Below are 68339 nucleotides of genomic sequence, written 5' to 3' on the forward strand. Positions count from 1 at the left end.
ATTTGTATCATGTTTCTATGAATAAAGTCTTCCCTCTGAAGTATCAAAATTGGACTCGCTGATTATTGGTCTTGACTCTTGTGGAGACCGTTATTTAATTAACTAGCTCTAATTAACATTAATATGTACAACAAAATTTAGATGCCTCAAGTAGGGGTGGGCATAAACCCACAACTCATGGGTTTACCCAAACCCAAACTAAATTAAATGGTTTGGGTTCAGTAAATCATGAAAATGAGTTAAATGTGAATTTTATATAGAAAATCATTTTATTATAGGTTGGGTATGATTTACCCATAGGTCATGAACGAAGCCCCAACACTCAAATTTTTCAAATGAAATAAATGAAAACAAAATAAATGAACACAAATAAGTGAGGCCACCATTAAATATTTTATGGCGTGATCAATTGTCAATAGTTAGAAAATGAAAATAACAGTAAAAATAAATTTAAATTAAATAAATATTGTTGTAAATAACATAATTTTTTTTCTTATTTACAAAAATAATTCCTCCCACATGGAAGGATCATCATAGAAAGAGCAGGGGACTCTACTAGTGATCAATAATAACTCGGCTTGGACTAGGTCCAATATGCTAGATGGCGGCTAATTTTTTGTTAATAATTGAATGTAATGCCCATATTAGGCCCTGTACAAATCTTTGCTTACCATATAATGAAATTAGAACATAAAGCATACACACTATAAAATATCATAATGTAAATAAAATTAAGGGGGATTGCCACTTTCCCCCCTACAGTAATTAACATATACCATTTACCCCCTTTCTGTTTTTAAATGGCCAAAAATCCCCCTGACAACATAAGTTTATAATATTACCCTTATTTTTAACTACTCTTTTATTTACATTTATTATAAATTAAATAAATTACATGAATAGAAACTAAATAAAAAATTAATTATTAAAACAAGAAATATATGTTTTGATATGAGCAAAAAAATTAATAATAAAATTTTTTATTGTAATTATTTATTTTGTGAACATTTTCTTATAATAAACATTTTGTAATATTTTAAAATTAAAAAGTATAGGTAAAATATTTTATTATTTATCTTATAATAAATTTTTATTTGTCATTCAAGTTTTCTTATAATAATTTTTTTATCATTTTACTAATAATTTTCTTATATATTTATTATAAGAAAATTTTCACAAAATAAATAAGTATAAAAAAATTTTATTATTAATTTTTTTGTTCATATCAAAACATATGTTTCTTATTTTTAATGCTTTATTTTTTATTTAGTTTCTATTCATGTGATTTATTTAATTTATAATAAATATAAATAAAAGAGCAGTTGAAAATAAGGGTAATATTGTAAACTTATACTATTAGGGGGGGTTTTTGGTCATTATAAAAACAGAAGGGGAAAAAAAATATATGTTGATTATTATAGGGGGGAAACTGGAAATCTCCCTAAAATTAAACATATAAGTAGACAACATAACGCAAAACTACCAAAACGATAAATAAAAAAAATATTGCATAATTAAATAAATAACAAGTGGCGAAATTTATTATTAGATTGTTAATGTCATGTTTGTGAAAGTTTATTATTAAAGTGTACGTTCTTATTTATTGAGAAATAATAATTTTTGTGATTAAACTTTATTTTGATTTTCTAGTATTCTTTAATTTAAGGATTAAGTTATTGTAAAATTTATAATTTTTATCCACTATATTTTTTTATATTTTAATATCAATTTAATAATTAATAAAAATTAATAATTATTATAATTTTGATATAATTAAATTTTATTAAAATAAAAATTATTTTGATAATAAAATTCAAACCAAACTCAAACCAAACCCAAATTGGTTTGGGTTGAGTTAAAAATATTTGGATTGGTTTGGATTAGATTCAAATTTTTATGGTTTGATTTGAGTTGACTTAAAATCCAACCTAAACCAACCCATGCCCACCCCCAGCCTCAAGCATAGAAACCATGCATTATGCTTAAACATCAAGCTAGAAGGGGATAAAGCTCATATCTAACAGTACAGCCCCAACCAGCAGCTCTCCCACTTCGTTTTGATTGAACGAAAATTTTATAATCAATTTGGGTTATATCGTATAACGTTTTTGATGCTCCAAGTTCCTGCTCTCCTTCAGCATGCAAATTTGGACTAGCATAAGCCTTGTAATATAATTTACTTAACAGCTCCCTACTCGTTTGATTGAACAAAAATTTGGAGGATAATCAATTACAAGGTCAACGTTAGACGTGGGGAACTTATTCTTGTTATCTATTTGACTGAAAAAAGGTCTTCGGTTGAGTAGTTGATGAGAAGGCAGTAATCGTACCAAATAATCGCTCCTTTCTCTGTGGGGCAGAACTCGCGGAGCTCTCTGCCTGCGTTCATGAGATTTGGGTGAATCTGTTCAAGAAAAATTTTTTCTCCATTGTATACTTGATTAGTTTGCTGGCCAAAACCAGGACTAGCTAATTAGTGCGTATGGTCATTTATTTCAATATTTTTTTACATTTTATTTCACCTAATTTAATCCAGTACTATTCAACTATGACATAATGGATGATTGACTAGTGAGCATGCACACTGGTTGGTTGTGAGTAGAATTGTGAATTAAATAACAATTGGATTAATATGCCTAACTCACTAATTAGGTCAACTAATAAGGCTGAAATTATTAACCAGGAGCTTCGCTGGTGGGAAAAAGACGGGGTTTATCTCAATAACTAATATATTGGTCGGAGAAAAGAGCAAAATCTCTTAATATTTGACTAATTTAATTTAAACTCCTGACTCAATTAAACCCAAGGTTGGTAGCTCAAAGATATGCACAAATACCGGGACTTGATTTTGAAGGAACATTTTTTCCAGGAGTTTTTGCAAAAACTAAACGGGTCATTCTTTCTACTGCCATAACTTTAAAATGGGTGATGAGACAGTTTGAAGTGAAAAATGCCTTTCTCCATAGAAATATCATGGAAACAATATTATATAGAACAGCCCCTGGCTTTGCAGATACAAAATTTTCAGATAATGTGTAAGTTAAATAAGTCTCTATATGGCCTAAAACAAGCACCACGTGCTTGGTTTGAAAGTCTATCACGATATCTTTTTAAACTCAACTTCAAGTGTAGTAAGGTTAATCCTTCGCTTTTTATTTTGCATGAACATAATTCTGTAACTCCAATGCTCGTGTACGTTGATGACATTATTATTACAGGAAATAATGGCTCTATTATAAAACGCCTTATTAAAGTTTTAAGCAAGGAATTTGCTCTCAAGGATCTAGGACAGCTTCGGTTCTTCCTTGGATTTGAAATTCAGCCGTTTCATGATGGAGCGTTCATTTCCCAAACTAAGCATACAAAAAATCTACTATAGCGAGCACAATTGCTTGATTGCTCTTATATGCCTACACCAATGTCTATTCAAATACAAGCACAACACAATGACTCAAAGCTTGTAGATTTTACGGCTTATGGAATTTTGGTTGGAGCGTTACAATATCTAACCTTTACAAGGCTACATATTGTCCATGGAGTCAATAAAGTTCCAACACTTTGAAGCACCAACTGAAGCAGGCCTTAAGGCTGTCAAATGCATACTGCGTTATCTTAAAAGGAGTATAAATCGTGGTCTTAAATATTTATCTCAAAGCTCACAAACTTTATCTGGATTTTGTGATGCAGATTGGGCAGGATGCACTGAAACTATAAGAAGCACTATTGGCTATTGTATTTATGTGGGAGCAAATTGCGTATCATGGACATCCAAAAAGTAACCCATAGTTTCTCATTCAAGTGCAGAGGTAGAAGATCGAGCTCTTGCAGCTGGAGCAGCAGAGATCACATGGCTAACCTATTTTTTCAAAGATATTGTCAATTCCATTACTCCAGCCTCCTCGACTATTATGTGACAATCAAAGTGCACTTCATCTATCAAAAAATCTAGTTTTTCATGCGTGGGCAAGACACAGAATTGGACTATCATTCTGTTCATGAAGACGTCGTTGCAGGCCAGTTAACTACTCGATTTATCAGCTCAAAGAATCAGATGGCTGTTGTATTAACAAAGCCATTGTCAAAAAATCAATTCATCTTTCTATGCAACATGCTAAGAGTTCATTCCATACCACTTGCCAGCTTGGGGAGGATGATAACCATCAGCCTCTATTACAGCAAGAAAATCATGTACAACAATTGCAGAATCAAGAGCAATAGTCACAAGGATCAAATAAATTACAAGAAGCAAATCATGTGCAGCAATTGCAAAACTAAGAGCAACGGTCACAAGGAACAAATGGCTACAAATCAGACTAGGAAAGCTTTTGAAAATATAATTGTCAACCTTCTATAAAGCTTTCACAGTCACTTGTTTTACCAAATCTTTGCAAAACAATATGGGAAAATATTGTAAATATAGTATTAAAAGCATAATCATATGGATTTTTTTTTAATTCATATTAACCAAGAGTTGTATATTTGTATCATGTTTGTATTAATACAGTCTTCCCTTTGAATTATCAAAATTGGACTCGCTGATTATCATACATAAAGGAATATTTTATTATTGGTCTTGACTCTTGTGGAGACCGTTATTTAATTAACTAGCTCTAATTAACATTAATATTGTACAACAAAATTTAGATGCCTCAAGCATAGAAACCATGCATTATGCTTAAACATCAAGCTAGAAGGGGATAAAGCTCATATCTAACAGTACAGCCCCAACCAGCAGCTCTCCCACTTCGTTTTGATTGAACGAAAATTTTATAATCAATTTGGATTATATCGTATAACGTTTTTGATGCTCCAAGTTCCTGCTCTCCTTCAGCATGCAAATTTGGACTAGCATAGGCCTTGTAATCTAATTTACTTAACAGCTCCCTACTCGTTTGATTGAACAAAAATTTGGAGGATAATCAATTACAAGGTCAACGTTAGACGTGGGGAACTTATTCTTGTTATCTATTTGACTGAAAAAAGGTCTTCCGTTGAGTAGTTGATGAGAAGGCAGTAATCGTACCAAATGATGGCTCCTTTCTCTGTGGGGCAGAACTCGCGGAGCTCTCTGCCTGCGTTCATGAGATTTGGGTGAATCTGTTCAAGAAAAAAATTTTATCCATTGTATACTTGATTAGTTTGCTGGCCAAAACCAGGACTAGCTAATTAGTGCGTATGGTCATTTATTTCAATATTTTTTTACATTTTATTTCAACTAATTTAATCCAGTAATATTCAACTATGACATAATGGATGATTGACTACTGAGCATGCACACTGGTTGGCTGTGAGTTGAATTGTGAATTAAATAACAATTGGATTAATATGCCTAACTCACTAATTAGGTCAACTAATAAGGCTGAAATTATCAACCAGGAGCTTCGCTGGTGGGAAAAAGACGGGGTTTATCTCAATAACTAATATATTGGTCGGAGAAAAGAGCAAAATCTCTTAATATTTGACTAATTTAATTTAAACTCCTCTAATATTTTAAACATATCTAAATTCTTCTGAACATCAACTTTTTTTTTTATTGATTTTACCATTTTACTCTTAGTAGTTGTTTGAAGTTAGGAGTAAGAATACCTTTAATTATTTAATTAATTGAATAATTTTTAATCATAATTAATAACAAATTAAATGTAAAATTATTAAAAATTAAGGGAATTGTCATAATTTTTCAATTAATTCCATAAATTTTCCAGAATTAATTGAAAAATTAAATGCGAAATAAATATACTCATACTTTTTTTTGGAGAACAATAAATTGAGGATATTTGATATGTATGTATGTGTGTGTGTGTCTATATATATATATATATATATATATATATGTTGGGCCCATCTCATTTGGGTGGTTTAAGCCTAAAGTTTTGTAAGTTTGGGTATTTAAATAATTAAAGAAAACTTAAAGATGCTAGATGAAATTTTCTATTAAAATTAGGTTTTGAAAACATTATATAAAGAAAAATAAGTGGAGGCGACAACAAAATATTAACAGTGGCAAAAAGAACGAGAGTGGGAGAGAGAGACAGTGGCAACTTTTGGTTTTGGGAATTAAAATTTTAATTTTTGCTTGACGATTGAAAGGCGAATTTAACTCTATTTTCTCTCAAATTTGGAAAGTAAATTCCTGGCATCGTTCTTTACACTCCTACTGGTCTTGATTCTCTCATTGGTTGTTATTTGAGGTACTCACTTGTTAAAGAAATATATATTAGGCTGTTATCATAAGTCAATAATATTTAGATTCTTGATGTTTTGCCTCTAGTGCTATCTAAAGAAGAATTTGTGTTGTAATCTTATTAATATAGTGGAAGATTATATCAGATTACGGTTCTGTGATTTTTTCCGTTTTGGATTTTTGGTAGTGTCGTTAAGGTGCACCAAATTTAAAACTTTACCACTAATATAAATAATTAGTATAGAGCGAGTAAGGATCGATCCCACAAAGACTATGTAGTTATATTTATTATCAACTCTAAAGCAAGATTTAAAATAAAATAATAATAGTAATAATAATATAAATTAATCTAACTAAAGAAAATGCCAATTATAAATAAAAAGGGGGTTTATGAATTTTTAACTAAATAGTAAGAAGTAAAGAAATTAAAACTACGAACAAGAATTTAATAAAAACTCTAATTAAAGGAGAAAGAAATAATAATGATGAAAACTTTGGTTAAATAATCATTCGCCACCACCAAACATGCACATAATATACCAATTCTATCATTAATTTATATTAAAACTATCAACCGTAGACAACAATAAGCTCTGTTAGTCTCAATCTTTTCTTAGTGTGTCATTAGAAAAAATAAGCTCTTCACCTAATTTCTAACCATTAAATAATTTAAAACAAGCTCTTTAAATTTAAGATAATGGAAGCATTAAACATAGAAAGATATTAGGTTGATCTAGGCAATAAACACACAAGCTCGGATTATTTAACCTAGGTTATGTTCTTCAATTGAAATCACTAACTCCAACCTGCTACTAATGATTAAAATATCAAGACAATTACGGATCAAGAATTTTAATCTAGCAATAAAATTTATTCAAGTCCTATCTAATTGCCACTCAAATAAAACAAGAATAAACCATGAACATTAATTATAGAAGAACATAAACAATCTCAATTAAATAAATTCAATGATAGAATTTAAATTTAATTGCATAACATGTTTAGGGTTTTGAATTCACCCTCAACCAAATAAAAATTTAGCCTAACATAATTGAATTAGAAATAAGAAAATTGACAAAACCAATCATAAAGATTAATTCAAGCGGCTGCCTTTTTTTTCAATTTAATTCCGGCCGCTGATTTTTTTCTTCTTCTTGCAGCTGTTGATTTTCCTCCCCCCGAATTGCATCTGCCCTCCTCCTTTTATTCAAAAGCAAAACTCCATTTTATATTGCTTGGCCACCTAATCCTATTGTGATTCTAATAACTAAACTAACTTTTACAAGCTAAAGCCCTAAGCTTGCCACATAATTGAAAACAATAAAAGCCAAAAGCTATTGATTTCCTTCCTTTATTCTACTTTGACTTTCCATTCCAAGGCTTAATTAAAAGCTTTGTTTTATGTGCTGCCCATTTTAGCTTTATCCTTCTTCTTTGTTTGCACGAACATGGAGAATTCAATTTATTGGCTGCGGTTTCTTCAAACAGAATTTCTTGCACATCTCCTTAATTACTTCCACAAATTGATTTGATCTTCAATGTTATCCAATTGTTATTCTTTACGTACTTTTCATCCATAATCTCCAATTAATTTCCTATACAATAAAATAATTCAATTAATTAAAAATAACAAATAAAAATAATTAGCAATTATATAATTATGGATAAAATATGTATATATAAATTATGCTTATTAGTTTTCCACGTAAAAATATGTGTCTCTTATGTTTTATATATTGCTTTAGATTATGTTAGTTTTTTTTGCCTATTTATTTGTGGTATACAACCACTTTTAATCGCATAAACAGGGAAAGAAGTTTGTTTTTACTGAGGTCCTTTCCCAACAATTTATTAATAAATTCTAATTTTTCAAAATTAATAGAAAATATGACAATTTACTTGTTTTTTCCCATAAATTTAAATTTAAATTTAAATTAATTATGATTAAAAAATCTATTTAATTAAACAATTAAAGGTATTCATATCCCTAATCTCAAACAACCATTAAGGGTAAAATAATAAAATCAGCTAAAAATTTGACACTCAGAAGAATTTGAATATATTTTGAAATATTATGAGCTTCAATTTAGTTTAATCAAATAACATGAGGGTTTCATTCTTTTCCCCACACTGGTTTGAAACAAACCATGTTTGTACCATCTCTATTAGGTTAAAGCATATTTAAATTGGGTCGGATCGCCATGTCTTTAAGTAATTGAAAGAAAATCTTTCCTAAGGTATTTGAGTATTTGATCGTAAAATTAATCTTCTCTCTAATGCATGCGCATAAAGAGGCTCAAACAGTGGCAGACCTACACGTGGGCTAGACCGGATTATAGCTCGGTTTAGTCCAGACAAAATCGTTTACGCCCCTTAAGTTTTCATCAATTTAGTAAAATAATAGAATTTTAATTTTATTTTCAATATGACCCTAACTCAATTACCCTTATATTTTCATCAATTTAGTATAACAATAGAGTTTTTATTTTATATTCAAATATGTCCCTAACCCAATTACCCTTATGTTTTCATCAATTTTATATAACAATAGAGTTTTTTATTTTATATTCAAATATGTCCCTAACCCAATTACCCTTATGTTTTCATCAATTTTATATAACAATAGAGTTTTTATTTTATTTACAAACATGTCCCTTATTCAATTATATTATTTTCAATTGAAATTAGTGAGTTATTTTATAAAATGATTAAATCATATATTTATTGAATAGATTGAAAACATTAGGAGCTAAAATTTCATTACTACTTTAATTTATTTTAAAAAACATCTAATTGAAAAAAAAATATATGTCAATGTAATATAACATCGTCACTAGTATTAAAAAGTACTTATAGAAACAAAATACAGTAACAATTATCAATATTTTTATAAAATTTTTATGTGAATTTTTAGATTTTATTTATTAGTTATATTAACTAAGAGGACAAGTTAGAAAATAAAATTTGAGTATTTTAAGGAGTTTTTGATAGAAGAATCATCAACATCTAATTCTTTAAAGAGAGCTAGAGCACCTAACAAAGAAACAACTGCAGCCAAATACATTTATACTGAATTGAGTTTAGTTTATTATTAAAACTTTTGACTAATAATACCTTTACATTTTGAAAGGATGAATAAATTTTAATTGTTTAATTTATTAAGTTTGGTAATTTAGTACTTCACTTCAAACATAAAAGTTTTACTTGCAATTTTAATTGATTGTAATTACATCTATTGATCTATTTTAATTTGAAATTCTTAATTGATTTTTTAATTCTTATATAATTATATATTATTATAGGCTGCAATGTCAGATTTTATAATTGAAAAATAGTGTTTTCATATTCGAGTTGCCTTTTATTTTTTACTCTTTTTTTATAATTACTTTTGTTTATAATCCATATTTAGAGAGATAAGGTTTTTGTTGTTCTTCCTTATTTAATGTACTTATAAGTTATTTTTATATATAAATTTTTATGTTCACTTTAAAATATCAATTTTAAAATTTAGTCCGGGATAATATTAAGTTCTGGATCTGCCCATGCCCTCAAACAGTTCTTTCCCATATATATATGAGAAGGAAAATAGGATGTATAAAATAGCACCAGCACAGCCTGCACAAGTGGCTCCACTTATAGTTTATCAAGTAATTATGTTATTTAAGTATGGACGGTGGAGTTGAAAATTCTGACTTTTATTATATTGGTTTCAATTGTCAACTCAGAAAGATACTCTCCGTCAAAGCATTAACGGGTCATCGGAAAAGCTCTTCATTGAGCTTTGTCTTTATTTGTAATTGTCAAGTTTACAACCCTACCTCCTTAATGCATAAAGTGTTAAAAGGAGACGGAGAGAATATACGCCCAGCAAAAATATTCAGCTTCTGGAACCCATTCAAAGAGTCAAATTGAGTGCTAATGTTGATACTTCTCATGGCGTTTTACACTCATAATTTGTTCGTTTACTTAAAATTCAATGGCGTACACCGCCGATTCCAATGTGGACTTCATTAGCCATTAATGTCTCATTCCAGGATTTTTTTTTTTTGATGTAAGCCATTCGGTATCCGACGACTGCATTGAGTCCTGACTAATCCGAATTCGGGGTGTAGTCATAAGTTAAGACTCTTTACCGCTCCCAAAAGGCATGTTTAGTGGGGATCAAACTCGAGAGCTCTTCCCACAAACTCAACCTACGCTGCCAACTGAGCCACAACCATTTGGTTCTCATTCTAAGATTTTATTTCACGTTTGACTGCCTACTTACATTAAAACCTCTTAAATGGATATGTGTGTGCGCGTGCAAATACTATGATATATTGTCGATAATTCAGAGTTGAAATTTCGAAAACAAGAAGATTAAAGAAAGCGATCGTCTTCAATAGTTAATATATCAAATTAACTTAAAGGTCCCCGGAGAATCATTAAAGTTAAAGTTCTCTTGTGCACGCATGTATATATATACACATATGAGTAAATTTATAATTATATACATATATATATATATATATATTCTCATGTATAGATCTCCACATATTATTACATGCAGGCTTGCATTAGGAATAAAATTTTAAACATAGCGTCCGTATCCTCAAAAATATATAAATGACTTTCAAATTATTTAACCCTAATAAAAGCGAAAGTCATTGGTCCAAGTTAATTAATAAAATAAGGTTGGAAAAATAAGGGAAAATCGATGGCCGCACAGCGTGATTGCGACGCAAGTTTATAAGTCAGCCTTCTCTAGATAAACCAAAGTCGACAAAATTTCGGTCGCATTTTTATAATCATCTCCTTATGATTCAAAGGATAAAAGTTTTAGGCTCGTTTTTCTTTGCAAATATTAATGGTAACAAAGCGTCACTGAAAGGACTCGGCGTCATTTTCTAATTTCTCAGTTTTTTTCCCCGATTTTCGCCAAAATAAAATATGAGATGAGAGTGCACGTTAGACATGTACATGCAAGTTGGGGAATGATAATCCTTTTTTCGGAAAAATTCCTTCAAATTCTCCCAAAAAAAAAAGATACATTTATGTTGTGAGTACGTGCTGTGGTGTTGGATATTTCAAAATTTTATTCGAAAATTTCATTCTAAATAATGTTGTATTATGGTAAGATAATGTAAGTTTTTGAAAAAATACTACATAGTAATACAACTGAAATTTATAAAAATTTACTTGATGAATAACAAACTATATCACAACATTTAAGATAAAATTTTGAGATGTCTATTGTTACTTATATGTTTTAGCTATTTATTTATTATCAATTGTAAGTCAGTATATGTCCATAAGTAAAGGCTCTCTATTTGTTCTAATTGTGCAATAGACATGATACCTAAGTAAAGCTACTCGTACTTATTCAATACTTTTAGCAGTTTTGCTTTGGAAACCTAGTTAATTAATTTTACTCATAATTATTTGATGAAGATGTCCATTACCTTAATAACTTAACCTTGTCCACCTTTTATCTTTATTAATTTAACCTTGTCCAACTTTAAAAAGCTATATATAATTACCAAACTCTAGTTCGTAACATGTACAACACTTCAATTTCAAACAAAATATGTCATATTATGTATGTATTATCATAAAAGTTTATGAACTTAACTCATACCTAAATGTCAGCTCAAGAGTTGAAAATTTTCTCAAATTTATATATTTTTAATTCATGAACCATTTATGGATATTTTCCTCAATAGTTTATGGATATTTTCCTCAACATATATGTAATCTCCGAGGGAAATCTAAGAGAGCTCTTTCATTAACAATAAAAAAGAAAAAAAAAAAGGGTAACAGAAATGCGTTAGGCTTAAAGACTAGAAGTAAGGAAACAACTATAAACTCATATTAACCAATGGAATATAAGACTTACATATTGTTCCTCTTATTTTATTTATTTAATATTATGGGAAAGATCCCTAAGTAAAAGCCAGAGATTGTTTTAAACTTCAAGCATTAACAAAGGGATAAATCTCATATCTAAAGTTACAACTTCCACTAACAACTCTTCCTCCTTCTTTCCCATCACAACAGCTTGGGAGCTCACGAATTATGCCATCAAGACACTTCTTGCAATCAACGCTAGAAAGATCCCTTGTGCATTGAGTCAATCCATAGAGTTTATTCGATTTTCCGAGCTCCATTTCTCCTACCGCATATAATTTGGGAGTAACATAAGCTTTTTCAGCTAGTTGGGTTAACAATTCCTTGGTCCTTTGATTGAAAGACACCGGCTCGGTGACCACTCTCACGTTCCACATATAGAACTTGTTTTTGTTGTCAATTTGGCCAAAGAACTCCGTGTTTGTGTACTTCAAAAGACAATTGTCGTACCAAATGATTGCAGCTTTGTTGTAAGGGCATCGCTTGCGGATCTCACCGCTTGCGTCAACAATACAGGTTTTGCAATCAGAGCTTGAGACATCACCTCTACAAAGAGCAAGCCCATATGCTTTGTTGGGACGCTGACCCAAGGCGCCCTTGCCAAAACCTGTGGGAGGAGCTTGGTAGTCGAGGTAACCTATGAGTTTGTTCAAGTTTGTTTCATATGGACCATTGGCAGTGAAATTTTCAGAGCTTGAACAAAAGTGAAAGAGAGGGTCAACTCCAAAAGCAGTTTGGAGAAAGAAAGCAAAAGCTATAAGCAGATAGAGGGAAGAAGCAAATTTAATTGAAGGTGAAGCCATTGTTGCAAGGATGTATATTAAGGTTGATTTATTGGTTAAACTGAGGGTGCATATGCAGCATCTATATATAGTGAAAAAAAATCCGCTTGCACTTCAAAGAAAAGTACTAGGAGCTGACTTTTTCTTGTGAAAATTTCTAGGATTACAATAAGTTAATTACTAATAAGACAATTTCTATTGTGGGCTGCGGAGGTTTGAAAAGTCAATAGCGGCTAGGCTGACAGATGCGCACTTCATAATATCATACGCATAACTCTTGGCGGAAGGAAAATTAATAATGTAGAAAAATTAAGAAAGTGTTTGAAAATTAGGCAGAATGGTATATGCCATTAACTTATAAATTAGAGGGCCATGGTGCTTATGCTACTTCCTAATGCTATTTATGAATTAAAAAAACAAGCAAGTAAATGAAAATTACTCAAATATAGAATCAGGCTTAGAGCCATTTGAGCAGTAGAGTTGGTCAAATCGTTTATATTCAATTAAAATGACATTTAACAATTAACATTATAAGAAATGACACTCATCATTATCATATTGTGCTAAAAAGAAAAGATAATCACTAGGATATAGGGTCAACGTTGTTTCTAGAAGTTGAAAGGTAGGTGAAAATCCACGGCGGTGTCGCAGGCTGGGTTAAGAGGGATGTTTTGCAAGTCTCGTCTTTCTAGATTAATTATTTTTTATTTTTTGGAGAAATCTAGATTAATTAAGTTGACAAAGTTATATGTCAAACTTTTTGAAAATTATGGAGAAAAGATAAATCTCACTCTTATTCAATAATGAATATAAAAAAATGATGTAATTAACATAATTTGAGAATATAATTAATTATTAATTTTTCTTAATTAATAATTAAGATGGAGACAATCAATTATTTAATTGATTGTTTTATTTCCATCAACATTATTTGATTCTTATGAGTATGGTGTCTGAATTCACTTCCGATGAAGTTGGTTTATGGCTGGCGGATCCATATAAACGCTAACTCCAGAAAATTGAAAAAAAAAAAAATCATTATTTCGGCATCATTACTCTCTCGGTGTATACACCTGCTTCAATAAAAATAGTGTTATGATTCACAAAAAAGATAAGAACCAATTGAGAAGTTTATAAATCATATGTGAAACTAATGACATGATTTTTTTTTTCATTTAGCTAGCTTCATCCATAAATTAAGCCTTTAATAATGCTTCAAATTAGAACATTTATATTTTTGCTGGGAATTGATTCTATGGTGGCTATTTCTTGCATTATTAATGCTTCTTTTTTTACCTGCATGCCTTGACAAATTTACAACCAATACATTTGGATAAATTGACAGCCAATATATTTTGATAAATTGACAGCCAATACATTTTAACTTCCATGCTAAGATAGCCGATATTTCTTCTTCTTTGTCCGCTTGTATTTCGTGAAGACAATCAAATGGCTGATGCTTTCATTATTTTCTTGATTTTTTCTTTCCCTTTTACAATTATCTTATTTGAATGTACTCACATATGAATTGTCATAGTTTTTCAATGAAATCAATTTATTTTATTAGGTTGATGTAACCTAACTTTGAAAATTTAGTTCCATAAATCATCAAGTTATTATTTTGTGATTGAATGTTCATTATTGTGCTTAACGCTTTTTAAATATTTGATCAATATTTAAATGATTTGAGGATACATAATGAGATGAGAGAAAATTTATGCATTTTTGCTAAGTATAATGCATGCCATGAATTAAATAGGAGACATAGATTTACTAACCTGATTCGTGCAGTTAATCTAAGAATACCACTGAACTTAATGAGCTTTTATATATTTTAATACACATAGATATATCTTGTATTAGTATATGGGAATATATTTGATATTGCTTGAGAAAGAGTGTCAAAGGATTTAGACTTATTCAACTATCAATATGGGTACTAACCTTTGACAACATAGATGGATTGATTACGGTGAAGACGAATGTCTAAGTTTTTTAATCTCTTGTTGATTTCATAATTGCTTGCATCTTTATTTAATTTTTAATTGTTTTGTTTTCTTTTAGTACTTTTAAGTTTCAATCAATATCATCTTTAATCAATTGTTCAAATAAACTTAGATTAAAGAAATTTTGGCAGTTAATAGGACATACAAGTTCTATGAAAAAAAAAAATCTATTCTTCATTATACTACTCATGTCGGCTAAACTTGTTAATTACGCAACAGATAATCCAAAAGGTGCTCAACATTCATTGCATTTCTATAGTATAGGCTAGAAATTGCTTCAAGTAATTTATTTCATCTTTACCAACTTGTTGATATATGCTTTCATTTTTACCAACTTGTTGTTCAATGCCATGCCTTCAGCTGATTGGATCTTGTATTGTTAAAGATAATTCATTGACATGAAGAAATACAAATGATGCTCCTTTTTAGATAAGTATGTACATGTACAACCAAAACTTTGTTAAAACAAAAAATCTATTTCTAAATTAATAAATATTCATTTATTAATAAATTAATAAAGTATTCATTTATTGATAAATATTTGCATTATTCATTTATTGATAAATATATAACTTCACTAAAGTAGTATTTTGCTCTTAGTGCCTGCAATAGTAATTTACAGAGACTTTAATTGTAATTTGCACTACCACTCAAAACATATGTACAAACAACGAAATGAATAATTAGAAAGTACTTATAATTAATACTCTCAAATTCAAGCTTTGGCAAATGGGTAAATCTCATATCTGATAGTTCAACTCCCAGTAACGACCTTCCCTCCTTGTTTCCCATCGCAGCATCTCGGAAGATCACTAATTATGCGATCACGACACATCTTGCAATCATTATAAGAAAGATCTCTTGTGCATTGAGCCAAACCATAAATCTTCTTCTTTGACCCTTCATTAAGCTCCAATTCTCCTGCTGCATACAATTTAGGCTTGCCAGAAGCTTCGTCGGCCAGCTGCCTCAACAAGTCCTTGCTCTTTTGATTGAATATCACCGGGTAGCCCACATTGTTCACGTTCCACATGAAGTACTTGGTTCCATTATCGATTTGGCCGAAGAATTTGTCATTAGAGTACTTCAACATGCAGTTGTCATAGAATATCTTTGCGCTTTTGCTATATGGGCAGTTCTCGCGAATGGTACTGATTGCATCTGCGACACATGTTTTACAATCCGAAGCTGAAACATCACCCCTACAAAGAGCAAGCCCATTTGCTTGAATAGGGTTTTTACCTAAGGAACCAATACCGAAACCTGTGGGAGGAGCTTGGTGGTAGATATATCCCATTAGTGCGTTCAAGTTCGTTTGGTATCGGCCGTTGGCAGTGAAGTTTTCATTCGAACAAGAATAGGATATGGGGTCAACGTTGGCCCCAAAAGTCACAGTTTGGAGAAGAAGAGCAAAGCTAATTAGCAAAGAGAAGGTAGAGGAAACTCTTGGGGAAGACATTGCTGAAAATTCCAGATTTGGAAGTGTATACGATGTGCTTGAGAAAATAAGCAGGTAGAGCCTATATTTATGGTGAAAAATATTTTGATGGATATTTAGAAAAGTTCATGAGCGATACCTTTTCTTGTCTTGTGACTTGTGTATATTGCTTTGTTGAATGTTAAGAAGTTTTCAAATGTGATGGGATGTTGAGAATGTCAACAAGAGGTAACTGGTGAGATAAATGGCACTTGCATGCGACGCGAGTAGCGAAAATAATTAAGAATTACAAGGCAACAACTTCCATTGACCTTTTCTATCAAAGTACCTTTTCCGTGATTAAACTTGCTGAGTTACAAGCCAATTAAACTCCAGCCGTAATTCATGTGATTGCTTCATTGCTTGGGTAGAAATAATTGGCTTACGATTTACGAATTATGAATAGTCCATATAAATAACTAGCCTCCTTAACTAGTTCTACTTGTAGAAAAGAATAAAGAAAAAAAAATAGAAACAACAACTTAATATTTTAACCTCGCTTTTAATTTAGTGATAAGCTTCCAATAAATTAAATTAGGCCCTATTTTGATATGAAGGTTGAGCGGCTGTAATTTAAAAATTATAACATTAAAGTGTTTAATGAACATTAGTAGCTATAGCAGCATGGAAACTAAGTTGATTTAATTTATCATTTGTATGATAAAAAATCTACAACATCTTTATTAATATTATCAAAATTATTATTTAAAATTGCATTATTATACACTATTAACTTTTATTTCATAGTTATTATTTTTTTCCATAGTTATAAATTAAATGGTATAGCAGCTTAATACAAAACAACGCCTTAAACTAAGAAATCATTCTATTTCTGGAGTAGATCTATAATTACTATTCGAGTCTCTGAAAACTATTTTAGTGATTGAATAATTTACTAAAACTAAAGGAGCTGATTGATATTTTACATAAGAAATATTACAACACTCTCAACACACTCTTTTTACTCTCTTCTTATTCTTAACTCACCACTTGATGCCTAAACTAAATGATCCCAGGGGTTTTTATAGTAAGTGAAATAAGCAAAAACTACACAAGTAAAAATTACAAAAAAATAATAATAATAACCACATCCTAAACTTACCATCCCACTCTTAATAATAACCACACTTTAAATGTTGAAATAATCTCTTAAAAATAACTGCATTTTTACAACTACACATCACCAATTATTCATGATACTTTTACTTCTCTATCAAAGATAATTCTAGCCAAATGGAGACATTATTTTGTCGCATGAAACCTTCCATTTTATTTGGACCATGAAACTAGTGTTAGGTATTAACACTCCCCCTCAATACCAATTTTCATCTTTTGAACCGTAAGCTGAACTCTTTAAACTTCCCAATACTGATACATTTGTAAATAATTCTAAAGCTATATTATCTGTCTTGACATATCGTATTTCAATTTCAACTTGCAAGATCTTTTTCATGATGAAGTGATAGTTTAACTCCACTAGCTTAATCCTTGCATGAAAAATTGAATTTTCTGCGAAGCTGATCTCTAATTGATTATCGCAATACAGTGGTATTGCATAGTCTACTAGTTGGTGGAGATCTTTCATCAGCTAGATCAACCAAGTACTTATTGGAGCTACCATTGTTGCTGCTTTGTACTTCACTTCTGTGGTCCATAACGATGCAGTTGGTTGTCTCTTGCTACACTAAAATTTTACTCTAATACTAGTTTTGAAAATGTACCTAGTGGTTGAGTTTTAAGTGTAGTGATCTCCAGTGTAATCATTGTCACAATAGCCAGCTAGCTTGCAGTTTTCATCTCTCTTGTACAACATACCATAGTTAATTTTACTTTTCATATACCTCAATATTCGTTGAACTACTTTCAAATGAGGGTTTTTTGGATTTTGCATGTATCGACTCATCACATTTACTACACATGAAATATTAAGATGAGTTAGCGTTAGTTAGATTAAAATACTTATCACTTTTTGCTACATTATCTCATCTTTTAAATCTTTACCTTTGTATACACAAAATTTCGAATTGACTTCGATCAATGTTGAGATTGGATTGCACCTTAGCATTCCAAACTTCTTTAGCAAATCTTTGGCATATTTTTATTAGTAAAGAAATACCCCTTCCTATGTGTGATCAACTTCTAGAACAAGAGAGTACTTGAACTGATTAATCTCTTATTCAATGAATCTATACGTCATCATCACCAGTAAGAGTCAAGTCATTTATGTAGCACTAATATGATTGCTAACTTTTCTTCATTAGCTTTGATTGAAAAAGTTAGAATCTACATATACCATTGAATAACCATTATGATTTAGAAATTCGGCAATCTTTATGCACCACACCCTTGATGCTTACTTTAAAGTGTCTTTTTCGACAAATGAACTTAATTTGAGCTTTATTATCAAATTCTCTTAGTTGATTCATATAGATATACACATTAAAGGATATCATAATCACACGTATTAAATTATTTTCTCGTCACATGTTTTCTAAATTTCATTAGCTATTATCTAAATTAGTATATGTCTACTATTTAAATTCTCAATAGTTTCAAGCTGAACACTCAAAGGTTTAAGTTTAATGGTACAATTTTAAGTTAATGGTCTAAGATTTTAGGCAAGTATTTATATTTCATATTGGATGGTGGTGGCGTCAAGTTTAACGGTATAGAAATTACACGTTTAACGGTAATTTTTTCTAGTTTATTGCTCAAAAAATTCAAGTTACCGTTTATTCAAGTTTTCAGTCTTCTCAAAATTTTAATTGATTTAAAAATGAATTCAAACTTATATGTTGGATTTCATATTATTAAATCCAACAGTGAGCATATTTCCCCGTATGAGATATATGCATGTACAGTAGCTATGCCCAAACTTATTACCAATCTGTTAAATAATCACATTTTACAATTACCACACCACCAATTATTATTCAAGATATTTTTACTTCTCCTCCAAAGATACTTTTTGTATAAATAGAGATATCATTTCTTCTTTTAGAACCTTTCATAAGTTAGACTTGGGCTTAAAAAAATGTACTTTGACCATGAAATTAGTGTTGGGCTTTTAACAGTCGCTGACTCCCTTTTTTTGAGGAAAAAAAAAACAAAAAACAAAACAAAACTGAAAATGAAGTACTTAGCGAGTTTGATCTGCTAGAATACATATGAGTTCCATTTTGATTTTTCTATTTTAGTATTAGAATATGAACTAATTAATTTATGTCTTACCATGTGGGCCGCATAAGAAAATACTAATGAAATGTGTTTAGAAGGCTCGATATTAATAACGAATTTCTTTAGCTAATGGCTAACAATTATCCAATACTTGTGCATGTGCATCGGGAATTATCTTTAACCCTCGTATGTAATTACAACATGCGTCTCATCTTTTATATTAATTAACAGGGTAATAAATTGAAAAATTTACATCAATAACCATAAAAATTTTGACTTTTTCCATCTTAACCCCCCAAACAAATTTCTATCAACATTAGCCATAAAAAAAGCTTTTGAGACCAAAATACCCCTCTCTCTCATCTCTCCCCCAACAATCTCTCTTTCTCCCATCTCTCCCAAACCGAAGAACCAAGCTTTGCAAACAATCTCAGTTGGTTTATTCTAGTTATACTCCATCTTTTTTGACTCAATCTCAATGCTTCAATATTAAACTTTTCCCTGATTTGAATGTGTCAAAGCTCTGGTCTCATGAAATTGTTGGAACCGATGGTGATTTGGGTATAAAAAAGAATTTGGCTGGTCAGAAGAGAATCTGCCCTCTGGATGTGCAAGTAGACAATCACGGTAAAGTGATTACGATTCTCCACAACTGCTCTCTGTCTTTCAATCTTCAACATATAAAACAAGAACTCATTCCATGTGTCAATGGGGCCTGGCAAGCACCAGTGAACATAATCATTCACTGTCTTATTCTTATGCATGGAGTGTCCGTACTGATTAGGATGCCCATCTGGCCTTAACAACATAATTTCAGTAGTGTCAAGCAACGAAAATTTCAACCCCATATCCATCCCTTGCTTCTCTGCTGCTCTTAGTTCCTCTACTTGCGTCAAGTAAAACTCCATTGTATACCCATCTAACTCCACTTCTTGGCTTGTAAATGGCCTTGTTCTCCCACAGTTTCCTCCCTTGTCCCAATCACCATTCTCAAAATGAGATGGAGAAAATGTCCTTAAAAATGTGATACCCTTGTAGTTCTTAAGCCTCTGAAGAGTTCTAAATGCAGTTCGAAACGCCATCCTGTACGCATGGTACTTGGTTAAGGCTGTCATGTTGTTAATATTGCAGTTGTGGCAGCCACACAGGTTGACATTTTTAGTGGAGAATGGGTTCCGAATCCAAAAGGGCCTTACTACTCGAACGAAAGTTGCCGTCTGATCATTGATCAGCAGAACTGCATGAAGTTTGGCAGACCGGATACAGAGTTCATGAAATGGAGGTGGAAGCCAAAATTGCCTGTCGCATCAAGCCTTGGTGGGACAGACAACCTGTCGCACCAAGCTTCGTGCGACAGGCAGTCTGTTGTCAGATTCACTCACGACTCGCAATTTCGAAACTCTCGATCAAGTTCAGAAAATAATTCATACCACTATGTGATGCCGATTAGTGTTGGATCCGGATAAATTATAATCAGATTTCACTTTTATCGTTGTCTTTTACCGTCGCCGTTGGTTGATGATTCAAGAGTGGAAAGCTGTCTTTGGTTTGACGAAAGGGCAGAAAGAAAGTTGCTTTTAGCTTGTAAAGAAGGGTAATTTAGGGAGAAAAGCGTGTGTTTGGGTAATGTTGATAGAAAAAAGTTGAGAAGATTAATTGTGAAAATAATAAAAATTTTATGGTTATTTTTGTAAATTTCCTTAATAAATTATCTTGTTTCATATAATAAACACTACCGCGTGCCGTTTTATGTTACCTGCAGTTACCCACTAATTGAAATTCTCAACATCCCGTCGCATTTGAAATTTTCCTGTGATCAAACAATATCGACAATATTTTATTCCAAGAAAAGGTCAATTTCTTGAATCTTTCTACCACTTTGCATGACACTTTTTACTATATAAATACATACTAGCTCGCTTCTTGTCCCAAGCTCAAATCCACCAATCATCGTCGTCCTCGTACACTTGCAAATTTTTAAGTTAATTTAACAATTGCAATGTCTTCCCCAGGAGTTTCCTCTGGCTTCTATTTCCTAAGCTTTGTTCTACTTCTCCAAACTGTGGCTCTTGGGGCCAACGTTGACCCCCTCTTCCATTCTTGCTCAAATGAAAACTTCACTGCCAATGGCCCGTACCAAACAAACTTGAACACACTCGTGGGATATCTCTACCACCAAGCTCCTACCACAGGTTTTGGTATTGGTTCCTTGGGTCAAAACCCTAGTCAAGCAAATGGGCTTGCACTTTGCCGAGGTGATGTTTCGGCCTCGGATTGTAAAAGATGTGTCGCAGATGCAGTCAGTACCATTCGCAAGAGCTGCCCATATAGCAAAAGTGCAAAGATATTCTACGACAACTGTATGTTTAAGTACTCAAATGACAATTTCTTCGGCCAAATCGATAATGGAACCAAGTACTTCATGTGGAACGTGAACAATGTGAGCAACCGGGTGACATTCAATCAAAAGAGCAAGGAGTTGTTGAGCCGACTGGCCAATGAAGCTTCTGGCAACCCTAAATTGTATGCTGCAGGAGAATTGGAGCTTAATGAAGAATCAAAGAAGAAGATCTACGGTTTGGCTCAATGCACAAGAGATCTTTCTTACAATGATTGCAAGATGTGCCTTGATCGCATAATCGGTGATCTTCCGAGTTGCTGTGATGGAAAACAAGGAGGGAGGGTCATTACCGCAAGTTGCATTATAAATTATGAGATTTATCCATTTGTCAAAGCTTGAATATTAATGGAGTATTCATTAATTATTAATTCATGGGATTAGGGATATCATTATCCCTAATTACAAATAAAGACAAATAGAGTTCCTCAGGAACCTACATATACTTGTGTTTATAGTTCTTCCTATGGGGATGCATGTACTAGCCAGGCCCTTGTGTGTATTTACATGTTCACAGAGGCATTGTAATATTGTTGTTCAATAAAATTCTTTATGTGTTAATTTATTCATTTAAACTAACAAGTCTCAAATAAATGCTAAATAAGAAGAGATGCATAATCAAAACAAGGCTCAAAACAACTGTTTATCGAATACAACATTACAAGACTTTATGAACATTTCACAAATACAACTTCCCAGCCATTGTAGAAGTCACCCAATATGACACTTTATTGTATCCAGTCTTTTAATCAGAAATTGTACATGATTCTTCTTCATAAGCAACATAGTATCATTTAAATGAAGAAGATAGATATTAGCTACCGAGAAGAGATATCTACTCAGTTACCGAGGATCTAATTCACTGATTGTAACCTCATTTATAGATTGCTGTAATGGCACCGAATTGGATTTGTCAGATTGAGAAGTATTTCCTCTTTCTTCAAGATCTGACCCCAAACTTTCCCTTGAGGAAAAAAATGCTGGTTTTGAAGGTTCTGGAGAGGTTATAGAGTAGCTACTAAGCATCGTTACAATATCTGACATAGAAGGTCTATCTGCAGCAGCTTCTTGAACACACAGTAGTCCAATGTGAATGCACTTCAAAACTTCATATTTTGGCCATTGGTTGCCCAACGCTGGATCCAACAGCTCCAGAGCTGTTCTATTCATCCAATGTTGCCATGCCTGTGACAGTTTGAACCAAATCAACCACAGTTTATTAATAATAATTTGTAAACTGAAGAGAATATAATCTGACACAGAACACTTACATAACTTGCAAGATTTATTGTGTGGAAACTGGAATTCTTCCGACCAGTTACAATTTCCAAAATCAGAACACCATAGCTATAGACATCAGATTTAGTTGAAAATTTCCCATTCTTGGCATACTCCGGTGCCATGTACCCACTTCATTTCATCAACAAACAGATAATGGTCTATGAGATTAGATATAAAGACAAATGTGCACATAGTCATAGTCAATAGTGAGTAATCAGACATTCACTATCTCCTGCTTAGGTTAACTGCTTCAAATTAATGTTAGTGTGCAAAATGTGGACTTACTACGTCCCAGCAATCCGATTTGTGTTTCCTTGAGTCTGGCTTTCACCAAACAGTCTCGCCAAACCAAAATCAGAAATTTTGGGATTCATGGATTCATCTAACAGGATATTGCTGGCTTTCAAGTCTCGATGAATGATTCTAAGCTGAGAATCTTCATGCAAGTAAAGTAGTCCTCGTGCAATCCCAACAATGATTTTATACCGTCCTTCCCATTCCAGGCTGAAACGTCCGCTTTTATCTACCCAATCCAACATTTCAAATTGTTGTTTGTCAATATTCACTAAAGCAATGAAGGCAACTATTTCTGACATAAATTATGAAGAGAAATTGGTTAGCTGAAAAAACAAACAAAAGATGAAATATTAGTACCAAATAAAATTTTGTCCAAGCTCCCATTGGGAAGGTATTCATAGACAAGTAGCTTCTCTTTCTTCTCTAGGCAGAAGCCCAACAGTCTTACCAGGTTTCGATGCAACAGTTTGGCAAGAAAAATTACTTCTGTTTTCAGCTCTTTTAGACCTTGCCCTGAGCTACTTGACAGCCTTTTCACAGCTATTTCATGCCCGTCCAACAGTTTTCCCTGCAGGTGTATGCAGAAGGGGTTACTCAAGAACTACAGAGCAGTATAACATAGCATGCATGGTACCCTCAAGAACAAAATACCTTGTAAACAGGACCAAAGCCACCTTCTCCAAGTTTATTTTCATCAGAAAAATTTCTTGTTGCAACTTTAAGTGTGTCTAGTCCAATCAAAAGTGATTCCATGCCCTTATCTTCTTCCTCAAGAGCAATATCTGCACGCCAAAAGAAAATCAACTGAGATTGCTTAATATCAAAAGCTTTTGAGCAGATCCAAAATGGATAATAGTTTATTAGATCTCATGTAATGAAGCAAAATATCTAGAGATCAATCCTCCTCCAAAACCTTGTAAGAGGTTTGCAATAAGTAAAATGCCTTTTGAGCAGTGAATACCAACTCAATATAGTTTGCCAATGCAATATCATCTATTTTGACACTATATTGACAGATATAGCATTTCTCATAAACATCACTATTTTTTACCGCTAGAACTTTTATAGAAATTTTTAAAATCTTCAAACTCAAAGATTGATGGTATTGCAACAAAATAAGGTGATTACCAACTCTTTTTTCCTTGCCCTTTCTCCAAACGAAGCAACCACAGACCATTAATGTTGCTGCTACCAGCGCAACAGCTACAGGTATGACCACGATAAGAGCAACGTGTGAAGTGCTTCTCTTCCCTGCATAACAGGGTATAATCATAATACCATTAGTTCAAGTTTCCTTACAAATGACATCATCCATTTCCGGTTTCTTTGACAAACTGTCTGTCATATTACAATCTTGATTTTGGAATCTGGATAAAGAAAACAAACTAAATTAATTGAAAAAAATGACATTCAAATTTACAGAACCATGTATAACCTTCAGGGCTGGGCTGAAGCAGTGTAGTAGTAGATGGAGGAGACATGGCTTGAGAAGGGGGTGGTGGCAGTGACAGCGAAAAGAATGGATATATTTCAAAACGGAGGTTGCAGCTCATAGATATGACCCTACCACCTTGTTTCCCATTACAGCATTGTGGAATAAGCCTGATGATATCTTGAAGGCAACTGAAGCAGCTATTTTCTGCTAAATCTCTGGTGCACTGCAGCATAGAATGTATATCAACGAAGTCTGTATAATTGATGCTCCCAATAGCAAACTTTAGAGGACTAGATGCAGCACTGGAAGATAATGTTCTAACCAAATTTCCCAACTGCCGGTTTAGGAGAACGGGTTCTGTAGCATTATTTACATTGTAATACATGAATATTGGATTAGTAGCAACAGTTGAGAAGAAGCGCTGGTCTGAATACCGCAATGAACAAAATTCATAGCCGACAAATGCTTCCTTCTGATTGCTACATAGTTGGGTGATCTCTTTAGATGCAGTATTTGCACAAGTTTGGCAATCTTCCTTAGAGAGATCACATCTGCAAAGTACGAGCCCATAAACTGCATCAAGGTTCTGGCCTACAGTAGTATTGTAGAAGCCTGTTACCGAAGCATTAGAAGCCAATGAACTGAGGGTGAGGTTCAAATTTTGCGAATAAGTACTCCCAGAAGTGAAATTATTTGCAAAATTGCAATTGTAGAATCTTGATATGTCTTGGCCCTCCTGGGCTTCAGCGATATAGTTCAAATAATAAAGACATGAAAAGAGGAATGCTTGAAGAGCTGTTTGCGGAAAAAATTGCATTATGTAATTCAAAAGATAAGACCCTGGAAGTAGAGGAAAAAGGGTCTATTGCCAAATGCTCAGAGAAGAAGACTTTAGTATTCGAATAAATAACAAGATCCATCACTCAATAAACTTTTGACATGTGTTAAAATTTCACAGAAATAAATGTTTCAGGTAATGTGAACAAGATGAATTTCAATGAACAAAGACAAAGCTGAGGCAAGAATATAAAAGTATAATTTCATGCATTTCATCTACATTTCAATAAGGCAAGTCCTGCGAACAAGTATAAGAATTATGGACATATAATCATGCTGACTCTGTCAAACTTTAATTTGATTAATAAATTTTAGTTACTTCCAACATGCATATAAATCCATCCGCAAAATCCAAATAACGTAGACCTGATCTAAATCTGAAGGCAACCCTAGACAATAGACCACCATTATGAAAGAGATGGGTGGACACCCGACACAAAAATAAGATTAGGTATACACCGATAATAGTCTTCATTTTAGTGAGACAAGCAACCATTTTTATAGTCTAGAGCAAAGACTTTGAACAAAATAGCCCATTAAATTTTCTCAGTAATATACCATCCATTGATACAGACAGGTTAATACAATGAGCCGGCCATTTAATAGACAAAATCAAATTAAAAACTGGTCGCATCAAAGCTTATGTACCATCAATTTTCCCCAAGGTTTTATTGTTTCAGACATCTAAATGTTTATAAGTTTGAAACAGTACTACGAACCCACAGAACTACAACTGTTTACAAAGATGGAGCAAAAATTCATGAGATATAAACTTACACTAAGCATACTTGTTATACAAAGTTTTGTATCACAACACACGTGGCATACATACGTCCGTCTCATCAATCACTTCAGCACATGTCAGTTTATAAAAATATACGAAAATACATAACTTTGTATCTGAAATTTGCAAGCATAGCATTATTGTTTGAATTGAGCACAAACATGTCCAAACATGCAAGAATTTCACAAATATTTTCATAATTAGATGAAATTTTATACCACAAAAATAGAGTCTCTGGTATCTGCTGTGAACCGAGAACGACGTCGTCGCCCGCGAATCATTGCCGTGAAATGACCGGTAGTTGATTGAGACACTCCGATCGAGCTCTGGTAATCCATTTTGGAACCCAAATAATTTGTGCTCTGAAGTTCTCCTCAATGACGTGAATTTCTCTGCATTGAACTGAACTCTCTCTTCAATGCAGAGAAGTTCACTGCATCAAAGACAATTTTGAAACCTAACAAGACGATTAAATTTATTAAAAAAATAAATTCCTTAAAAATTTTTATAAATTGATGATGATATTTTTTTTTTCGTTTTAAATAATTTTTTTTTTTAAAGAATCTTATTATTGTTATCATTATTTTTCTATTATTTACATTGTATCTGATCCCATTCATACAAAAAGCCGTGAACACGTGAAGTAATAAAATCTTATAAAGACACGTATAAAAGAAAACATTCATCAAATTAATTTAATTTCTTAACATTATATAGTAAAACCTTTTCAGAGTATTCTATAAGAGAATAATCTTTGTATAGTTATTCAAATTTACCGTTTCAATTTCCACCAATTATAAATAAAAATAAATTATAATTTTTTAGATCTTATTTAAAAAACTTACATTTACATAATAATAATTATCTATATATTTCCAAAGATATATGTTATGTTATATTAAAAGTTTAAAAATAAAATAATTTTTTTTCTAAAATTGATTGACAAAATGATTTATTCTTTAAAATTTTTATCAAATTATTGTATAACATTTATGAAAAGTATATTGAGAAAAAATACTAAAGAAAAGTATAATACAAATATTATGACTTTAAAGATAACTTTACATATTTTTAATCGTATAATATTAATGCAGTGCACATTTATATATATCAACATTATCACTTAGATTAAAGATAATTAAATCAAACTAATAATTTTATAAATACAACTTTATTAAGTTATAATCTCCTTATTATAATAAAAATGTAGTTAGTCTTAATATACGATTTGAAGAGAGGTTTTACACTAAATTTTATTGTGCGTAATTTTCATTAATCAATTTTTTTTTTTAACAGATACATTACTCGTATAGTCGTATATTGTTAATTGGTTTGTTTTTACTTTTTAATTCTTGAAACGATGGTCGGATGCCTTCATGTCCAGTTACAATGTCAATGACATTGGCATACTTCCAACGTTAAAACCACAAAAGGATTAAAGCGGGTGGGCGACCAGAAGTCGTTAATGATGGGCCTTCTTTGGGACCCTATTATGAATGGGTTGAGCTTTCGACACCACTCAAAAGTCCTTGCAACACCCCACTTGCTATATTTACGGTTTTGCCCTCCGTGGAATAAAAGACAGAGACTTAGGTGGCGTTTGTTTTTTAACTTAATGACTTAAAGTGACTTAACTTAATTAATTAAGTTAATTAGAGGTGTTTGTTTTTATAACTTAATGAGACTTTTTAGATAATTTTGACTTAATAAAATAAGTCAATTTTTTTAGCTTTTTACTTAATGGAGAAATTTGAATTAAGTCAATTACTTACTAATGTCAAAAATATCCATGTTTTATAATTTATTTTTCATATCTATCTCAAAACTCACCCATAGACATTTATCCCACAAAAATATCCTTGTTTTTTCTTTCTTATATTATATACGATAAAATTTAAAATTTATGGTATTTTATATATAAAAATTCTAAAATAATTATGTATTCACTTGAATATAGTTTTACTTATAAATGTTAAAATATTGTGGTATTTAATATATTATTTATTTGACTTTTAAATTTAATAAGGATACAAAAGTAAAAGTACATATTTTCAACTTTTTCAGTTGAAAAAAACAAACAACTTAATACTTATTTTCCGAGATTCAGACGAAAAAACAAACATGTTATTCAGATTCAGACATTCAGATCTATTCAGAATTCAGACTAATTCAGGTCTATTCAGATTTCAGACAAAAAAACAAACGCCACCTTACTAATTAACGGTATACATATTTTTGGTTTTTTTTTTATTTTTTTTGAAGGATAGTTAAAATGTTTTTACGCCCCATAAGAATTCGTATTCTTCAAAAACAAAATGGTTTCGTTTTGCCATGAACTTTTCACACTCATCCATTTTTTTTTATTTCTCAAAAATTTTAATTACATTTTAAATTTTTTCTATGATAAACGTAGAAGAGAAATTTTGAGTGATGGAGAAAGAAACAATGCAGTAAAATACGACTAGATATGTTGAATTCATTCGATATTTACTGAACTTATTAAATTTGATCCACGGACATACACTAAACAATGTCATTATCTTTATTTACTACTTATTAAACAAACTTAAGAAGTTATATTTCATTCATGAGTTCTACAATTAACTGATATTAATTTTATGGTAATTGTGCAAGAAGGATGAAAGTTCTACTCAACTTATAGTTGCTAGTAATAAATTAGGATCCCTGGATTACACAGATGTATTTGTTGCTGGTATGGTATAGAACTTAGCTTTTCATTGGTCAAATGTTTGTCATTAATATTCAAAACTTAAAAACAGCAGAAACCATCAACACCACAAGCAGTAAAGGAACACGAATTAGAACACCATGCTTTTATGGAATATTAACCAGAAGGCCATGCTTTCATGTTGAAAAAAAAAAAAAAAAGAATACACAGTATCATGCAATTTGAGAAGTTCAATGCATAAAGCAAAAGTATCCAGGAGCTTAAAAATTGTGAATCAACATGCAGCTTTTGAAAGAAGTTGAGACGAGGAAAAGAAATCGATAGTATGGTCAGAAGAAAACACCGCACTTTTAAATTAGTCCCAAAATCTATTCTTTCGAATTGCTGGCGATCGGCTGGAGGGGTGAGATGATTTTATTAGATTAAGTGATTTAGAATAGTTTCGGGGTTTATTGAGAAAAATGAAGAAATATATTTGTAACGGCAGTTCTAGAATAACAGCAGTGTTGTTTGATTTCTAATGACTTTTAAATTTTTTAAATTTAAGCACAGGGTGTTATAAAGATTTTTTAAGTGTGTCAAAAGCTCAACCGAATATGAATTTGCCTGGCGGCCAGCAAATCCTGTAAAACAATGGACTCAAAAACAGTTGTACTAAAGCCACCTTCTAGAATTCTTAATACACCCATCTTCCCGGGGTAGGGGAGTGCAGTGGGTGGTGGGGGCTGTTCAGAAAGTACAATCCTTCCATTGCTAACACGATAATTATGATCGCGTGTGACCTGTGCACCCATATAAGTTGATTGACGGAGAAAATAATGGAAGCAGTAGAGGTAGCACTCCAATGTGTGCAATAACTTCAAGCAAAAGCAAACTTCACACATTAATTGTTCAGTTAAAAAAGGATGGATATTAATTAGCATTTAGATTCATCATTTAGTGGTATCTTGAATAGAACTATGGGTCCTCCTACTATGCACCTGATGTATGCGTGGTTCATTTTGACATGACATGCAGCCAATTAAAACGCCACATGTGTGCAATAATAACAACTAGGTAACCGGTTATTCCGGTTGAAGTCACAAGATACCTTTTAATTGCGTTAGTATTCCAAGTTGGCTGCTCTTCGTCACAAGTTTCTCAATTGGTCTCCAATTATCACAATTTTTTTCATTAACATTCCTAATAAGATAACCCATGTCGGAAGTACTGTAGTTAGGCTTTTGTTGAGTTCACTTGCACCTAAAGCAATTAATGTCTCTCACCAAAGGACGAAAATATTCCGATTTTCGAAGGGGCTATTACCATTATCAGGAGCTATACACACCGAGCAAGTATTCATCTTTTTGAACAAGAATGGATTTGGCTCTTTTCTAAAATTTCAGTCTCTCACCAAAGGACCAAAATATTTCAAAATTTTCGAAAGGGCTCTCATCAAGAATGCCTTTCATACTCCATCTACCAGGACATTAGAGTATTCAAAAATCCTAGAGAACCAAAATATCTTCGTCGTATTGCAGGTAAACAATGGCATCCTTTCAATTGTTGTATGTTTTGAAATTAATTTAAAAAATAATAGTATCTCATGTTCGAAAATTTTACCATTATTGATGAATATTGAATTTTCATTTGTTATAGAAGAGTGAAGGATAATCTAATAAGGAGAAGCCACCCAGGAAAAAGGGGGAAAAAATATGGCAGTGATAATGGCTGAATTTCCTACAGATGAGTTGAGAAGTAGGGCCTAGCCTGGAGTGATGATGGCTCGGGCTGAAGATGAGGGAGAAGTCCTTTATTAATGGCGCACCACTAGGTAGAATTATAAGCTATGCATTATGTTATCAGTTTTCAAGAGTAGTGTGTTTTTTTGTTGTCTTTGCTGGATTTATTGGATTTCGGTGATGCAATAATGCCTTTGATATAAGATCTTCGTTTAAGAAGAAATTTGATTTGAGTCTAAGATGATTTATTTGATGTACTTTGAATTTATTGGAAATGGAATTCCCCCAAATTTATCTATCTGTATAATTTTTTTGGGTTTAACGTCAGCAAACTCTCAGCAGCAGAAGGTGTCTGGGCATCGTTAGGAGAGGAAAATATATGATTGACGAGAGAGCAAGAGAAATAAAGTTTGTTTCTCAAATAATTTGCTTAGATGTTTGTATGAATATATTTAATAAGTTTCTTGCTAGTTAGAAATTTGATTTTGCATTTTTTTTATGGTGGACATGCCTTTGGAGTTCATTAGTGTACCTCATTTTACTAATTTCAGTGAGTAACATTTTTCTATTCTGACTGTATAACAGTAGGTTGAATGAACTGGATTTTGTTATCAATAGTTTAAGTTTTGAAGTATAACTGACAGGGGTTTATATCAATGTTTTCCGTTTTTAAAATTGAGACGTAGGAGGTGAAGGCTGATTTTCATTTACTCTCTCGACTTGCAATTCCACCTGTGGATGCAGTAGTAAGAACCTGTTTTCCTTATTGCCTTATCTTTTATAGAATTATAGTATTAGGTTTTAAATATTTTAGTACCTTTTTCTTATGTAATTTTCTTATAATTCCCTAATTGTTGGTCAAACGAGATGACAAGCTTGAAGAAATGAGATACTGGATGGTCAGTGTAGAAATATAGATTCGTGATTTGGCTTGTATTGAAAATGTTTGTTTGTTTGCAAAATACTACAGTCAATTTTTTTAGTTTTTTCAATTCTTACTTTGCTTTTGCCCCTGGTTGTGTATAATTTTGTCTGTAGAACGAGAAATGCTTTCATGAAAAACTAGGCAGGACTTCTAGCTGGAAGTCTTTATTGAGTTCCATCTTATATATATCTATATGATGTATGTGTTAAAGTAAGCATGCATGTGCTCATCATCTCCGACAGAACTACTGTAGGCTTGCAATTTACCAAAGAAATGTTTATTTGCAGAACAAGGGAATAAAAAAAAAGTCTGTAAATTTTTTTCTTATTGTTAATGAAATTGAAATGAGCGTAAAGCTAACTTAAAGTCCAGTGTCATTCATAATTTGTTGGACTGGCTAAATTGTCGAGTTGAGTTAGGTTCTTGAATTTTGAGTTGGTGTTGTGATGAAATTTTTTTTTGTAGCAGGTGGTAGTCCACTAAAGGTGATATTTAGGCTTCCAGTGTAGCAAAGAATGTTACTTTGTAGCACAAGGGAATAAAAAAAAGTCTGTAATTTCTTTTTCTTATTGTTTATGAAAATGAAACAAGGCTAATTGTAGATTGAAGTTTGAAAGCATTTTTCGGTTTTGTGCATTGCTGTATGGTTCTTTTTCCTTGTTTTTTCACCCCCTAGAATGGATGTTAGAGTTGTTTCTCATGCATTTATAGATATCCTGTAATCGTAATAGAATATTCAGACTAATTCTCATGAATATCAATCTCCTTCGGTTAGCAGTTGATGGTTTAAAAGCTAGAACTTCTTTGATTCCACAATCCATGGACAATACATAAAGATAACATATAAGGTTTGGATTAATTGCATATATGAGATAAGTTTTGTAGTTTCTGAAAGAAACTTAAACGTCTAATTTAATTGTTCTTGAAAATAAAATTCCGGCAATATAACCACTCCATGTCTAGATAATGGTCAATTTCTGGTGAAACAGCACAGCACATTAACTTTCATAAAATTTTCAGGTCATGAAGTTTGGATTCTACCAACCACACAAAGTACGGGTCATAGAATATTTTACTCCAGAGTGTTCAACATAGTAATTTTTCTGTAGATATCATTTAGCCCACAACAATTTCCAGAGACAAAAAAATTTTCTTTTAATGACTTTGGCATTAACAATGAATCCATTCTTTCCGCTTGGGTTGCAGAGTCAACAATTCCTTATGCCAGATTAAATTTTTCTTCATTTAACAAATATAAAACAGAACAATTCATGGAACTGGTGCATAGTAGTATTTTTTTCCCTTTTTTCCGATTTCACTTGGTACTTTTTTTTCACGTTTTTCCCGATTTCACTTGAGACATCACAAGTGAAATCTGACATGCATTTTCTTCTTTGTTCAATAAACATCAAGTGGGCCACCACCTCCTCCTTCTCCCAGTTTCCCTTAATCTTCATACTCACCCTCAGCCGTTGGATGTACCACCCTTTAATATCCTATGGTTCTTAAATTTTTCGTATATTTAATTCCAAATGATCTATTAATGGAACTGGTGCATAGTAGTGGCAGCCTAGAACTATTTGTGCAACTCAATATACATATAGAAGGTTACAAGAAAAAGTAAAATTTGAAAATTCGAACGTGGGAGGTTGTTTCACAATCTCACTTATTATACGCATGAGCTGCCCATCATTGAATCTTCTTTAGTGGACTATAATTGTGATATTCCCTTCTCCTACATTCGCCTTTTCTAAGATCTTTCCTAAGATTTTCTCTTGTCCTCTCCCCTTATTGGAAATGGTCAATGAGACAGTTGGCTTCAGCTACAGCTTTTGAAACAACTTTCCCACTTTCTAATTCCCACTTCCCATGGTCTAAAAGAAATCAAGTATCACACCAGCTACGCGGTTAAAAAAATATAAATAAATATTATATATGTCACCCTTCACATGAGACGACAAGAGTTTGTGATGGCCACAATGTACAACAATGTATATTGATATTCTAATAAAAGGGCATGTCTTCCCATTTCCCGTCTTGATTTGCACAGCCGAATGCTTCATTGACCAATTGTCAATTTGATATTCTATCGGTGTCAGCAGCTGTCCTAAATGAAAAATTAAACACGACTATGCCTAGGGATGCATGTGGATTAGCTCTTCATCTTTGCATTCTCTAATGGCAATCTCCATCACTTGGCCGGCTGAAGATGGCAAAACATCACAACAGTGCCTCCTAGGAGCCATTAACTGAGTACAAACAATGAAACAGCAATAACTTTAATTTGAATTCTAACTACTTTGGCACTGAAAAATCAAGCAGATTATTAGAAGAAATACCTGTTTGATGTTAAGGTCTAGCTTCTGAGACAGCACTCTGATCTCTTCAAGTTTCCGCGGAGAACCCATGTTGTTTGTGCAATTTTGGTACGATTTCTTGTAATGGGTCCTAATTCCATCCCTGCCAGAAGACGCACTATCCAAATAGAAAATTGTGGGTCTTTGGCATGGATCAGGATGAATCACTCTTGTGTTAAAATTATAAGCCGCTGCCAACACTTTTCCCTTTTTCCATTGCTTGAATGTTTCTTGCACAGGCAGTATATCGGGCAAATGCATATGCTTGCCATAAACCTGAACAGCATAACCCCATGATACTGAAATAGTCCATGAAAACCAGCGGTCGTAGCAAACTGTTTGTTGCAAAAGTCTCCCCGTATCAATTTTTGCAGCTTCGAACAATCGCTCCAGCGCCTTGATTGTTGTCATATTAGGAAAAATTGGGTCCATGTGATCCAAGTGATGGATTGATACCAATGGTGTTGTTGGATGAGATGTCAACAGGCCAAATACATTGCCCCGAACATCATACTAGTTGATTTTGACATATCAAAAAGTGAAGAATTTAGAATTGGAAAAACAATTGCTATAAGTTTTTGAGATGCACATTAATTGTAAACTAACAAGTTAACAGCAAATTGGTACCTGATGGAAGCCGGGCTCGCGTGTTAGCCCAACACCAAGCTCTGCCAAGCAAGAGTAGACCCTGGAATCGCTTCCATAAAGATGGGGGTAGCGTTCTATACAAGAATCAAATACCTTTGCCAATACCTTAGCCAGAGGAGAACTAATAGCGAAACCTGCTCCACCAAAAGCCATACCAAAACTGAAGTATCTGTTCTGCTCAAAAATCTCTGAATTAGACCCGATGTAATACCAAAGGCCATGATCATACTTCGAAAGAGTCTTCACCAGATTCTCCGGAAAGAAAACAGTGTCATCATCACCAAAAACATACCATCTAACATCAGAGTGATTAAGAGCAACAGTCTCTAAAACTACCCTCGCCACTCGAATTGCTGATCTCAGGCCTCCTCTGTAAGTATAACGAAATCTTGAAGTGTCCTCCGAGATGCACACCGGCGGAAGGGAGCTGCTGCTGTTATCACTGTTAGCCTCTGCATCAGCAGTCGGCAGGCTTTCAAGAAACACACACCCCTGCATTTGCTGTGGTTTCCACCAAAGCTTAACATAATCTTTGCGTTTTGGCCAAGAATTCTTGTTTGAAGCGATCCCAAATACGATATGCTCAAGAGTGGTTGGCGGTATATATCCGTCATGTTGTGAGGAGAACACATGAGTCGGATTGGAAGTGCCAAGTAGAAACACCGAAACGAGAAGATATATGATGCATACAGAAGAAGAGATTAAGATGAGATTGATGAAACGAGATACAGATTGTGTTTTGTACATGGATTGAAGAAGCTTCATTTTGTTTCAGGAAAGAAAAAAACAAAAAAAAAGAAAAAAGAAGAAAAAAAAAAGTGGGTTTAGACAGGATCTTTAATTTGCAAATTTTTTAGGTTCTGATGCAAAGTGTAATAGGTTTAAGTTGTTCAGCTACTAAAGCGAGTCGATAGGTTTGAATTATATATACCTACCGTTTACCACCGCAATTAAAGGCGAAGGCAAGCAACATACAATTTTTTGACACATTTACGTTTGTTATTTCTCCAACTGTGGGATAAAATTGCGGGAGTGTTTTCGCATAGGTTGGAGTCTTGCCTTTGGCCAATCAGAGCCGTCCAGATGGTCTCTCTTGACATTATCGTGTTGACTCTTGTGGGAGAGAGTTGCGGCAATTTGTCTTTGTTAATATGGCTTTGGTGTTAGGTAGATCCATTAAATGCGTTAAATATGACCAATAAAAATAATGGGCTGGTGGTGGCTTTAAGCGGGCAGCAGCTAGAGTTTGAAACTGGTATTCAAAGTTAGAACGGTTACAGCATGCCAATTACTACGGCCTGTATCCATGTGCAATGTTGTCCTTTGGATTGGGAAAATGAAGTCAAATTTCAGCTATTTCACATGGGTTATACTTTCCTTGATAAAAGGAAGAAATTTGCACAGTTTTTATACTTGATATTAAGGGCTTAACTTGAAAAAGTATTAAAGGATTAAATAGTTTATGAAGATTATGGAAGATGCAAGTAATTTAATTATAATTAACTTCGTCGCTTACCCTGCATATAATCTAAAGGTAAAGGTTTACTTCACATGACAGAATTTAACAAAATTTCTTGGAAAACAAAATACCCCAAAACCGCAAATGGGAAAAGAAAAAGTGTTGCAATGTCTAAAAGCAAATGCTGTACAAAAGTAGTCAAAAGTCTACATGTGTGTACAGGTTCCTATGGTCTTTCTTAAGTTCACAAAAGCAGTCCATCTTGGCCAAAAATTTCTCACACCGTAGAGAAGTTTTACGAATGAAATTATAGTTTATTTCCTTTAGAGTCGGCCACAAGACTCACGGGCATAATGCGTTTGCAAAAGTGCTTTCCTACCAAACAGAGTTCTTACGCACCAAGACTTCCACCAAAAATCCCTCAAGCATGGAAGAGATAACAGAAACTCAGTAACCATACCACTTACAAATTCAAAGCCAAGTGCAAATGTTAACAGAAAATATCAGCATGCACATGCCACTGCCAGGAAGGCGGGAACCCCAGGTTGTTTTCTAAATTGTCTTGACAGGATCAGCTTTCATTTTCCAAGAATAGAACTGACCTACAGCATGAATATAAAACTAACTCCCAGAATCATCAGCATACTTTAATAAACTACTACAGCTTTAATCGAGAAGATATATTGTTTACTAATAAATCAGTCAACAAGAAGTCTTATGCTCAAACGATTACTCTTTTCTTTTTCAAGAGTTAGTTCATCTACAAAACCAACAGGTACCAACGATTTTCACCAATATCAAATCTTTCACATTTCAAATTACTTGGCAGTATCTGTCCCTGTTGAACATGTGTCACCTTCCTTTGACCCCTATTCCATCAATTCCAAGCTTGAAAGGCAACCAATCAGATAATAATATCAAAATCTGTAGCCTTCTTCTTGGACACGATTGCAGTTACCTGGCAGAAAACAGTTGGAATGTTTTACCATTGACCTGTGACTGCAGTCACTAGAAGCGACTGAAAGACTGCAACCATTTCAAATTCGCAGGTGTCTGCTTGACCCCATCCTTTGGAACATCCTCAAGCCCATTTTTCCTCCTAAAATGAACTCCAACCATTGGAAATCTTTTCAGGGCCATTAGAATTTCCTCACCTTTCCACTAGATTATATTATCAAATTCAGCTATTCACTTAACATAAGAATAGAAGCTCAAGATATCTTTTTTCTTTTTGACAGTAAATGGGGCAAGAGCAACAGTTTAGACACAAAATATCCAATCAGTCAAAATAAATCACATATTTCACTCAAACCTTGCAAAAACAAACAGAAATATCAGGTTCATTTATTCTAGTGAACAGTTATATATTACAGGAATTATTGCAGTGATATTTGCAGATACAAAACATAAGAATGTTATATCTCAATCTTCAAATGGAGATATTCACTTAACAAAAGAAGAGTAGTTAAAGATATCTTTTTCTTTTTTCCAGAGGTGGAGGCAAGAGCAAGAGTTTAGACGCAAAATATTGCATCAGTCAAAATAAATCATATATTTCACTTAAGCCTTACAATAACGAACAGAAGTATCAGGTTCATTTATTCTAGTGAACTATAATACAGCAATTATAGCAGTCATATTTGCGAAAACAAAACAGCGGGTGGGGGACAAAGAGCTAGAGTTCAGAGATAATTTTTCATCATTCAAATCAAATCATACATTTCATTTTAAACCTTGCCAGGAATACAGCAATCACAGTAGTGAAACTTAGGATAACAAAAATGATACATAAGTAAGATCATTCAAATTTTGACAGTTAAATTTTCTAAATTACTCCTAAAACATCATCATAATAGAACAAATAGAAAGGTAATAGACCTACATCAAATATACAGCACGCACAAAGAGATTTATTTAGACAAGAAAAAGCAACTTACAAAAATTTTAACAACCCATGATACTTTAACTTGAATGCAAATATCTTCCACTACCAATTAGTTGATAACATAACGCTTCTTAAGAGTTCCTAAGAAGTTTCTCCTTAGTAAGTGCAAACAGCCACATAATAAAATAATGCTACAAGCAGCCAATGATCTGCAGGCCATGAAACATTGAGAATGACTAACAGCTATCATTAGTTGATGTACCTGAAAACATTTTACACGAAGTGTAAGCAACAAGATATTACCTTGTAATTTACACAGCTGGGCAATTCCACGGAGGACATCGAGAATGACTGAAGTTCCACAAGTTTTGCCTAATACCAACAGAAGCAATTTGTCAGAGCTAGAAATGCATGGAAATTAGCTCATTGCCTCCGCATTGTCTAATTTTTATATTCATTGATTCATTATAAGTGGGGAAAATGTCACAGCACTGGCGACGGGGAGATTTCATCTGCAGCAGAGATTCAAAATTTGTAAGGCAGCAAGTTGTCAAAATAAAATAGAATATGAAAATGGCATGACCAGACAGTTGACTTTAGAGTATTTTGAAACGTTAACTTCTGAAATATAATCAAGTTCAAGCCTATTGAACCGATTCATTACTACCTCTTCAACATCAAGTTCTAGCTTCTCTGAAAACACTCTTATCTTTTCAATTTTCCTTACAACATCAGCTCCAGCACAATTTCCAACAACATGCTTCACATAGTTGCTTTGCACACTGTTGTTATGAGATAAAACACTTTCCAAAAAGAAGACAATGGGTCTTTTACATGGATCTCTAGGATAGTCTCTCAAATTAAACATAAAGTGACTCTCAACATTTGAACCTCTCCTCCATGATGTAAAGGTTCTCTGCAATGAAAGGAGATCTGGAAGAAGTTGATTGCCTTCATACACCTGAACTGCAAAGCCCCAGGCAACAGAAACTGTCAGTTGACTTGACTGGTCATAACAAACCGTTTGCTGTAAAATTCTGGCTGGATCAACATTCACAGCTTTGAAAAGATGTTGCAGAGCTTGTGTTCTGTTCATATTAGGGAAGATTGGGTCGATAGCATCCAAATGATGAAGAGACAGCAAAGGTGATAATGGATGTGCAGAAAGCATTCCAAACATATCCCCTCGCATGTCAAGCTGGCAAAATAAAATAAACTCAGAAGTTTGACTCCTAAACCACATGACTGACAAAAGCCAAAATCTTATCTGAGGAAAAACAACAGTACTAACACAAATATGTCAACCAATCAACATCAGACATTAAAAAGTCAACTCTTTCACTATGGTAACCACCCTAAGGTAAATGTTCACATGAGCAAAACTTCCTCGGTCAATAATCAGATTTACCCAACAAACTAATTGTGCCATTCAGATAGAAAAAACAAAAAGAAACAGACAAGAGAAACCATCTCAAATCTCTTCATAGCACATAGCACAGAAGTCTTCATTTCCTCCTAAGTTCAGTATCTACAACCAGGTGACAATACAATCAAGAACATGGCAAACTATAGATTCATTTTACACTACATCTAAAAGATTCAGTATTGCGTATTATTTCAACAAATGTCCATTGATGCAACCATTTACCTATTCTCAGAGACAAGGGCCAACAAGATCACAAGCAATTTCACAAGTCTGTTAAGCTCAGATAATAACTTGGGAGAATTGTGTGGGATGTACCCCATTCCCTTCAAAATACCCAATATATACCTAAAATTATAACACTCTTAAATTTTACACATATATACTCTAAAAAACTAGAGAAAGTACAAAAATAACCACAACTAAATCCTCATAAAACTAAACCCAACTCCTCGAAGTCGGGTAAATGGTTGAGAATACTCGACTTCAACCAAACCATACACAATTAGTAATTCAGCATAAATTCTCGACTTTTTCATGTTAGTCAGGTAAATAGTCGAGAATACTCGGCTTCAATTGAAATAAAAAATTATCTGAAAAATTCTCAATTTTTTCAAGTAAGTCGAGTAAAGAGTCGAGAATACCCGACTTTAATTTAACCTTACCCAATATTCATTCAGCAAAAATTTTTGACTTTTCATTGAAGTTCGGTAATTGGTTGAGAATACTCGACTTAAATTGAAATAAAAATTTTCGTTTTAATTAAGTCAGGTAAAAAGTCGAGTATACTCGACTTTGGTTATGTAGAAGTCATGAGAGAGGAAGTAAAGGTAAATAGATAATTTTTTTAGGTTATTTTTGACTTTTTACACTTTTAGGAGGTATATATATGTAATGGGGTATAGATTTGACATTTAAGGACAAATGAGGTATATTTAAATAAAAAACCCTAATAACTTCAGATCTTTATATAGTACTTCCTATTTTTCCAACATCACAATTGAATTATAAATACATTTGACCAAAATCAATAAATCATCAAGCAACAAGGTATTTTTACCTGATGAAAGCCGGGTTCAGGGGTTAACCCGACACCCAACTCAACCAAGCAAGAGAAGACCCTCGCATCACTGCCGTACAAATGGGCATACCTCATCAAACAAGAATCCAAAGCCCCAGCTAAAACCCTGGCGAGAGAATGGCTAATTGCAAACCCACCTCCACCAAATGCCATACCAAACGAATGCTTTGCATTCTGCTCATAACCCTCGCTATTGCTCCCCACATAGAACCACCTATCATCATCATACTTGGACAGCGTTTTTACCAAATTGTCCACAAAGAAAACGGTGTCGTCGTCCCCGAAAACGAACCACCGCACGCCCGCCTTCTCGTCTGTAAGGTCAACTGCCTCTTTGACAACACGAGCTACTCGTACGGCGGAGCGGAGACCCTTAGGGAAAGTGAAAGGGAACTTGGAGGTGTCGGCGGAGATTACGATACGTGGCAAACTGGGGTCGCCGGCTGAAGAGGAATCTGCAGCACGGTCTAAGAAGGTGAGAGCTCGAGTGGAGTTGGGGGAGTACCAGAGGCGGACGTAGGAGCGGCGGCGGGGCCAGGAGCTGGACGAGGATGCAATCGAGAAGAGGAGGTGGCGGCGGGTGAGGGGGTTGGCGGTGACCACGTGTGAGGAGAGCAGACGTGGCGGCGCGTGGAGAGAGGGGTAGTAGAAAAAGAGGTAAATGATTAAGAGGAAGGAGAAGAGTAAGATTGAGTTTTTGAGTGCTGATGGAGTTAGGGTTCTAGAGGGCATCATTTTAATTTTAGGGGAAAAAGACGAGTGATTTTGAAGAAATGAAATGATTCGTTTTCTCCTTCTGCTTTCATTTTGAGGGTTATGCATTTAGGATTTTACAGACACAACGAGTTCACGGCAAATTGAAAAACCGAAAAATAGAGCACGGTGGAATGACTTGTTCTCAGGGCGACTACGGATAATTTTGGATAATTTTGGATAATTTTCGTGAGAGTGGGATTATTGGCGCCTTCTAAATATCTCTCAACACCCCCTTTTCTTTATTAATGTCATTAAAATATTTACAAATATTATAAAATTCTTTTAACACCTCATAAATGATAAAATTACCTTAATTAAAATTTATTAACGCAAACACCATTCTTTAATTATTTTTATATTTATTATTAAACCTCATTTCAACAATTAATTTTTTTCTCTCCATTGCTACTACCAGTAATAAATTTTTCACCTGAAAATAAGAGGAAAAAGCAATCCTTTTAATTTCTAAAATATTAAATTTTAATCTTAGGTACCACCTTCATTAAAGGTTGCTATAAATCATTGTCCTGGTCTTATCTACCTCATTCTGTGTCTTGTTCAAACTATTATTCACTTTATTGTAAGCTTCATAATCATCAGCGTCACCCTTAACTTGATTCATCCCTTTTGACATTCATATTCTCGAGCTTTTCCAAACTTATCTTGCTTCCCTTTTAAAATAAAAATATACTATATAAAGAATTTTTAAGGAAAAAAATTATTAACTTTTGAGTAGAAGTTTAATTAGAAATTGTCTATTATATAATTTTAATAAAAATAAAAATTGTAAAATAATTATAGGGGTTTTAAAAGATATTTGGAGGGGCGCCAATAGTCCCACTCTTTTCGTAGTTGTGGTATAGTTTATTTAATATTATAAATTATTTATTTTATTATTATTTATTTTTTACAGAATTTTTTAAATATTAAATATATTATTTTACTTATATTAATGAAAATTTAAATTTTGAGTTTTTGAAATTTGAGATTGAAAATTTCATTTAAAATATTAAAATGTTTAAAATAATTTTATTATACTTTTTTTATAATATAACTTTAAAATTTTTTTCATTAAAATAAATTTATAATTTTTAATAAAGTACTCATTGATAACCAAGCAACAATTTTTTTTTTAAAGTTATACTTTATAAAAATCTACTAATAAAAATTCTATTTAAATAAGCTTAATTTGAAAAATTATATCAATTGGAGCTCACACTATTTTAATAAATAATAACACATCATACATGATAGATGTATTCTAATTATACATATGAATGTTTCAGCATTACTGTTTTCGTAAGGCTAACATTATTGAAACTTGAAACAATTAATCCACCGATACCATAAAGAAATTGAGATATATTTTTTTCATAATAAAATCATGTTTTCATTGATTCAAAAGGATAAATAAACACATAATTTCTAACGGTATACTGCCCATCCCATGCAACTGGTTCTTTGTATCCTAAAGCCCTTTTGGCTAAGCAATGAACATCAACATTGCAGATTTTAGGAGTGAACTATATCTGAATACTTTGAAAATTTTTCTCTCTCTTGAATGCTAAAAACTTCACAGAAAATTTATGTCCTACTAACTTTTCTGCTGTTAGCTAGGGGTGCGTTTGGAATTGAGGTGCTGTAACTTTTAAGTTATAGCTCATGTGGAAAAAAAGCAATGACTATGAAATAAAAATGAATAATATGTAGTAAATATAAATTTTAAATAATAATTTTGACAAAATTATTAAAGATATAATAGATTTTTCATTATATAAGTGAAAAATTATATTAACATAACTTACAAGTTACAGCAGCTAGTGTTTACCAAACACTTTAGTGTTGTATCTTAAAAACTACAGCTGCCCAACCTCAATCCCAAATGCACCTTAGATCTACAATCTCTTAGCAATCTGTTTAAAAAATGACACATGATAAATGTAGTTACTTTGCCGCCTGCATTATGCGCTCAATGACTTCAACTTCTGCAAATGCCACATTATCATATGATACTTGGAGCCTTTTGCACTTGCTATCATTATCACCATAATCTCTTATAACAACCCCTTTAATTTTCCACGTCAATAGCAGCATCCACATTAGCCTTAGTCAGTCATTTTATTATTTTTCTTTTATAAAATAAACTGACTGAGAATTATTTTCCAAAAACTTAAAAGTATTCTTACTTAAGTAATAACATGTCATATATAAAAAAGGTAAAAATATGGCAACAAAATCTAGCAATGCACAAACAATTAAGTGTAAAAAGAAGAAACAACATATCCTAAAAGCTTTATTTTCCTTGTACTAACAAAAAAATTAGAATGATAGTTGTTGTTATTATTATTATTATTATTTGCTAGGATTATTTCTTAAGTATGATATCATTTATCATGTTTGTAAGTATCTGCAATGGTATTCGTCAATTGAACAACTATTCCACGAACGGGTTTTTTTTTTTTTTAAAGAAAAGATAAATCTTTTCATTAATTAGCAGAATTGAGAATACAAGCAATGTCAGTTAGGAATGACTCTACCCAGACATTAGAGACTCCACTTCTAATGGCATATTTAGCAAACATATGAGCTGTTTCATTGCTAGATCTATGGACATGTTGGAAAATAAAATTATGGAAGTCAAAACTCATGTCTTTAATTGTTGTTATCACAAAAAATATTTCAATTTTACTTCCTTTTTTTATTGTTAACAAGGTCAGCTGCCTTCTGAGAATTTGTCTCAATACTAACCGATGCCAAATTTGCCTCTTTGGCCACTTGAAGTCCCCATTCTGCAGCCTCTGCTTATGCAATTGACACACCACAAATTAGCCTTGAGGGCTTAGTTGCAGCTACCACAATTTTTCCTTCATCATCTCCGATAATAACTCCTAAACCTACTACCTTAGCTTTAACATCTATAGCAGCATTCACATTGACTTTGAAGCTTCCATTAAAAGGGGGGGCGGGGGGGGGGGGGGTCCACTGCTTTTTCCTCTTGTCTTTTTGCTTTTCAGATTGAGTTTTCTCCACATGCTTTACCCTTTGAAAGGCTTCCATTACTGCTTGGGCTTTTGCAACTGAAATACTTGGGTTAACTTTCTTCTCTTTAAAGATGAGACGCTTCCTAGCATTCCACGTGACCAACTACTAGATGAATCTCAGCAGCTTCAAGTTTGTTTTGCAAAGATTTTTGGACATCTCATACCACACCCCGAGTATATCATTGCCTTTATGCATCTCAATGCCTTTGTCAACAAATATTGACTGTTTTCAGATCTTGCAAGCTGGTTTGCACTTCATCAGAGAATGAGAGACGTTTTCCATACTCCTCCTACAGATTTGACATATAGGGGATGCAACTACCTTCTTTTTCCACAAGTTCTCACCTTTTGGCAACATATTTTGAGCGGCCCTTCATAAGAAATTTTTATCTTTTCAGGTAAATCCAATCCTCATATAGCCTTCCAATAATAAAAACTATCTCCAAGGTGATAGGAATATTAGGGTATTTGAGTTTTAGAGCAACTTGATATCCACTCTTAACAGTGTATATACTTTTTCATCCACTTGCGGGCTTCTAAAGGGAAAGATGCTCAATATAGGTTCTGCATCTTTTTTGTTAAAATGCTGATGGATTAAATCTACTTTCCACTGATTTCCAGTATCAATTAGCTTTGTAACGTTTGCATTATCAGACATAGATGGTGTTGAGAAAGGTTTAAAAGTATATGGCCTTGGGATCCAATTACTCTTGTAGATTTGCACTATGTCTCCTCTTTCAATTCTCTAACTCCATTTTTTAAGACTTGTCTGCCCTACAACGAGCTTCTTCAAAGGAAAGATGTATTGGATCCCATGCTAGCATTTAAAAAATCTAACCGTTTGAAATATTTGGCCTTCAACACTTGGTCAGTTAGGGATTTTGGAAATTGGAGTAATCTCCACCCTTGCTTTGCCACCAAAGCTTGGTTGAAACTAGAAAAGTCTTTAAATCCCATGTCACGTCTACATTTTGCATGACTTAATCTTTCTCATCTTGCCTAATGAATCTTATGATTGTCCTCCTTGGAGTCCCACCAAAATCTCACCATTGCTTTTTGAATATCTTCATATAGCCTCATTGGCAACTTAAAAACACTCATGGCATAAGTTGGAACTGCCTGAGCTACTACCTTAATTAAAACTTCCTTCCCTCTACTTGAAAAAAAAACTTATATTGCCAATTAGATATCTTGCTCAGTACTCTAAGCTTGACCTCATTAAAAAAACTCATCCTTTTTCGCCCAATCATAGAAGACAACTGTTGTTAATTTTACTTCAATTGCTATGGTGTCAATGTGTAAGTGTACACAATAAGTAATAAAATGATGAGCATTCAAGATTGTCTCCACAAGGTTTGATGCTAGATGGCTTGCTACAGTAATTTCAACAGTGCAATTTATGTTCTAAATTAAATCAATACAACTAAGACTACCAAATAACTTAGTAAAATAAAATCTAAATCATTAAAAATGCAGTGAATAGAGTTCGCACATTAAACACAAAAGTTAAATCAATATGAATTGGGTAGTTGAGTGATTAAACTCTCTTGATGGTATTGACTATTTTATTCATGTCAAGTTCAGTTGCTGCAGCATCTACTACAGCACTAGACAGAAACCAGTTTTATCCTTAGCGGTAGCATGTTGGATATCTTATATCTTAATGAAACTTAATAATGATCAGTTGCTATGTCAATATAAGATATAACATTACACGTTTAGGTTCTCTTTACCCTACAAGATGAATCCATATATCTAGTTCATCACTAATCTTAGATTAAACATGACCCTTTTAGGACTCAAGTTAAACTTAATCTAGGAAATTCAATCCAAGACCAAGTATTGCTCTGATAAGTTCCACTAGGATAGGCCCTTTTGTGGCTCTTTCCTAGTTTGTACTATTAAATGGGTGGTCAGCCGAAATAATGACTTTAAATTAATACTATCAAAGCAAAATGTTATAGCAAACATGCAGTAACATCTATATTCAGTCAATTAACCATCAAACTAGTTTAACACTCAACCACAAATAAATTTAGTTCATAATTTGTGAAAAGTAAATAAACAACCAAGTTCTAGTCGTCGAATACATCTTCAATGATCAATGAATGATAAATAAACAATAAAAGAAATAGAAAAAATAGATTCCAATCGATTTTGCAAGTTCTTCTACTGGTGCAGCCTTGAATTCTGATAAGGAATTTTGTATCTTTGTTGTCTCTTTTCTATTTTTGACTTTGCTTGACGGCCTCTCCCTTTTTCTTTTCATGTATGCCTTTTTTTATATTCGCAAATTAGGGTAACTGAAAACTTTTAGGGCACGCATCTTCAAATTAGAAAATTGTCGATCGCAATATTCTGAATATCTTGCCCGAATTTTTCTGTCAATACTCAAGAGTTGCTACAGCAATGGTTGCTACAGCAATGGCTGCTACATCTTCACTGTTCCAGACTTGCTCCAATTCTTCTATAACCATGCTCGTTTGTCCTTTATAAGTCCATTGCAAAGCATCCTTTCCATAAAATTCAAGTTTCCAATTACCTACAATTAAGCATATGTTTTAGGCATACAATTATTCAAGAATCGCATAAACTTTATCACACTCAAACTAAAATGAATGTAATGCAAACTATCATTAAATTGCACTAAAAGACATCAATTACTCTCTAAGTAGTCTTGATTTAAGCCTAAAAATCTCATGATAACTCTCATTTCATAGAGTTATCACACCCCCAAATACTTCTCGTATCTTGATACTACATTAAGCTGGAAGATATTTTTGATGGCTTCGACTTGTTTTTCACTCACTTTGGCGCTGCTAAAAAACATCAATGACTTCTCATGGTTGAAGATTCGCCTATATGCTGATGCATAACTGTCAAATAAAACTTTTAGCTAATTGCACTCATCTATTGATGCTCTTGAAAATATTAAACTCTAGGAAAATTTCACATGTCCTCATAGTGAACTCTAGGAAAATTTCTTTTGGCATAGCTTACTCCACTTTTTCTCTCTTGAACATTCATTACAAGTAAGTTATGATCTGTTTCCTACATAAGCATGTTTGTCACAACCTCATCTAGAAACAAATACCCCCAATCTATCCAGCCTTTTCTCAATATTGTGAGGTCCAAATTGTCTGTTGGACCATGTAAATGGACGCCCTTTACACCCTACATCAACAAGATTACACTTATAAGCTGCTTCTCTAAAGTATGAGATTATGCCAACATTCTTATCATTCCCACCAGATTTTTCATTTAAATGCATAATTTCATTAAAATCATCAACGCAAAGCCAAGGCAAAGATCAACAATTGGAGAATTTAAGATTTATACTAATACAAACATATTTAAAAAAATTGTAAATAAAATAATAATCTATAAATTTTGTAAATTATTTTAAATGTCAAATTCAAATTTAAGAAATGTTAAATTGATTTTATTATTATTACAAATATAAACAAAAGAATAATAATATTAAAATAAATTTCTTAATTTCAATAACTGGATAATTTAAGATGGAGATGATGAAGTTCAATAATTGGAGAATTAATAAAAGGTTGGGTATCAGCCCCACCGGCAGCCATGAAACATGTAAGCTGGAACGTTCGGGTTTTAGGGTATCCTCAGACTAATGATGGCCAATGGGTCGTGCTGTGCCTACTTTTTTTTATAAGGGCCCGACATGGCCCACGCTCGTGCTGTGTCGTGGGTCGTGCCCAAAAAAAGCCCACCAACTTTTTTTTCCCCTTTAAACCCACATATCCAGTGTGCCTAAAAAAGCCGGCGTGCTTTATTCAAGCCCACGTGCCTGGCGTGCTTTTTTAAGCCTATCAGCCTAATAATAATAATAATTTCATATATCATAGTAATGATTAATGAAAAATAAAATTACAATCCTATAATAAGAATTACACCTAATTTTATTTGAACTACTAATATTATAATTGCACTTAAACTCCATTGAATGAAAAGGTAATTTTTAATTTATCATAAAAATATTTCATCCGTAATTTTATTTTTTGTGCATAAATATGAAAAATATTTCATTCACAAATGAAACATATCTCCATTAACTATTAACTAAATTATGATTTTATAAATGAAATATTAATGTCGTAAAATTTTTATTTATCATTTATAAAATCATGATTTTTATTTATTCATTTAATAAATTATAAACATAAAAAAATTAGAATATTTATTTAAACTAGGACTTAAATTAATTTTAAAAAGCATATGCTAGAAAAATATATTAAAAAATTTAATTTCAAGATATCTATAAAATCATAATATTTTCTATTTACTTTTCATTAAAAAATTTTACTTTGATATACTTTGGCCCACGTGCTATTAATGGCCATCGAGCCGCGTGTTAGCCCACCAATGAAGCGTGCTTATTACGTGCCTTTTCGTGTGTCGTGCCTTTAAGGCCTGCGTGTCTAAAATTTTAGGCCTGACATGGCCCACATACGTGTCGTGCCGTGTTGTACTGTACGGACACGTGCCGTGCTTGTGCTATGCCATATACTGCCCCGCCCACTGGCCATCTTTACCCCGGACGTGCTTGGCACTTAAGAAAGTTCTCCACTTGCATACACCTCAGCTATTGTTTCTCTATGAGACAAAGTTATCGTTTAAGCAAGCATATGAAGAATGTAGAAACCCCTTAATTTCATAAATAGTCATACAAACCCATTTATGATATTATAGCCTATAGTTGAAATAAAATACAAATTATAGTAATAAGATAAAAAATAAAAAATAAAATATCATACAATACAAATTAAAATTTACAATACGTATAATTATAAATATCGCATATAAATAGTGAAAACTATTTTTATGTTAATCTATTATCAACCTATGTCAATTGATTTTATTAATACTAAAATATATTAACTAAAAAAATGGACTCTAAAATTTATACTAATACAAACATACTTAAAAAAAATTTGTAAATAAAATAATTATCTATAAATTTTGTAAATTATTTTGAATGTCAAACGTAATTAATTTAAAATTAAGAAATGACAAATTAATTTTATTATTATTACGAATATAAACAAAAGATTAATAATATTAAAATAAATTTTTTAATTTCAAAATAATTAGTTATATATTTATTATATTACATATTATGTTATTTCAATTTTTTATTTGTATTTTATATAGAAGTCTATTTTAAGTCAATTTTTTATTTATATAATCAAAGTGTATAATAGTCGAAAATGAGTTTATATAACCATTTAAATAAATCTTCAGAATGTGGGCAACTCTTTCCTGTATTATTTTAAAAAATAAGTATTACACACACACACACACACACACTCTTGTACTAAATTATTTTTTGTGTCATATTTATATTGTGTTATAAACTTATTTGTGTCATATTTTAGATAATGTTAATAGTTAACTTATTTTAAAAAATAATATTGATTTATTTGTTATATTTTAAACAGATCCGTATTTTAGTGTTTTGACAAAATCCATCCCTACTGATAGCATTCATATTCTAATTCAGGCAACATTTTATTGGAGGGATATACATGGATTGGAATTGGGATGTAGAGAAAATTTATGCTTCTAATAAGAAAGGGAAAGGAAGCATCAATGTATAATTTATTAAGGCGCAACTCTTGATGACCAATATTTTGGGCTTCTTGTTTTTATATAGTTTATAGAAAAAACTTAGTGTGCTTTTCAAACAAATAATAAATAAATATAATGTACCAACAAGCTCGTAGATCAGCTAGCATGAAACTGTTTTATCTTAATCAAGATCCTTGATTTGAGGCTTGGGAATGTAGTTGCGTTAAATATTTGTTGGGAGAGCTTTGCAGCCCTAATAGTCTTACTTGGCTCGAATCTGGATTAGTTGGAGCCTAATGTGATCTTCGGATAGTAGATGGTTTAATACACCAGAAAAATAAATAAATATAATGTGTCGTAAGAATTTGGATTATTAAATCACCTTAAGATTCTTGATTTCAAAGCCTTGCTAACATCTCACTACATAAGAGGAAAGAAATAATATGTGCTTGGTTAACAAATTAGCATACGCTTAAAGGTTTTAAATAGCTAGTTACTAAAATATTAACTAGGCAACCCAAGGGGGGTGAATTGTGTTTCTAAAAAATTTATGCAACCAAGAATCTAAATGAAAATTAAAAAAATTCAAAACAATAATAAATAAACCAATCAAAATGTAAAGAGATAAGGGAAGAGAAATTTAAACACAGATTTTTACGTGGTTCGGCCAACCCCATAATGTCCATGCCTCCAAGCTCATCAGGCTTGAGGATTCGACTAAGCAAGCCTCCAAGGCTTCAAAATTCTTACAATTGACTTCCAAGGTGCCAATAAACCTTTACAACAAGAGATTATCCCCAATCTCTTAACCTAAGTGTATCTCACGCTTACAATTACTAAAAAATAGAGATTACAAATAAATTTTCTCTCACACAATGTGTTTAATTACAAATGATAGCTCAATGTGTAAATGAATGAAATAAAAACAAGTTTGAAGCTAATAATAATTGTATACTCAGTAGCAAGCTCAATAATAACTCTTGGATCACTTTTTGATTGAATTTGATTGAGCCATTTTATAATTGGAGGTGAAAACTAGCTGTTGTTGACTTGCTATACCAAATTGGATCGCTGTTAGTCATTGTCAGATCACCGTTTTAACTAAAGTAAGTAACTGTTGTGCTATAATTTCAAATAGTCGGATCATCGTTTGTCAGAAGTCGGATTACCGTTATCGCTCTAGAATCCTGTCCAAAAGTATTGGTTATTCGTTTGACATAAACAATATACCGTTTGCAAGAAGATTGCTCTCTAGACTGTTATCAGTTTACTGTTATCTATAAACGGTTTACCGTTATCTGAAACTTACTCTATGGAATGCAATTGGATTACCGTTATTCATAAATGGTTTGTCGTTATCCGAAACTTGCTCTTTGGAATGCAATTGGATTACTGTTATTCATAAACGGTTCACCGTTATTGAATTGTTGCTCTCTAGAATGTTATCGGTTTGCCGTTTTCTAAATGAATTAATGATGGATTTGTGATAGAATTATTTGCTATCAAGGATTAATGATGGTTTTGTTATAAAATTATTTTTTATCATATTATTATTAGTATTATTATTAGTATTATTATTGTTATTATTTTTTATTTTTATATTATATTTAATAATAATAAATGAAGACAAAATTAATAATTATTTTATTTAGCCACATGTCAACCTGTAATTCGTCGTTTAATGATAATATTTTTACTTAGCCATGTGTCGACTTATAATTCCTTATTTAGTAAGTTATAACGTGAACAATTACACTATATAATTTTTTCAAGTATAAAACGAAAAATATGAAACCCTAGATCTAACCTAATCAAACACACTACTTATTAAGTTCCTGCTGCTAACGCTCCTTTGCTACACTCACTGCTGTTGGCTGCTGTACCTCGACTTTTACTACCGCCAATACTCTGTCGTCATCAAGCTTTAGTCATCGATGATCGGCTAGCCGCCGTTTCTATACATCTGCTGCCGCTTATCTCAATTACTATTGTCGTTCCTCCGTCGTCACGTCAAGTTTCAGCCCAGCCAGCCGCTGTTCCTTTATTGCTGAGATCAAACACCATTTCTTTCTCTTTTTTTTTTCTTGGTACAGGCATGAAAATGCCAATCGGGACTTTGGTTTTTGTAGTTACTCTAGAATATTTAGGTGGCATCATGTGATGTTTTTATCATTCAATCACTAGCAGCTGATGTCGGGGTTGTCGTGGATATCAGTGCTTCAATTAATTGGCTTAAGGGAAATGGTTCCAAGAAGGTTGGCATGGCTGGATATTGCATGGGAAGTGCTCTTGCTATTGCAAGTTCTGCCAAATTTTGCTTCCACCTTTTTTTAACATTAAAATTTATGTGGGCATTTTAATTTTTTGACTTGGAGACTCCTTAATTAAGAATAAATTTTAATTAGATGCATGCCTACGATATCTGGATCCATATGATGTGAGACGTGTTCTAAGGGATCATATTGGAAGGAATTATTTTTTTCAATTAACGAATGAATGCCAATGGAATGAGGTTTACTAAAGAAATGTGTTTGGTGCCTGAAAACACTTTGATCTTTGTAAGTAATTTCCAACACACTGTTGAATAGTAAACTTGTTTTTATAGCCCAAGTCTACAGAATTCTCAAGATGATCATTAAAGGTGCATGATGAGTTGAATAATTGCTAGGTATCTGGCAATGCATGTATGACAAAATTTGACCCCTTAACAATACTTTAAGACTTGATGACTTCTATAATTTTTAAAGAATTGATTTAAAGTCTCGAATCTCCAATGAGTTTTGAATTATTTGGAAATGAAAGGTCAAATGAAAAAAGAGGGCAAAATTTGACCCCTCTAACACTACTTTAGGACTTGATGACTTTTATAATATTTAAAATAGCCTCTAAAGATTTTTAGTGGCTATTTTCATTGGAAAACGGCCCGAAAGATTTCCAGAGGTTGTTTTTCTTCTGTTTTAAAGTCAAAGTAACTCCTAAAAAAAAATTAGCTATTTTGCATTGAAAATATTTTTGAAGATCATTGAGGAAGGAGGGGAATGAGAGCAATAGTTTTTAGCAGGCTTAATGATGAGATAAATGTGACATGTGTTATTGGACTAAAGTGAAAGAAGTTTATGTTGAGCCTAAAAGCTTGAGTGAGCAAATGGATTTTTTTGATTGCTTTTGGATAAAAATTAAGAAATTGGAAGGAGTTCTATACAATTCTATGTAATTCAAACTTAAAGAACAAAAGCATAAAAGCAAGTTGATTTCCAAACTTGTCATTGAGTATATACGTCTTTAATAGAATAAGTTAATTTGTTAATGAACATTGCAAGTTGATGATGAGATATCTTAACTTTCTTTTATTCAATATATATGACATTATTTTTGAAGTTTGGCAATATTAATCTTGTGATTAATAGTCAAATGGAGAGAAAGCATACATTCAGGATGAACTAGATGAGGTTCGTTTGGAGTGGGCTAACCATTCTTCTAAAATCCTTGTTGTAGTAGCAAAATTTTTAGTATGAGTATAAAACTATGGGTGCACTTTGTTGTTAATTGTTACAATTTGTTGAAATTAAAGTTGTAGTGTCAAACTATATTGGTTGCTATTAAGGATTGTGTGTAGATGTTATGCATTTGATAACATTGGGTATTTTGATTTATTCTACATAGATTCGGTTGCTAGATATGGGTTGGAGTGTTGCTGGGTATATGGCTGGAATTAGATTGTTGTTGGAAGATGGTATTGCTGCTGGAAGTTTAAGAGAAAGTCATGCTAGAAGTATTCTTGTTGGAATAATTGCATTAATCGTTGGAAGTTTTGTTTGGTAACTTGGCTTGGTGGCTACAATTTTAATTGTATTTCTTAGAGTTTGATTGGAATTTAATTGTTATTTTATATTTTGGAATGGTTTTTCTCAACTTGGAATTTTTTTATTATGTATTAGTGGTGATCACATTAGATATTAGATATATTTCTTTTTAAATTAATTTGTTGCATTGAATGGATGTTAATTAATATTAATTGTTTTTGGTTTTTTTTATCATATTCATTTTATTAATTAATTAAATTTGTAAACATGAATTGATCAACAAATTCTAATTATAATATATTTTTTAAAAAAATCAAAATTTTATGACGGTAAATATCTATCATAAATTATATCGTAAATAGTTTCCTGCCAAAATTGAATAATAAAATTACAAATGATAAATTGAATCTCTCGCTAAAAATTTAAAAAAAAAGCTCAAAAATTTAAATAAATGTAAATTTAATTATAATTAATTTTTCACATTAAAATATTATGTGACAAATATATGACTGTAAAAAATCATCATGAATTTATGACGGAAAATATTTTATCATAAATTAATAACAGTGACATAGATGACGGTTAAACTGTCTGTCGTGCACCTCATTTTATGATAGTTATTTTTAGTCATCTATTGCATGTTTTTTTGTAATGACCACTTTGTAATCTCTTAATGAAAGACACATCATTTGAATGGACTAAAGATTGTCAACAAGCTTTTGAAAAGCATAATTATTCTTTTGACATCAGCTCCAATAATGCAACTCCTTTATTGGTGTTTGCCTTTTGAGCTAATGTGTGATGCTAATGATTATGTCATTAGTGCTGTTCTGGGACAAAGAAGGGAAGATAAGCTTTTTGTTATCTATTTCCCAATTAGAACTTTAAATAGTTCACAAATGAATTACACCACAACTGAAAAAGAAACAATTGCTAACACTCAAGGACCCAAGAAGTTTTGGGTACCTAAAACTTAGAAACTTCTTCTGTATGGATCAAAGAAAAGCAAAAATAAGTGGTACTTAGATAAAGGATGATCAAGACATATGACAGGGAATTACTCTTAGTTTTCAAGTTTTACCAAGATCGAGAACGGTGGAAATGTTTCCTTTCTGTTAACATGAATATATCTTTAATATTGATTTTGATGATAACAAACTTGATAAAGATTGATTAAGTCTTTAAAAGCTCAAAAGATTTTCATACTTTTTAAAGGAATCGTCATTTTTGAAATTTCAAAGATACTCTTAAATGAAAAATGATTTTATCAAAGTTGTTTTTCAAATTCATGCCCTTATTAAAATAGTTTTTGGACACTGTCGGCGATTCGACAATATGATAATAGCTAATCGATATCAAAACAAACTTGGTGATTAGTCTCTGGACATTGTTGGCGATCTGATAGTATGATAACGGCTAACCGATATCAAACAGACTTGGTGATTAGTTTCTATACACTGTGGGTGATCTGAAATTTTGATAACGGCTAACCGATATCGAACAGAATTAAAAATTAGCCTCTGGATGCTGTCGGTAATCCGACTTCATGATAACGACTAAACGACATCGAAGAGAATTGAAGTTTAGCCTCTAGACACAAACGACAAACTGACTTCTTGAAAACGGTAAGCCGACAGTCTCTTTGCAGGTCACTGGAAGGTAATAGCGATCCGACATTTGCATAACGGCGATCCAATAATTTAAAAATCTGTCCAACGGTCACTTGCTCAAGTCAAGACGACGATCCGACTTCTAGTTAATGACAATCCGACTTTGAACAGATAGTCAATAACGGTCATTTTTCAGCTCTAATTATAAATAAGTTCAATCAAATTCAAACAAGGGTTGATCGCAACTAAGATATACTTTTTGTTCAAATTTATGTTGATAATATTATTTTTGGTTCTACTAATGAGTCTTTGTGCAAGGAGTTTTCATCTTGTATAAGTAAAGAATTTGAAATGACTATGATGGGAGAGTTGAAGTACTTTCTTGGGATCCAAATAAAATAAAATGAGGAAGGATTATTTATAAATCAAGCTAAGTATGTTCGAAGTACTCCAATGAGCACAACAACCAAAAGTACTCCAATGAGCACAACAACCAAACTTGACAAACATAAAAAAGACAAAAACGTTGATATCAAAATGTATCGAGGTATGATCGGCTCTTTACTTTACTTAATCATAAGTAGAACCGATATCATGTTTAATGTATGTTTATGCACAAGATTTGAATCATGTCCTACGAAATCTCATTTACTTGCTATGAAAAGAATATTCCGTTATTTGAGTGGAACCATGGAGCTTAGCCTTTGGTATCTTAGAAGGCCTCATATAGATTTGACTTGTTATTTGGATGCGGATTTTACCGGTTATAAAGTCCATAGGAAAAGTGTTAGCCTATATGGCTATAAATATTGATTTTGATGATAACAAACCACATGTATTATTAAGCAAAGATTTATAAATTGTGCTTTTATAATAAGAAAATGATGTTATGGAATTAAAGCATTTTGGACTAAAATGAAAGCATTGTTAAAATCTTTGATAGTATTTTTAAATTTCGGATTTGGACCTATTTGAAACTATTTAAATATTTTTAGGCCATTCTATAATTTCACAAAGTTTGGACAAAATTATAATTTCAAAAAGTTATGGGATTGACAAAGCATTATTCTAAAATTCTGAAATTGGACATTTTTGCAAACTTTTATAACTTTTTGGGCCACACTATAGTTTTATAAAGTTTTGGGGTCAAACTATAAATTTAGAAAAATTTTCATTATAGTAGTTACTTTAGCAAGCGGCTTACCGGATACGGCTAAACGGAAATCCGGATATGGGCAATAAGCATCTGAAGCATAAACGGCTTACCGGATTTCTCAACCGGTAAGCCGGATAGTCAAAAATTCAAATTTTTGCCATAACGGTAACATAAAAGCAGTTTACCGGATTCCATATACGGCAAACTGGATACACCCAGAATGTGCATAACGACTAGTTTTTGAGCTCAAACTATATAAACTCAAATCAAACTCATTTTCAAGTTCTCCAACAAGCAAAAACAAAAAGCACGCGAGATATATTGAGCCTTCAAGCTTGCGAACTACAAACATTGAATCATTTCTTGTTCTTCATTTTTGAATATCTACTCATTGAGTGAGTTTCATTGTAACCTTCATTTATTCATCTCAATTGTAAGAGTTTAAGTGTGTGTGACACTTGAGTGAAGAGATTGGGAGATAATCTCTTTGTTGTAAAGGTTTATTGACACCTCGAAGTCAATTATAATCGGTTGAAGCCTTGGAAAGGCTTGGATAGTGAAATCCTCAAGCTTGGATCGCTTGAAGGCGTGGACGTAGGCGGGGATTGCCGAACCACATAAAAATTCGTGTGTTTGTTTCTCTTCTCCCTTACTCTTTAATTATTGTGCTTTTATTAAACTTATTGCTTTCAATTTTTATTAAGACATTAGATTGCTAGTTGTGTGGATTTGCTAGGATAATTTTTAAATTTTCAATTCACCCCCCCTCTTGAGTTGTACACTTATTTTTCATTTGGTATCAGAGCAAGGTGCTCTTATTTATATTTAACCATCTAGAGCTAAAAGATCAATGGCAACTCAAAATGATTCCACATTTAGGGAAGGACAGTCCACCACTAGACCACTTTACTTTGATGGAAACGATTACCCATATTGGAAAACTAGGATGAGAATTTACTTGCAAGCCTTAGATTATGAAATTTGGGAAATTGTTAATGATGGTCCTTTCATGCCTTTGACTAAAAATGAAGTTGGAGAAGATATTCCAAAACCTTCACGGGATTGGAATGAATTCGAAAAGAGAAAAGCTTCTCTAAATTCCAAGGCCAGGAATGCCTTGTTTTGTGCACTAGATAAGAAAGAATTTCATAGAGTGTTTAGTTGCGAAAGTGCTAATGAGATTTGGCACAAACTTGAAGTTGTCTATAAAGGCACAAACCAAGTGAAAGAATCTAAAATAAGTAGGTACACTCGACAATATGAATTGTTCCAAATGGAACAAAATGAAAATGTGTACTCTATGTATACTAGATTTACGGACGAAGTAAACACTCTAGGAGCCCTAGGGAAAACCTTTTCTAATAGCGAGAAAGTCAAAAAAATCATTAGGTCGCTACCTAAGGAATGGAGACCAAAAAGGACTGCCGTTGAGGAATCCAAAGATTTAAATGTTTTACCTATTGATGATTTAATTGGTTCTCTCATTTTATATGAAGAAGATTTAGCAGCTGAAAAAGGGCATGAGGAAAAGAAGAAGAATATTGCTCTCAAGGATTTAAAACGTGAGAGTGATGAGGAAAGCGAAATGGATGATGAGGAGCTGGCCATGTTGGCTAGAAGATTCAGAAAATTTTACAAAAAGAATAATGAGCAGAGAAAGTTCAGAGGCTACAAGAATAAGAAGGAGAAGAAGGAGCAAATCACTTGTTATGAATGCAAGAAGCCCGGACACATACGACCGGAATGTCCTATTCTCAACAAACTCAAAAAGAAAGCTATGGTGGCCACATGGGATGATAGCGATGAGGAAACAAGTGATGATGATGAGCAACAAGAAATGACAAATTTAGCTCTCATGGCGGTTGGGGAAGAATCATGTGATGAACTTGATGAGGTAAGTGTTCTTCCTACGTATAATGAATTGCATGATGCTTTTAAGGATTTGCATGATGAGCTAATGAAGATTGGTAAAAAGAATAAATGTCTTAAAAAGAAGATGATAGAGCTTAAGAATGAAAATGATTCATTTAGTACAAAGATTACATGCCTAGAATTAGAAAATAAAACATTGCATGATAGTATTGCATCATTTGAGAATTCTAGCACTTCACATGAGCACTTAGAGTCACACATGAATGACTTGAAAAATGAGAATGAAATGCTTAGAAAGAAGAGCAATGAACTAAATGAAATTGTGCTAAAATTCACAAATGGGCAAAAGATATTGGACAATTTGCTAAACTCACAAAAATGTGTATTTGACAAAAGTGGCATTGGTTATAAACCGAACTTGAAACAGAAATTTTACAAGAGTTATTTTGTAAAGAATACATCTATTAACAATCAAATTGTATGTCATTATTGCAATCAAGATGGCCATATGAAAAATAGATGTGCAGTAAAGAGAAATGCATATTATGGTGTGAAATGTGTTTGGGTTCCGAAAGGAACCATTGCTAACTCTCAAGGACCCAAAAAGGTTTGGGTACCTAAAACTTGAGATTTTTTCTACAGGGCTCAAAGAAGAAGAAGAATAAGTGGTACTTGGACAGCGGTTGTTCAAGACACATGACAAAGAATTATTCTTGGTTCTCAAGCTTTACTAAGATCGAAAATGGTGGAGATGTATCGTTTGGAGATAATTCAAAAGGAAAAATCATTGGGATTGGAAATTTCGGTAATGAATCCTCTACTCTCATTGAAAATGTGTGTTTGGTTGAAAACTTGAAACACAATTTGTTTAGTATTAGTCAATTATGTGATAAAGGATATAGAGTTATCTTTGATGAATCAAAATGTGTTATTGAGAATGCATGTGATGGGAAATTCTTATTTGTAGGAAATAGATGCGTTAATGTCTATACCATTAATATAGATTGTGCATCAATACATGATAAATGTCTCTCCGCATTGCATGATGATGGTTGGTTGTGGCATAGAAGATTAGGTCATGCAAGCATGGATTTGATTTCAAAAATCGTGAAAAATGATTTAGTTAAAGGTCTTCCAAAAATCAATTTTCAAAAAGATGGTATTTGTGAAGCATGCCAATTTGGAAAACAAATCAAAACTTCCTTCAAAAGCAAGAATCATGTCTCTACTTCAAAACCACTTCAATTGCTTCATATAGATTTGTTTGGACCTTCTAGATATGCTAGTTTAAGTGGCAAATATTATGCATTTATAATTGTGGATGATTATTCTAGATACACATGGGTATTGTTCTTAGCTAATAAGGATGATGCCATTGATGCATTTCGAATTTTCTATAAAAAGGTTCAAAATGAAAAAGGTTATTCTATTACTTGTATTAGAAGTGATCATGGTGGAGAATTTGAAAATCATGCATTTGAAAATTTTGTAATGACTTTGGCATTGAACATCAATTTCATCACCTAGGACTCCACAACAAAATGGAGTAGTAGAGAGAAAGAATAGGTCTATTCAAGAAATGGCTAGGACCATGTTGAATGAAAATTCTTTGCCTAAGTATTTTTGGGCCGAAGCCGTCAACACCGCTTGTTATGTTTTAAATCGGGTGTTGATTAGACCTAATCTTAATAAAACTCCATATGAGCTTTGGAAAGATAGAAAACTCAACATTGGTTATTTTAAAGTTTTTGGATGCAGATGTTTTGTTTTGAACGCAAAAGATAATCTTGGTAAATTTGATCCAAAATCTGATGTTGGTATCTTTCTTGGTTATTCAAATTCAAGCAAAGCTTATAGAGTTTATAACAAAAGAACTTTAGTTGTGGAAGAATCTATGCATATTACATTTGATGAGACTAACCCCTCCTCTACGGAGAAAGTCATTGTTGATGATAATGCAGAAGAAGAACAACAAGAAGAAGCATCAAATGACAACCAAGAAGACGCACCACATAGAATGCAAGAGGAACATCATGAAGAACCAAATGTAGAGCAAAATGAAGGTACTTCTCAAACACTCCCCAAGGAGTGAATGTATGTTTCTTCTCACCCTAAGGATGTAATTTTAGGAGATCCCTCACGAGGTGTTACCACTAGATCATCTCTTAAGAACACATGTGAGCATGCTGCATTTATTTCTCAAATTGAACCAAAATCCTTTGCGGATGTGGAAAATGATGAATTTTGGATTATGGCAATGCAAGAAGAGTTGAATCAATTTGAGAGAAACAATGTGTGGGAGTTAGTCCCTAATCCAGAACATCAATCCATTATAGGCACTAAATGGGTATTTAGAAACAAAATGGATGAATCTAGTGTGGTTGTAAGAAATAAAGCTAGATTAGTGGCTCAAGGTTGCAACCAAGAAGAAGGAATTGATTTTGATGAAACTTTTGCACCTGTATCAAGATTAGAATCCATTAGGATGTTGTTAGTATATGCAAGTCATAAGGATTTTATTTTTTATCAAATGGATGTCAAGAGTGCTTTTTTAAATGGATATATTATGGAGGAAGTTTATGTGAAACAACCTCCTGGTTTTGAAAATGAAAAATTTCCAGATCATGTATATAAGTTATCCAAGGCTTTGTATGATTTAAAATAAGCACCTAGAGCTTGGTATGATAGGCTTAAAAACTTCTTGTTGGATAACAATTTTTCGATGGGAAAAGCGGACACAACTTTTTTGTTAAGCATAAGAACCAAGACATACTTATTGTTCAAATTTATGTTGATGATATTATTTTTTGTTCTACTAATGAGCTGTTATATAAAGATTTTTCATCATGTATGAGCCAAGAGTTTGAGATGAGTATGATGGGAGAGTTGAAGTACTTTCTTGGACTTCAAATCAAACAAAACAAGGAAGGAATTTTCATAAATCAAGCCAACTACGTAAAAGATCTACTCAAAAGATTTGGCTATGATAATGGAACGGCAAAAAGCACTCCCATGAGTACTACTATAAAGCTGGACAAAGATGAGAAAGGTAAGGAAGTTAATATCAAGACATATCGAGGTATGATCGGATCCTTACTCTACTTGACTGCTAGTAGGCCTGATATCATGTTTAGTGTATGCTTGTGTGCTAGATTTCAATCTTGTCCTAAAGAGTCTCACATACTTGCTGTCAAACGCATTTTTCGATATTTAATTGGCACCATTAATCTTGGCCTTTGGTATCCTAGAGGAACTCATATTGATTTAACTTATTATTCGGATGCCGATTTTGCTGGGTATAAGGTTGATAGAAAAAGTACTAGTGGAACATGTCACTTCCTAGGTCATTCTCTTGTCTCTTGGTTTAGTAAGAAACAAAATTCGGTTGCGCTTTCAACCACCGATGCAGAATATATTGCCGCAGGTAGTTGTTGTGCACAAATTCTTTGGATGAAACAAACCCTTAACGACTATGGTATTAAACTTGATCAAATAACTATCTTATGTGACAATACTAGTGCTATTAATCTTTCCAAGAATCCCATTCAACATTCTAGAACTAAGCATATAGAAATTAGACATCATTTCCTTAGAGATCATGTTCAAAAATGAGATGTTGTAATTAAATTTGTCTCCACTGAAAATCAACTTGCGGATATCTTTACAAAACCTCTTAGCAAAGAGTATTTTATAAAGATAAGACATGAGCTTGGTATGATGAATGTTGAGTTTTAATTCATATTTTTACTACATGGCTTGATATGTTTTTTTTCATATAGATTTATACTTCATGAATTAGATAGCTTGATATGCTTGTAATTTTATGATTTTATGATTTTGTGTTTCATGCATTAAATGGCTTATTGAGAAGTTTTAAATCTCAAAATGATTTAAAATTAATCAATTTTTAAGGCCGAAAATGAAATGGTGTGTGTAGTACAAGTATAAGAGCTAGCAAATATTCCCTTTCCATTCATCCGGAAAAACATTCTTTCTTATTGATTTCTCTCGGGACAAATTCCGGATAACCGGATTTTCAATCTGGAAAACCGGATTAGCTTTGGTTGCTCTCAGGTCATCATTCGGATAACCGGATTTTCAATCCGGCAAACCGGATTTGCTAAGTATCCTCTTTGCCTCATAACCGGTCTATTGGTTAGCAAAACCGGAAAGCCGGATTCGCGTGCATACTTGCTGGAACAAACCGGATTTCCGGTTCAAGACAATCCGGGAGGCCAAATTTGAGGGGGTTCTCGAAATCGGCCAGCCAGTTAAGAAAACCGGCAAGCCGGTTAAGAAAACCGGCAAGCCGAATTTGTGTTTCTCACTCTCGGGTCCATATCCGGCCAACCGGTTAAGGAAACCGGCAAGCCGAAATCGCGTTTGTTGCTCTCAGGTCCATATCCGACCAACCGGATTACAAATCCGGAAAGCCGTTTTCGGCTTTCACCTTTCTGTCCTCTAACCGGCTTGCCGGTTAGTGAAATCCGGCAAGCTGAATTCGTGAACTTTTAACACTATTTCTCTTCCTCTCTCTTTTCGGCATTCCGGTTCTCTCACTCTTTCTAAAAACCGTTTGCTTCTCTTTCTTTCTCACTCCAAAATCTTTCATTTTCTATCTTTTTCACATCAAATTGAGTCTTAAAAATCATTTCCTATCTCATTAAGAACTCAAAACCATCCTTGAAATTCATTTTCAACATCTATATCTCTAGATCCCAAATTCAACCTAGGTTTTGGGCCGTTTTTTCTCTCTCTAGATTTCTCACTCTCAAGCCGTTTTTTGATCCAAAATGTTTCTCCAAATCACTTTTAATCTTCATCATCTTCATTCTCCTTATCCTTTTCAACCCCAAATCAACCAAATCACAATGTCTAGCTCTCGGCCGGTTCAAAGAAAAGGTAAAGAACCGGTTCAACAAACCGACCGGCCACGGGAAGCAAGGGGCACCTCTAATCAATCCACTTTTGAGTCCATTCATTTTCAGAACAAGCAACATTTGATCAAACGGTTTCAACAAAACTTTCGGACTCGTGTGGTACTCAATACTTTCTTTGTTTTATCAGATTGGTTAAACCATCTTAGTATTAGCAATAGAACTTTGTTGCAATTGTTGGAAGATGTTGGTTGGCTTAATGCACTTGTTGTTGAGGAAAATGTATATCCTGACTTGGTGAAAGTGTTTTACTCGAGTAATCACCGTTGTTGGAGGAGTTTTGATTGAGTTTGATGATTCGGAGTTGAACTCCATCCTAGGATCTTCCGATGATGGCCTAGAAATCTTTTCGCTTAGGAAATCTCCTAAACTTGATAGTTATGTTCATGTTGATGCCGTTCGTAATATTTGTCGGAGTAATGATCTTTCTGTTGAAGACTGTACCATTCATTTCCGTACTCAGTGTCTTTGTCTTCAAACTCGGATATTATTTCATTTTATTCAGAGTATTGTCCTTCCTAGATCAGGCCATTTGGATGAGGTCTCTCATATGGATGTCGCCATGCTTGATTGTATTCTTAGACTTCGTCCAGTCGACTTAGGATTTACCATTGTCTGAAACATGCTCAGTATACCTAAGTTGATTACCCGCTCTCTTCCATATGGTCATTTCATTACCCGAATCCTGAAATATTTTGATGTACCGATTAAAGAACCGTCGTGTAGACCGTCTAAGGGTATCGGGGATGATGCTATTTTCGGCTTAGGTTTTGAGTGGAAAAATGGCACTTGGGTCAAATACACTAAGAACAAGTTTACTTTTCTTGCTCCAAGTGATGATCGGCCATTTAATGTTGTGGTTCTAGCCGATCAGCTACCCATTTTCTCACTCTTATTTCGGGGGCAGCGTAGACGCCGAGATCCTCCCGTGATTGCTTCAGCTCCTGGTGCCTCTGCATCCGCCTCATCACTTCCACATCCTCCTACCTCTGAAGAGGTCACTCTTCAACAGCTTATGGCTGAAGTGCGAACACTCTCTGTGCGGCAGACTGAGTTTCAACAGCGGCAGACTGAGTTTCAGCAGTAGCAGCAGCAACTTATTCATGGTTAGCGACTCCTCTTTGAGCACTTCGGCATTCCATATCCGTTTCCACCTCCATCCTCACCACCTGAGTAGTTTCTTATGCTTGTATTTGGACACACCTACATTTTATTTACTATATTGTGTGTTCTTTTATTTTCGACTATGGATGGTTATTATGCTTTTCCGTTTATGTATTTGTTTTGAATGATATGGATTTGTTGTGACTATTTATGTTGGATGTTATGGATTTGTTTTGGTTAATCATTATGGATTATATGAATTTCCTTATGCTTATGGATATTTTTTTTTACTAATGTGCTTGTGTTGCTATTTTGATGATTGATAGGGGGAGCCTTTATTCTTTTTGATGATGAAGGGGGAGAATAATTTAATATGTGTTATGAAAATATGCATGTATCTAGGGGGAGTATGCATGTATGCAGGGGGAGTTTTGTTAAATAATTTGCAATTCATTTTTTTAACTTGCATTGATTAAGGGGGAGCTTTTCATAACTAGATTAAACTTTTAATGTGTTTTGTCATCATAAAAAAGGGGGAGATTGTTAGCCTATATGGCTATAAATATTGATTTTGATGATAACAAACCACATGTATTTATTAAGCAAAGATTTATGAATTGTGCTTTTATAATAAGAAAATGATGTTATGGAATTAAAGCATTTTGGACTTAAATGAAAGCATTGTTAAAATCTTTGATAATGTTTTTAAATTTCGGATTTGGACCTATTTGAAACTATTTAAATGTTTTGGGCCATTCTATAATTTCATAAAGTTTGGGTGAAATTATAATTTCAAAAAGTTGTGGGATTGACAAAGCATTATTCTAAAATTCTAAAATTGGACATTTTTTAAAGTTTCATAACTTTTTGGGCCACACTATAGTTTTATAAAGTTTTGGGGTCAAACTATAAATTTAGGAAATTTTTCACTATAGCAGTTACTGTAACAAGCGGCTTACCGGATACGGCTAAACGAAAATCCGGATATGGGCAGTAAGCATCCAAAGCATATACGGCTTACCGGATTTCTCAACCAGCAAGCCGGATAGTCAAAAATTCAAATTTTTGCCATAACGGTAACATAAAAGCGGCTTACCGAATTCCATAAACGACAAGCCGGATACGCTCAGAATGTGCATAATGACTAGTTTTTGAGCTCAAACTATATAAACTCAAATCCAACTCATTTTCAAGTTCTCCAATAAGCAAAAACAAAAAGCACACGAGATATCTTGAGCCTTCAAACTTGCGAACTACAAACATTGAATCATTTCTTGTTCTTCATTTTTGAATATCTACTCATTAAGTGAGTTTCATTGTAACCTTCATTTATTCATCTCAATTGTAAGAGTTTGAGTGTGTGAGACACTTGGGTGAAGAGATTGGGAGATAATCTCTTTGTTATAAAGGTTTATTGATGCCTCGAAGTCAATTGTAATCGGTTGAAGCCTTGGAAAGGCTTGGATAGTGAAATTCTTAAGCTTGGATCGCTTGAAGGTGTGGACGTAGGCGGGAATTGCCGAACCACGTAAAATTCGTGTGTTTGTTTCTCTTCTCCCTTACTCTTTAATTATTGTGCTTTTATTAAACTTATTGCTTTCAATTTTTATTAAGACATTAGATTGCTTGTTGTGTGGATTTGCTAGGATAATTTTTAAATTTTCAATTCACCCCCCCTCTTGGGTTGCACACTTATATTTCAAAAAGTACTAGTAGAACTTACAATTTACTAGGTCATTAACTTGTTTCATGGTTTAGTAAGAAACAAAATTTGGTTGCACTCTCAACTACCGAGGTTGAATATATTGTCGTAGGTAGTTGTTGTGCATAAGTCCTTTTGATGAAACAAACACTTAAAAACTATGGCATTAATTTTGAACATATTCCTATCAAATGTGATAATACAAGTACTATAAATCTTTCAAAAAATCACATTCAACACTCCAGAACCAAGTATATAAAAATTAGACATCATTTTTAAGAGATTATATTAAAAATGAGACATTCCATTAGAGTTTATCTCCAAGGAAAAACAATTTGCCGATATTTTTACAAAACCTTTTTGCGAAAAATAATTTTCAAAAATTCGGCATGAACTTGAGATGATGAAATTTTCACATTAATATCTCTAATAATGTTTTTGAGACCATTAAAATAAATTGATTGATGATTTTTTATGTTTGTGAAGTGTTTGAGCATGATAGATGAGTGTTATGTTTGATTTATAAATCTTTGAATACTTATATGAATTGGATGTTTGAAATCATGTGAGTTCATGAATCATGCATTAAATTGGTCCTTAAAACATTTTGCTTCATTGAAATGATCTTAGAATGTATTAATTGTTGGCCAAAAATTAAAATAGAAGTGTGAAATCATAAGTTGTAGAAAACGAATTGTCGTTTTCTTAATAAACGGTTAACTATTTTATTAACAGAAACCAAAGAAAGAATTTTGGATGCTAACGGTTCGCCGATTTCATAATAACGACTCACCGTTTTCAAAGAAATTTTCGGTGTGCACTCTGGAAGCTATCAGTTCACAATTAATAGGATAACGGGCGTTTGATATTGTGAATAAAATAGAATAAGGTTCTTGACACAATCGGCTCGCTAATAATAAGATAACGGCTCATCGATATCGCGGGATATTAACAGTGAACTATTTTCTCTTCATTTCTCGATTGGTCCTGAATTGTTTTCTCCAAACCCGCCGGCTGCAACTCTCTCTTTCTCTCAAACCCATCATTTTTCTTGCTTTTTCTCACCAAATTGAAATCATAAAATCAATCCTCATCTTTTTTAGAACCATTTGAACAAATCAAAACTAGTTTCTAACTCCAAAATTGAAAAATCTTAATTTCCAAACCCTAGAACCAACCGACCTGTTCTTGCTACTTTGGCCAGATTTTCTTTAATTTTTCGTCAAAATTCAACTTGCAATCACTCTTTATACTCTCCAATTTCCTTTCTACTGATTTCATTTCTTCCAAAAACATCCATGGCTGTAAGACAGAGGCGTGCCCAAACCAAGCAAACGGCTTCAAGTAATCCCAGTTCTTCTAGGCCTCTTTCTCAGGATTTTGACAGCCTACACTTTTCAAATGGTCACGTGGCTGAGCGATTTCACAAGAACTTCATGGGAAAAATGGTAACTTCTTCATTCTACATTGATATTGATGACTTCTCTGATATTATTATATGTGGTAGAACTATTCCTCAAACACTAAGACAATAAGATGAAGCCTTAGGTATTGAAGAGTGTGTCCATGAAAACCTATTTAGGGTGTTTTCCTCTAATATGGAGCTTTCGGTTACCTGAAAAGATAGGGTCATGACACATGTTGGAGGTGTTAGGATTGAGTTTGATGTTTTTGAACTTAGTACTATTCTTGGAATCTTTAATGAGGGGCTAGCCCTGTATACTTCCAAAAAAGAGCTTCATTTTAGTCAATTTACTCACTTTAAAGGTGTTACAAATATCTGTAGACGATGCGATCTCTCTGAAGAGGTTGCTTATTGTCTTTTCGGTTTCAGTTATTATCTTTCCAGGTTCGTGTTTTTTACAGCATTATATAGCACATGATTACACTTAGGCAAGGTCACAGCGATGAGGTGACTAGATTGGATGTTGGTTTACTTGACTCTCTCATCTAAGGGAGGAAAGTACACATCACATTCACTATTATGCGTCATATGCTCTCTACCCCTGTTGTGTCTAATCGATCTCTTCC

General features: G+C 32.9%; 6 protein-coding genes and 1 long non-coding RNA gene across 17 annotated transcripts; 2 read left to right on the forward strand and 5 right to left on the reverse strand.

Annotated features, from left to right (window-relative positions):
• Positions 1 to 12010: 12010 nt before the first annotated feature.
• On the reverse strand, positions 12011 to 12920 carry LOC102622429 (cysteine-rich repeat secretory protein 38). Its single transcript, XM_006469666.4, has one exon. It carries the CDS (start codon positions 12871 to 12873, stop codon positions 12136 to 12138), a length of 738 nt encoding a protein of 245 aa, XP_006469729.1. The 5' UTR covers positions 12874 to 12920; the 3' UTR covers positions 12011 to 12135.
• Positions 12921 to 15456: 2536 nt separating this feature from the next.
• On the reverse strand, positions 15457 to 16337 carry LOC102617732 (cysteine-rich repeat secretory protein 38-like). Its single transcript, XM_015527528.2, has one exon. The coding sequence runs from the start codon at positions 16315 to 16317 to the stop codon at positions 15613 to 15615; it is 705 nt and encodes a 234-aa protein (XP_015383014.1). The 5' UTR covers positions 16318 to 16337; the 3' UTR covers positions 15457 to 15612.
• Positions 16338 to 21433: 5096 nt separating this feature from the next.
• Positions 21434 to 22440, forward strand: LOC102617149 (cysteine-rich repeat secretory protein 38-like). The gene has a single exon (XM_006469711.3). The coding sequence runs from the start codon at positions 21512 to 21514 to the stop codon at positions 22250 to 22252; it is 741 nt and encodes a 246-aa protein (XP_006469774.1). The 5' UTR covers positions 21434 to 21511; the 3' UTR covers positions 22253 to 22440.
• An 85-nt stretch (positions 22441 to 22525) lies between these two features.
• LOC102622122 (cysteine-rich receptor-like protein kinase 44) lies at positions 22526 to 27130 on the reverse strand. 5 transcript variants are annotated; one of them, XM_052435421.1, is made up of 8 exons: positions 26763 to 27130; positions 24924 to 25763; positions 24617 to 24739; positions 24140 to 24270; positions 23846 to 24056; positions 23477 to 23714; positions 23182 to 23320; positions 22526 to 23095 (listed from the first exon to the last, which is right to left on the reverse strand). In XM_052435421.1, the coding sequence occupies exons 2-8, from the start codon at positions 25738 to 25740 to the stop codon at positions 22754 to 22756; spliced, it is 2001 nt and encodes a 666-aa protein (XP_052291381.1). In that variant the 5' UTR covers positions 25741 to 25763; positions 26763 to 27130; the 3' UTR covers positions 22526 to 22753. The 5 variants fall into 5 exon arrangements, with proteins under 5 accessions (XP_052291381.1, XP_024951314.1, XP_024951313.1 ...); XM_025095546.2 differs by having other exon boundaries at positions 24924 to 25474; positions 26763 to 27127; XM_025095545.2 differs by having other exon boundaries at positions 24924 to 25535; positions 26763 to 27127.
• A 3241-nt stretch (positions 27131 to 30371) lies between these two features.
• LOC127900414 (uncharacterized) lies at positions 30372 to 31252 on the forward strand. Its single transcript, XR_008052516.1, has 2 exons — positions 30372 to 30753; positions 30872 to 31252. It is a non-coding gene; the product is annotated as an uncharacterized LOC127900414 (long non-coding RNA).
• Positions 31253 to 33787: 2535 nt separating this feature from the next.
• LOC102621833 (uncharacterized) lies at positions 33788 to 35841 on the reverse strand. Its single transcript, XM_015527527.3, has 3 exons — positions 34864 to 35841; positions 34219 to 34749; positions 33788 to 34128 (listed from the first exon to the last, which is right to left on the reverse strand). The coding sequence occupies exons 1-3, from the start codon at positions 35647 to 35649 to the stop codon at positions 34015 to 34017; spliced, it is 1431 nt and encodes a 476-aa protein (XP_015383013.1). The 5' UTR covers positions 35650 to 35841; the 3' UTR covers positions 33788 to 34014.
• A 1158-nt stretch (positions 35842 to 36999) lies between these two features.
• On the reverse strand, positions 37000 to 41671 carry LOC102620781 (hypothetical protein). 7 transcript variants are annotated; one of them, XR_008052232.1, is made up of 4 exons: positions 40712 to 41669; positions 38896 to 39426; positions 38532 to 38740; positions 37000 to 37442 (listed from the first exon to the last, which is right to left on the reverse strand). XR_008052232.1 is itself a non-coding variant. In XM_052434624.1 (3 exons), exons 1-3 carry the CDS (start codon positions 41552 to 41554, stop codon positions 38630 to 38632), a joined length of 1485 nt encoding a protein of 494 aa, XP_052290584.1. In that variant the 5' UTR covers positions 41555 to 41669; the 3' UTR covers positions 37000 to 38629. The 7 variants fall into 7 exon arrangements, 2 of the variants coding, with proteins under 2 accessions (XP_052290584.1, XP_052290583.1); XR_008052234.1 differs by having other exon boundaries at positions 37000 to 37504; XR_008052233.1 differs by having other exon boundaries at positions 37000 to 38437.
• Between the last annotated feature and the right edge of the window lie 26668 nt (positions 41672 to 68339).

Source organism: Citrus sinensis, chromosome 2 (assembly GCF_022201045.2).
Source record: "Citrus sinensis cultivar Valencia sweet orange chromosome 2, DVS_A1.0, whole genome shotgun sequence".
In the NCBI taxonomy this organism is placed as follows: Eukaryota; Viridiplantae; Streptophyta; class Magnoliopsida; order Sapindales; family Rutaceae; genus Citrus; species Citrus sinensis.

Bases quoted from the DNA above. Each gene is read 5' to 3' on its own strand.
- LOC102622429 (XM_006469666.4), bottom strand. From the start codon at position 12,873: ATGGCTTCACCTTCAATTAAATTTGCTTCTTCCCTCTATCTGCTTATA.
- LOC102617732 (XM_015527528.2), bottom strand. From the start codon at position 16,317: ATGTCTTCCCCAAGAGTTTCCTCTACCTTCTCTTTGCTAATTAGCTTT.
- LOC102617149 (XM_006469711.3), top strand. From the start codon at position 21,512: ATGTCTTCCCCAGGAGTTTCCTCTGGCTTCTATTTCCTAAGCTTTGTT.
- LOC102622122 (XM_052435421.1), bottom strand. From the start codon at position 25,740: ATGCAATTTTTTCCGCAAACAGCTCTTCAAGCATTCCTCTTTTCATGT. The intron at 24,057-24,139 runs GTATTTTGTTCT...ATACACCTGCAG, and splicing joins GCTTTGGTCCTGTTTACAAG to GGAAAACTGTTGGACGGGCA. The intron at 23,715-23,845 runs GTACTAATATTT...TGGATTGGGTAG, and splicing joins CTTGGACAAAATTTTATTTG to ATAAAAGCGGACGTTTCAGC.
- LOC102621833 (XM_015527527.3), bottom strand. From the start codon at position 35,649: ATGAAGCTTCTTCAATCCATGTACAAAACACAATCTGTATCTCGTTTC. The intron at 34,750-34,863 runs GTACCAATTTGC...AAAATCAACTAG, and splicing joins GCGAGCCCGGCTTCCATCAG to TATGATGTTCGGGGCAATGT. The intron at 34,129-34,218 runs GTATTTCTTCTA...GTTTGTACTCAG, and splicing joins TAGACCTTAACATCAAACAG to TTAATGGCTCCTAGGAGGCA.
- LOC102620781 (XM_052434623.1), bottom strand. From the start codon at position 41,554: ATGCATAACCCTCAAAATGAAAGCAGAAGGAGAAAACGAATCATTTCA. The intron at 39,427-40,711 runs GTAAAAATACCT...TTATTTTGCCAG, and splicing joins CTGAACCCGGCTTTCATCAG to CTTGACATGCGAGGGGATAT.